Raw genomic sequence first — 60,948 nt, forward strand, 5'->3', positions numbered from 1 at the left:
CCTACAAAAATACATCATCCTTGTAGCACTCTATTAGCAGCTAGCAGGCTGTCTTCATTAAATAAAGGCAACAAATTGTGTAAATGGTAAGGAGTACAGCAGCCAACACCATGACAAGCAATAGAAAATGGTGTGAATCCAGCAGCTCAGGATTTTTTCTTGTCCCTGCCCCTTTTTTTTTTTTCAAAAGAGTTTCTACAGCCTACCTTCAGCTGGGATCCTATTATGAATAATGCCCCATTTAGAGATCTGGGAATGGCAATGGGGAAATCCTTGGTTAGCCTTGGGACTTGCTCAAAGACTTAGTAGGACAGGGAAAAGATATGTTTGCAAACCTTAGCTTCAGCAGTGGGTAATGATATTCACACTACAGAAAAATATTCACATTGTGTTCAGGGCATTTCAGTTGCAGCTTTCCAGGCTAGTGTGCAGAAAGACAACTGGACAAACTGCTTTCAAACTGAAAATCCAACAAAGTCTAAATAATATAACAATCATGTCAAGTTAATTCTATTCTACCTTGTTTAAGTCGGGTGCTATTTGTCATGATATGCGAAGCTGAGGCGGTGGGACTGATGATAACGTTGGTGTTAAACCAACTGGTGCTCGAGGCTTTCCACATTAATTACTCCTTATACGCCCCGATACCAAGAAGTCTCGCATCCAAGTGAATTTATCTTCCTGGCGGGCAGTGTACTATCATTGCAATCAACTTGTCAGGTTTTCACCGGTTTGTTTATTCAGATGTGCATTATTCCAAAAACATGTGTTTTCAACTTTGTTTCCGTTTGCAATGCAGAGCTGCACCCACACTTCTAATGACTCCTGTGCCCTGTAATTTCTTTAGCGTGGCAAACTCTGATTACAGGGTGGGCGTCAAGCTTCAAGCCAAGCATCATCTTTTCCAGTTATTGTTTTGTGTTTGCTCTGTCTTTAACACGGGCCCTGCAGCTGTGTGTCTCAATAGCTGTTGCGATGAAGCAGTGTTTAACACCGAAGTGATTTGGTACAACGGTTTGCTGCATTACAGCCCATGGCTACTGATTCTCAATGCATTGTTTGCTCAGGCATGTTGGCAAATTAAACAAGGAATGTGTTAGGAACCGAGCAGACATCAGTGGTGCTGACTGATTGTCCCTGATAGTGGACGGTCCAGCAGTTAGCCAAGTTGTCCCCAGAAGAGCTATTACTGCACACGTGGCTCGTGTCAGATTTCAGTGAGTTAACAGACTGTCACAGGGAGAAGCACAAGTGAGAATATAATTTACGTTGTGATAAGAGGTTTGCCACTTGGTTAAAAACTAAAATTGTGATTGACAGTAAAGGAAAACACTTCTGTACCATCTGATAATTCCATTCCCACAGGCTACTGCGAGTTTAAGGGCATAAAGGGGTCATTCACATTATCATCCTCATTTTCCGAATGTTGCGCAAGAGACAACAGTACATCTTTTCTCCAGCATCGTTTCCACCGCCTTATTCTCCCCGCTTCCCTCCGCTTCTGAAGGCATGGACAACCCCCCCCTCCGGCTCTGACAGCTCCGGAGTGACCACCCTGCGCGGTGCGGAGCGTACAGTAATGCCATTAAACCTCCCCCTGGGGAATCAGTCACACGGTGGTTTGAGCTTAGGGGCCAATACAAAGGAGGCCCATTTGAAAAGGAGCCAAGCCCAGCCTGAGGAGGTCAGAGGGCTGTTTACAGAACAACAGTCTCTTATCGGCTGTATGCTTCCCCGAGGAGTCTCCACCACAAACAGATAACAGCCTCCAAATAGGCGCCAGAGTGTGACCGATAGGAGTATAATCAGGTACATTCTGCTTTGGGAGGAAGAAGTGGAGGATAAGGGTGGATAATAGTGTACTGGACTGTTAGTGGGGAGATCATATGCTACAGGAATACAGCTGCATGAAAAACATACGGCACAGTTGGTAAATAAAAATTCAAATTTGCTAAACGTCCCCGTTAAAAGGCGGTAAAAAATGTATATGATGCTTCATTTTGTTTTTTCCACGTCCTAATAACCATTATTCAACAACACCACTGAGGCCTAATTCATCCTCAGGGATCGCTTCATTATTGAACAGTTAAATGGTCAACAGGTTCAGCCAAGGCAGCTTTTAGCACAAGGGCAAATAGACAGTGTAAAAGCCAATTCAAATAACTGGCACTCAAACAAGGCCTAATGCATTAATGACTGGATGACGTGCGCTAATGTGACGGCAACAGATTCAGACTGACAGTAATGGAGAATTTTGCCCCTGGTTATACTCATAAGGCCCGGATTGGGAGAGGTGGAGGAGGGGGAGGAGGAGGGGGAGGAGGGATGTACACCTGCCTACTGCCTGAGCCTTGACAGAAGCTTAATAAATAACAGGAGACAAGGTGAAACAGCACTAGCAGCACCCCCCCACCCACCCACCCACCCATCCATCCCCTCCCCTGCAGTTCCACCACCTACACGAGCTGTACGAGGAGCAGCAGCCTATACTGACAGCCTCTTGGCATGAAACAGAGTCTCCTCTGAGTTAGCAAGTGCACTTGTCCCATGAAAGAGGCAACTTGAGTTATTCACAAAATTACAGACGAAACTTTAAATCTTGTCAACTGCGCGACTCCGGCATCAAAGCGGTCAGCAGCAGGGTTTTATGTGACAGATTTCAAATTAAGCCCCAAACTTCAGGTCAAGGCCACATGCTCACATGAACCAAATATCAAAGTGTGCTCTATCAGAATCAATTTCAATTCCCATAATAACCCGTGGGTTATAGGCGACAATGCTGAACAGAAACCAGCTGATTGAACAGCAGGTTCTGAGGAGGAATGTGCCGGGGTCAGGGTCAATTCAATCTGAGCGTGAAACAATCTGTGTGGCGGCCAGTCGTCGGCCACTGATACAGATTTAATTCTCAAGATAGCAGGAGTGAACAATTTAAATAAAAAAAGAAAAATGTGAGTACAAGTGAGCTGACATCCACCCTGGTATTCAGAGAGGAGGCCTGACAATCAATTGAGTAGACACACTGTAATGTCCTGATTTAAACTGCTTCTCCCACTCCTCCCTGCTTCCCCTCCTCCTTCTCCTCGCCATTAATAACAATTGAGACCCTTGGAGCATTAATTAGTGAAATGTTCCTGTGTGCCTGGACTCTCTGAGCCACCTACAACGAATGCAGACTTCTGTAAACATGATCCGCTGCATAGTAAGTTGTTTTTCTACCGAGGATATTTTTTTTTTTTTTTTTTTTAAGACATGGTGATGAGATCACAGAATTGTTCGAGCATGCCTAACACACACAAACACTCTCTCTCTCTCTCTCTCTCTTACAAACACCCTCCCTCTCTGTCTCTCACTCTCTCTTCATTAGGCAGCCCCTGTGCTGGCCTGTGTGCGATTCATTAGCTTTTATCCTCTTCATTTGAAGAAGGAGCTGTGTATAATTAGAGCATCTCTGTTTGTCCAGCATCCTTCACACAGTCACATCTCAAGGCCAATTATCATTCCACTGCAGAGCTCCCAGATAACATAGCCACATCAGCCGCCTCGAGAATGAACTTCAAACTATTACTACCTCTCAAGAATGTAAATAAAATCACTTGCAAATCAACAGCTAATGATTGAATGTGGAGTGGCACTCCAGGGATATGAAGATGATGAACCATATTGGTAGACTTTGCGTTCCAAGATTTGACTTACTTTCTTTTGCTGGAAAGTGCTCGTGATAGGCCAACACTTAACCAATTTCCATACTTACAGTGCGGTCCATACTTGGACAGTCACATGTTTGTTGTTGTGTTGACTCTCCAGCACTCTCCAGACTTGGTCATGGTCACCGCTTCATGTTTAAGTGTTTTTCAACTTTAACGTGAGCTTAAAGCTTTTCATTTGAGATTTAGGATTTGAGATGCAGAAGGATCCTAAAACACACAGTCAAAACAACCAAAGAGCTTTTTATGGTCAAACAGTGGAATGTTCTTGAGCGGTCAGGTCAGTCATCTGACTCGGTTCAAATTATCATGTGAAACTGAAGGCAAAAAAAAAAAAAACAACCAAAACAGGCAGGAAGTGAAGATAGCTGCAGTACAGGGAAGATACCAAGTGTCTGCTGATGTCTAGAGGTCTTTGCTTGGAAAAGGATTTTACACTAAATATTAAATATAATTACAGAAAAATGAGACTCAGTTCTTCAGGCACCCTTAGGCTGAGCGAGAAAAGTTACATTAGAAGTCTTTATTTAGTCAGTCAGCCTAACAGTTCTGGCTTTGCAGGGTCTTCATCAAGGCAGAAACAGATCCATTACATCTGGTACCCTACTGTACATAGACAACTCTCCAAATTGACATTATTCCCTCATGTCATGAAATTCCTTAATGAACTTGCTTCATGCTAAAAATGATTCAGTATTTGGCCTTTGCATTATTTGGGGGATTAAGTGTGATGACTTTATTTAAGTTCATGTTACTTTCTGCGCTCTAAAACTGGCATCTGTGTATTAAAAAAGCTACAGCTGCTACACTCTTCATCTTAAATGGATTTAAAAACACGCAAATTAAAAAGGTGAGAGTCAAGACTTTAACCTTGTACTCACTGTTTGATTTTAGATCTAAGGTGCGGGAGTATGGAGCCAACAAAACAAAAAATGTGTCATAGTGCAAATACAGACTGCGCTTTCTGTCACTGTCTTAAGCCTACCTATAATACCACTTTTATTAATTCTTAGTTTGTTAACGCAGCAGTTAAATATTATTTCTAACGTGACAAAAACACAGCAACAAGTCGGAGAAACAATGGAACAACAAGTGACCATGATATCCATGATACCGATCTCTGCGCTAGTCGTGTCACTTTCTACTTAAATGAATGGAAACGTCCACTTTGGATTACACTGCTCTGCCTCACTGAATCTGCTGTGTTAAGGAGTTATTTTGTGATGACATCTTTGTTTTTTTTTGTTTTTTTTTGGTGTGTTAATTTTGCCTCAACCTCCCTTCATCTTCTCCTTCACTCAGTGATTTCCTCGAAGCCCTTGTGGCAACTTCCAGAGAGCAGATGCTGACTTTTCCCATGGAAACACAGCTGAATAATGTGTCAAGCTGTGCGACCTTTACTCAGAATGCAACGTGTTTTGTTATCCTGTTATAATAAGTCTAATGGGGGTAGAAAACTGTTAGATAACCTTCTCTTACACGATGGCATCTTCCTGGTACGACTTTTAAGCCTAGAAACACGATGATGATCTTTAATTCTGAGACAACGACGTTACATTTCGACCTTTGACGCTAATGCCTCGGATAGCAGGTTTTATTTTGAAATGTGGACGGCCTTAGAAATAGCTTGATGCGATATTGTGTTGTCTGTGTTTGATCAGTGATCTGTGCAAAGAAGAAAAGGACCTACGCAGGGAATATCACTGTCGGCTGTTTTGCAGAAGTGTTAAGGGTGTAATTTTCCTTTAAGAATTGCACTGTTTTTTGTTATTGGATGGGAAACTAAGATACACAGATACTGAAATTACACGCTCCAGATACTATGTAAAATAACAGTACTGAAGTCCTGCACCAAGACATGTTGAAAATCATTAGACCTGCTGTCAGACTAGTCCCTTCAAACGAATGGTCTAAGTCTACACAGCAGCACTTCATGTTTGCAGGTTCTTAATGTTAATTTTCTAAAGTGACACCTCCCCCCCCCTCCCAAAATCTACCAGCCATGATTGGTCTTACGACAGCTTTGCTGACAAACTCAGCAGACCCTTTTCGAGGAAGTCACACATGTACCCGCAGTGTTTGAACAGCTTCAGTAAATCCTTGTGTTTCCACCGCCTTCATTATCATCATAATAAAAGTGTCTAAAAAGCAAAGTTACAGAAGAATGTAGACACCTCACTTTCTGCTTTGTACTATCATCAATCACCATGGAGCTTTTTTTTTTTCCCTACAACATTGGTTGAAGTCATCGTGTAAGTAAGAAAAAAAAAAAAAAAAAAAAAAAAAATCACATGCATATTTAATTTCATTCTCCACTGGCTCACACAAAAGCAACTGCCACCCATCAGGACACCTTTCGGAAAAGTCTCTATTAAATCTGAGTCAGCTGGGAGAAAACAAAAGGAGAAAAAAAAAAAGAAACATTTCATGAGTGAAAAACTATCTAAATTATTGCCAGACTTCAAATGAAGTGCTCTTTATCTTCCCAAGCAGCCAATGTGTTGTTTTACTCCTTAGTCACAGCTTGGATGGCAATCAGGATCGGTCAACCAGGACGCTATCAGCAGCAGTCACTCTGCAATGACAAACTGCAGCTCGACACTCCGAGCATGGGCATTATTCTCAACACACGGCTCACCCCTATCAGAAAACAAGGCAGGTTTTATGGCTGCTGGAAAAGGTGGTAAACATAACAAAGCGCACAGCTCCCTGGAATTTAATGTGCTCGGTCAAAAGACAGAGTATAGATATCAAAGGCCAGGCCCTGCATAAAAAAAAAAAAAAAGCTGTCCTCATAATGTAGAAAACAGAAGCACTGGCCATACACAACAAGTGATTTATAGTGTTGATTTCTTTTCTTTTTTTTCTTTTTTTTTTACTTTTTTCTCTGAACCTAAAGCATCCAAGTGGGCATTGTGAATGCAAAAAGAGATTTTGAGGTGGGGGGTGGGGGGCACCATGCCACTGGGAGCAGATATACAGCTGCATTAACAAGTTCACAGAGGAAGGGGAAGGTGAAACTAATACAGTGTGATCCTGATTATAGAGTCAGTTTTGTTTTTTTTTAATTCGTAAATTAAAAGACTTCCAAAGGACTGCTCTCTGTGATCGAATTGTGGCTGCACAGTCACAAGGTGCTGATACTGCGCACTGAAGTGGACTGGTGCTCTGGTTACCTCAGTGATCTAATTATCACATGAGCTGTTAGCACATACTCTCCATAACAAATGTCTGGGGCCGCATGCACAGGCTCATATTTAGCCGCTACCTCTCCATCCGTGTGTGGCTAATCCGTCACCTAGCCTGAGAGAGTAAAACACATCCAATTGATTTCTTCCTGGTTTACATATTTACACACACACTCATGCAATTAGGAGCACATTTATCGACAGTTTCGGCACCACTGGGAGCCCTGCAGTGCGGCCCACTCCAATAAATCTCCCAGTCCTGAGGCTGCCAGCGGGCAAGACTGATAAACTTCACACAAAAATGGACTGGGAATACTTTGAGCTTCAGGGTATGAGTGTTCTCAGTCACAAAAATTGACCCATGGCATTCAGACTACCTGATAAACATTATTTATTCATCACAAAATGTTTAAATGCATCTTCTGTATGGGTCTCTGAATAAGTCAGATCCCAGCTGTAAAAACATCCCTGACAGGGACAGGACCAGATTGGAGAAAGTAGGGGCACATAAAAAAAACACAAAGGTAATTTTTTTGTTTTTTTTTCTAGCAGCAAAGTTATTTTGTTGCCTCAAGAGTTGTGATCTGTCTGTGATTTTTGTCACAGCAAAGACTCTGATAGTTTCCACAGTGCATCCGAATTCTGATCCATGAGTCTGACTCCTGGTCCTCCACTCTGAGCAGCTTAACTTCATCATCTGGGCACCATATTATATGTGTACCATGCTGCCCCCTACAGGCTCTGTGAAAAATGCATCAGCTGTCTGTTGAATCCCACAGCATCCAGACTGGAGCTGAGACCACACATCCCAAATACAACTTCAAATCACACACCACTTCCCCAGAGTCAAAGTACATGGAGCCAGTCTATTTCATATTTTTATGAGTTTTTTTTTTCAAGTGCAGCTCTAATTGTATTGGCAGTATGGATCACCTTCAGACCGGACACTCATTGTCTCTCCATTGATTGGTATGAATATAGGCTAATGTGCCTTTTTTTCCCCACATATAATGCCATGGTCGAGACAGCAGAAATGACCCCTTCAGGGACTAAATTAGACTCCGAATGTTAAGTCCCCTTGGGCAATCTACAGCCATTACCACTGAAGGTGAAAGTCTGCACTATTATGTGAGTTATTCTAATAAGTCAAATCACTATCTGGCACTAATCCTTGAACTTTTTCTCTCCACAAAGCTTTGAATAGACTTAGCACAAAATGAAGTTGCTCACGTAGGCTATATGAAAAGCTTTAATTTGAATGAGAGTGCCCTGTTTGTATCTACATGGGAAAGTCTGCATCAACAACCTGTCACAGGGTGAAACAACAAATCCATCAAATTTAAGGTTAAAAAAAAACAAAAAACACTTCCTAATATATTCTCAGCTGAAGCCAGAGCATGTACCAGGGAACCAGCTCTATTTAAAACAACGAAGAGACTGATTGACTTTTTAACACTTCACTCCATTAGAAACAGCTTTCTAGCAGGGACAGAGCAGTTCTAAAGAAAGTGTAATTTATGAACTATCCATTCTTTAAGAACAAGGGACTAGAGAAAAAAGAGGGAGAGGGAAAGAATAAAAATAATTAAAAGATACAAATACTCTATATCAACTACAGCGTAGGTGCATGAAATAAGGAAAAATAATAGGAAAGGAAATAATAAGTTGAATTGTTTTTGCATTTCAGCTGAAACAGCAATAAAACTAAAACTTTGGATGGGAAGAGCTCTGCGCAACACATATAATTCACACTGGGCTCGTGAGGCTGGGAACTGGACTCTGAGGCGGCTGCAGCTTTGTTTTCTACACGGTAACTAGGACCTTTAGAGATGAAGTTCGCACAGAGTTCACGCTGGAATAATGGCAGTAGGTCTTGTTTGGCTTATCACATCGCCCTATACAACACTCACACTCGGCGCGTGAAGCTCTTGAGGTTAATCACATTAGACAGCAACTTATCAAGATAAAGTTAGACACCAACACTGAACTCCTTTAACTTGCGGTCATATAAATCGTGCCAATGGAGGCAGCGGAGCGGAGCTGCTCCGGAGCCTCGTAGCGCACCTGCTCGCTGCGCGCGGCACCGCCAAAGGTGAGCTACCTACGACTGATGAATGCCACGGTTGTGACCGTAAACTGAGACATTCAGTTAATTGTAAATCAAATGTGAGCAAAAATCATGTTTTTAACTTTGTCTGCAAAATCCCGCCCTCACATAACTCGCGGTGCTTTCACGGTGCCACGTATGCTCCAATTTTACTCTATAAACATTAGTTAAAGACGTAAAATTGCGACTAAGCTATCAGACTAAATAGTGGCCAAACTGAGTTGAAGTGCATTCACCCTCCACTTCGTTCCCCGACTGTGGCATAAAACAAGACTGCACATATTTTCTGTCCGTACAAACATCTCCAGGTAATCCTTCTTACCTTTAAAAACTTCCCCTCGGGCGGACAACAGCAGGGTTATCGCAGCAAACAAGCAATTGATAACTTTATCCATGTCGACAGCGCCGTCGTAGCGTTAACCCCCAGCCGCGGGGTTAACTGGCAACTCTTCTTTTCTTTATTGCAACTTGAATCCTACCTATACTTTTCGGGAGTGTTATATCTAAAGTCTTCGCCCTGCCCTCCGTCCCTTGTCCGTGCTGTCCGGGGATGTGAGGACACTGTCGCCGACACGGCTGCTCCTTGCCGGCTTGCTCCACACTTGGAGGAGGAATGTGTGAGTGAGTCCTGATTCCTGAATTGCGCCTGGATTGAGTGGTCCGGCAGCTCCAGGAGAGCAGCGGCTGCGTGCGCGCTGTCTGGCCGGTAGAGGGCACGTGTGAGCCCCGCCTGTGAGTGAGAGGACAGGCGGAGGTGTCCCCTCCTCCTGCCTCTGACTGTGACTCTATTGGCGTTTATTTGGACCAGCTGTGGAGGCTGAAATTAGTTGAGGTATAGTGAATAGTAGAAATCTGTGGGCTGTCAAACCAGTCAGTCATCATTAAATTAAGGTGGCAATTCATTACTCAATCACTGACTTGTGATTATCATAAGCTAATTTCTAATATGAACAAAAATCAATTATATTAAAATCTACATTTTTACTTCCTCATTGTTTGGGACCATAAAAGACCATTAATTAGCCTATGTTGTATTAAGGTATTGAACTTTAACCCTTTCCTTTGCCAAAAACTCAGTTTGAACATTTAAAGGTACTGAAAAAATGACCATAAAATAATGTTAGTACAACAAATAAGAAAATATTTAGGATAATGTTTTATATGAGATAGGAGCAAATATGAATTGATTTTGCTTTCAAACTGAGCAAGCTATTATACAAGTCCAAAACATAAAATCAAACAGACTTGTTTGAGATATGGGAGGGTAGTGCAGCATAAAAAAGCACCAGTCCAAAATGGAGCATTCACTGTATTTAGCCATGTTCTACAACAGAAGTAACATTACCATTATCTGTAGCAGACTCCTGAAGCATGTCTTCAATTCAAAAGCTTGTTTATAATGGAGCAATATTTTGAGCTGAGGGTCATTTAGGGTCAAGAAAAAGTGTTCACACAGCTGTCATCATATTTATGATACAACTGGAAGACAGGAACAGCAACCTCTGGTGTGCCCTTGTTTTTTCAGGTAGTTTTATAAAAGAGTTACCTCCAACTGGTGATCATCCCATCACTTATAAGAATGTAGTATTTTCAGAAAACCACGCATTTGAGGAAAAAAAACCTCAAATAAAATTAAACCTCTGATGAAGATCATGTAATGTGATGAGAACTCTTATTCACTCTGGACAGAGCCAGGTTAACCATTTCCCCGAATTTCCAGTCTTTATGCTATGCTAAGCTAAGCTAACCAGCCGCTGGTTGATGTCAATCTTCTTGCAAATTTACCAAAATATGAAAACCTTCACATAGAAACATGGGTAAAATCAGCACAGAGTAAGTGTCCCTATAATATAATGAAGTGATTTCATTGATCAAAATTGGTAAATTCATTTTTTTGCCACCAATGAATGAGCTGTATGAGCCTTTTTCATGCTCAACTTGACACCTTTATTGATGAACTTCATAAAACTAAGGTTGAAATTCAAGAGGACCTCATCAGGTGACCTGGCAAAACAGGACCGCATCATCACAGTTTTTGTTATGATTTGTTGTTGTTTTTTTCAGCTTTGATGAATCAATAATGATGCTTTACTTAAATATATGCAAATATTTGTTCAAAATTAGTCTTATCTGAGACGCCAAGTGCAAACAGCACCAGGGGTATTCTCACAGCAATATCAAACACAGAGATGGAGAGGCTGACAAAGTCAACCAATGTCAGTCCCTTATTGTTTTTGCATGCATAAACACACGTGGCCATTTTACTTGTACCAGCAGTTTTCATGGCTAATTAAAATGCAGCCAGATTGACATGGCTCCACATTTAGTTTCAAAATGACCTCCTGTTATATATCAAGGGTATACAGCTCCAGTGGTTGCTTTACTACACAAGTACGGCAAACAATGGCTGAAGCATTTCACAGAAACGCCTCACGTCTCTTTGTGGTCTTTAGGTATTGTCTAGGCTTCAGCAGTTGTGTTGCCAGGAATGCATGAATACCAGTCTGAGCAAAGCTGTCACGGGAATTGGAGAGAATGTTACTGACTCTGATTGGATGGAGGGGTGAATGGATAACATCATTGTCTGCAGAGAGAGAGAGAGTTAGTGTGTGATTGAGGGTTAGGATCTCCATAAACACAGTCCTCAGTCATGTTCAATAAATAAATCATAATAATACCAGTGGTTCACACCATTTATCACTTTTAGCTTTCCATTTCAACCCTCTTCCATTTAGCTAACTATTCCAGCCCTATATCCATCACTTTATCAATCTACATCAACCTTTTATTTGTTAATTTTATCTATCTGTTGTACTTATTTTGACTTCTCTTCTAACACATTAACCTATTTTAATGCACTCTCAATCACAAAATATAGTGTTCAGGTGATAGAGCTTCCTTAAAATCAAATCATAATTTTTAGTTTGTCAAATTAGTTATATCTCCAAAAGGAACTCCTGACAGCTGCTGGTGAGGAATCACTGTGGTGAGCCCATGTACCATTTACATTATTGAAAACACCTTATGTTGGCCTGACACTTTTTTTTTTTTTCTTTTAAGCCAGTAACATTTCACGAGCTTACTTTCCATCACACTCTCAAAGCTTTGACATTCCACTGATTGGATAGAAAGGATCAGACCAGCGTCAAAAGAGTCCATATTTAGGCCTCAAAGGTAGTGACAGTGGCTCATGCGTTTCAGTGACTCACTGTTGCTGATTTCTGAACAACACCCTGAGCCACTGAATGGGTGATATTGACATTTCATCGTGGAGAGCTGCCACCAGCAGGGGACGAACCCTCAGCAAATCTATTCTCCTTCATATTTCTCCCTGCAGGGATGGTTTAAATCAGTTAAACTTAAGAACGATGAGATAAATAACCCTCTGTGGCAATTGACTGTTGTAATGCTGTTTGTCAATAAATGCCAATAACCTCACCTTACGTGAGGAGTCTGACTGAATAAATCGCACAACTTAAACTGCGGTACAAAAGGAAGACTTATTAAGTCTCTCCTCGTGTGGCTGCCCGACAACAGTGATTTTGTCATTTAATTCCATTGTGATTATCCTGCGCCTTGATTGTCACAAGCTCAATATGTGATCGATTAGCTGTCCTTCATTATGGGAAGTCACTCATCGCTAGTGATTCTAAACTGTTTTCTAAGCTTTGGCTTACAAATGAATAATACCTTTGAATGAAGAACACGGGTGCCATGTCTGTGTTCACCCACTGGCTCTATCTTGCACGGTGTCTCTTTACAAAGCAAAGTTATCAGAGCACACAGCAATTAAATAAGATCAGAAAATCGTACAAAGCCCGGTAACTGCAGTCAAGGGTGTACAGCCGACCACCAGTGAGTGAGCACTGTTGGCAGCAAAGAGGCTGAATGCCACACAGCAAAGGATCACTTTAATTAATTGTCATAGTGGTTAAAGTGTGTTTACTCGACTGTGCACAAGAGACCCCAAACATCATTTTGGTTTGTTTTTTCAAACACAAATAAGTTTTAATCTATTAGTTACGTTAGATACCTACGGAAAATGTCTGTTTCTACATATAGAGGGAGTGTTTATGTCATCTTAAATAAGTGATACAAGCAGTCAGTCATTGTATATTGTGTTATCACTAAAATAGTAACATCACCACAGAACACTAATACCTGAATTCAGGTCATCTGACTCACACTGAAGCAATATCTTTATAGGTGCTTTATTTGACAACATGTCCCATGATCACTATCTGGGACAAAGACTTATTCAGGAGGGGTTCATCCATCATGAATGCGTGGGTTGTGTGTGTGTGTGTGTGTGTGTGTGTGTGTGTGTGTGTGTGTGTGTGTGAGAGAGAGAGAGAGAGAGAGAGAGAGAGAGAAAAGAGAGAGAGAGAGAGAGAGAGAGAGAGAGAGAGAGAACACTTCAGCATTCACTTTGACTAATGTAGTAACAGGTATGTACCAACAGAGGTCACTTTTCTGTCTTTTCCATTGCATATTCAATCTTCACTGTGACTGGTTAACAATGTAGGTGGTGAGAAACATGTAAACCTCATTGATATTCAAGCACAAAAGTCGACCAATGCTAGAGACAACCTGGTGATAACATACACATATATTTACCCAGTCATACACACAAGTACTCACCACATGTCACAAAGTTGTTCTACTGTTGCAGTCCAAGATAAAGTCACTGGATTACAACCATCTTAATGATACCAAGAAACTCTTATTTTGGAAAACAGGGATCACTAATCCTTCAGAATAAATCCTCTTCTGTATCATTTTAAAAGGATAAATGTTTGATTATTTTGTTTTGATTCCTGGAAAAGTCACTTTTCATATTTTGTGTTACTGCATTTTCCTTCTTAAACCGGTTGAATATGTAGTAGAGGATCAGTGCATGATTTGCATGAAGCAGTATCTTATCTTTTTTTTTTTTAAGTTTTATTTACTCATAAAACCTTGTTGCACATTATACCACCTTTACAGCTGGTTACATTTCACTTCAACCACTACACAGCTACAGTTTTAAACTTCTTGGGGCAATGGGAAATTTATTGAATTGTTCATCTTCTTTTGCAGGTCTGAATTTGCAACAACTACATATAGGTAACAAAATAATCCAAACTCAAAGGTCTACTTGAAAGCTTTCTCAGCTTCAGTTAAACAGAAGTTTGCTTCAAGTTATTTCAGTTTTATTTGTTCCACACATACATAGCATATCATAAATTTGATTTTCCATAACTGTTTTCAAATAGTTGGTATTTCAACACCCAACGACCTCAGAGGAGCTGCCACCCTGCAGCCTCTGCTCTGATCTGTTGGAGTGGAACAAGGTTTAATCAGAGTCTAAGTCCCTGTTGTGTTTTGTTTAGTCTTTTTGCAAATCTTAAGCCCCCCTCCACCGTTCCTTCCACTGACCTTACCCACCTGATCCCAATGTCCTGAATGCAACAAACACAGTTGTGATCTGTAGCTGAACTTACCCCTGTGCTTCCTCACTGTCACAGAGCCAAACAAGATCAACTGATTAGTAATCAGCCAACAAATGTAGACCTGTGAATTTGTGTGATCAGAGTGACCTGTCCTAACCCCTCTACTGTGGATTAACAAATGTTTTGACATGACACAACAGTTACTAATCTTTTATTTATATCCAAACATTTATGTTACATAAAAAATGGAAAATCTATCTAAGATATCCTGTCTTGCATCATAATATCTCTGTAAGTCAGTTTGTGGTAACAGAGGACTCAGAGCATGACTACCACGTGCCGGGGGTCAGATTTGTGCCAACATCCCATTACGACACACTCTTTTAGACACACACAGACACAGTGGTAGTCCCTCACGTGGGTTTGAGGTAGTTATAGAGGGCGCTGAGTCCTCCTTGCAGCACCTCCTGAATAGGCTTGAGGAGGGGGTTGTGGATAATATGAAGTCCTTTATCCAGCGGGTGGCAGGCCAACCTCCCGAGCCTGTTCAGTAGATACATTTCCACCGGTACATTTTGCAGGTCATTGAAGTCGACATTGAGGAGTTCTAAAGACTCAAGGAAACACAGTGTCTTGGGAAGTGTGTGGATACTGTTTCCCTCCACGATGAGGATCTTCAGGTTAACCAAGTCCTGGATCTGGTCTGCAATTGTCTCCAGACGGTTGCAGGCCAGGTGGAGGAAGACCAGACCTTTCATGCTGTAGACACAGGTGGGGATGTGAACAATGCGGTTGTGGCTAAGGTTGAGTTTGGTAAGACTGTGCATGGCTGCCAAGCTGCCTGGGAGGCCTGTGATCTGGTTGTTGGCCAGACTGAGCACCTCCAGACAGGTGCAGGAGCCCAGCTCCTCAGGGACCTCGCTCAGGCGGTTGCGACAAGCAAAGAGCACACGCAGCTTCTTCAGGAGGCCAATCTCGGGTGGGAGGCTGGACAGGTTGTTGCCCCACAGGTTGAGGATCACGAGATTGTCCAGAGTACCCAGGGCAGGGGGCAGAGAGCACAGGCAGTTCATGGACAAGTTTAGCTTCTGAAGCTCTCGGAGCTCCCACAGCTCAGCTGGGGTTTCATCAAGCCCCCGCATGGCTAAACTCAGGGTGCTGTAACCAAAGTGCACCATGGTGTGTCTGCGGATCCTCTCAGCAGCCGAGGACAGGCTGGGCTGATCGTCTCTCAAAGCACTCCTCCTCCTTTGACTCACATTCACCTCATTCAACTCCTTGTTGGAAAAACTGCGAGATTGCTTCCCACCCATCGTCCTCGCAGTAATGTTGATTCTATCGCCTATAACAGGATGTCAGCATGCGATTAGCTGAATCACCAGCACTTGGAGCATTGAGAGGACTGCTAAAGATAATGGCTGCTGATTGATCTCCAGGGTTCTTGAACATGCCACACAGCACATGATCAGCTCCAGTGGCACTGTGGTGTCTGGCTGTTGTAGAACTTCTGATGTTTGGCAGCAGTTACACTGAATCCTGGCTTGGTTTTTCCGAGTGGAGTTGGAGGCTGCTGTAACTGAGCAGCAGTTGGTCTCCCAGACCAACTGCCTGTCTTACTGGATTTCATTCCCCAGCTGGTCCTGTCACTTTGCAAGTCCACAGATAGCACTATGGTCCCCACCCACTCCAGGAGGGGAGGACTGGGGATAGGATGCTGTGTGAGCTCAATCAGTTGAGGTCACTGCTATGATCTCATAGTCAAACACACAGAAATACACTGGTGTTCACAAACACATTCAAGCTTGGCACAGAACCATGTTTATTCTGTTACCGGCACCTTCTTTCTTTTGTAGTATATTTTGCATTTTACATGATTCAGATATTTAACATACTATCTCTGGCTGACCATAATCTCTTCTCACTTTTTTTCTCTCATCGTCCCTGCACCTTTGTGTATGTTCCCCTAGTCTCAACTTAAATATGGCACCAAGCTGGCAGCCGTGAAAACACTGTATCATCTCTCAAAAAAGTTCTTAGAAGAATTAGTGGAACCTCATGCACAGACAGGCGCTGGTTTAATCTCAAGTGCAAAAGGACATGGAATATTCCAACACGTTCCTGGAAGACTCTTCCGCTATTCACAATTTCATTCATGCGTCCCTGAGGGGTGAAGCTGTCTTTATGCAAGAGAATATACTGTAGTGCATTTACATTTTAGACTGTCTTTCCCCGCAGCAACATACACACTGAGGAAAAAAGTTCTTAATGCTTTTCCCCTAAAGAGTTCTTTTAAGTATCTTTGTAGCATCTCCTCACTGAAAGCTATTTGTTCCACTTCCTTTCAAAATGAAGAGAAAAAAATTCAAATATTTACTTTGATTTGTGGAATAGTCTCTATGTCTGCCTAATCGGTTCAGAGTTGTAGGGCAGGGCAGCTATCCCAACATGCATTCCAGGTACTTGTACTTGAGCATTTCCATGTCATGGTACTTTATGCTTGTACGCCAATTCAAGCTAAATATGGTACTTTTTAACTTCGCTACATTTATTTGATAACTTCAGTTAAACCATGGATATACAATGCAATGGTCTAGACTAAACTACCCCAAAATATATAAAATTGTTTGCTCCAACTTTAATTACACATGAATGCATCAGTAAAGATAATCTAATAATATAACATATAATAGTATATAACATACAGAGGCCATAGCAAAAAAAGCTATAAAAACCTACTGTCCCTGCTCAGCACAAAACAACTGAGAGACAAAGTTTGTGAATACCTGGTGGAAATAGTGAAGCATTTAGCAGCTAAAGAGCCAGATATCTCCCTCTGGAGGTAGAGACAAAAACACTGAGCAAAAAGAGTATTTTGGACTTACATTCACCAGGTGGCCCAGACACATGACTCCAATAATGTGACTCTGTAACTGCCGGTTGTGAATATAAGCAACGGTCTCCTCATATCAACTTAAAAGGTGATGATATATCAATGTTGTGACGACAACTTGTTTCTGCTGCACCAAGAAATAGATACATAAATAACTCTGGGGCTGTCAATACTTCGTCCACCAGTGTCCATTTCACATAATCTGCTTGTTTTTGGACTGTAGGAGGAAAATGAAGTAACTGGAGGAAACCCACACAGACATAGGAGACCATCCAGACTCCTCATAAAATAAAAAAAAAAGCATAGCCAGCTGGTTTGCACTCAGGGCCTTCCTGCTGTGAGCCAATCGTGCTACTCTTCACAAGTTTGCTCCAAAGGGCTTTACAGTCTATACAGAATTTGACACGCTCTATCCTTTGAGCATCAATACATATGAGAAATCTTCATGAAAAATCCTTTAACAGGGGAGAAATGTGAGAAACCTTAGGAAGAGAAACAGAGGAGAGATACCTCTGTCAGGATAGACAGACATGTTACGAATGTACTGTATGTACAGCACAGCATGTACAATGAGCTGCTGTGCCAGCCATATTGCTAATTTATAGGTCCAGTTTCTATCCTGTTCTGGTTTCTGTTTAGGTCCAATTAGGCCTATAATACTTTACTTCTATCTATCTATCTATCTATCTATCTATCTATCTATCTATCTATCTATCTATCTATCTATCTAAATCTGTAAAACAATATGCAATATTCATAAGAACAGAAAATGACTTTAATCTCTCGAAATAAACACTGTTTTTATTCATATTTATTTTATGGCATCAGTCTTTTTCTAAGAGGTGTCACTCAACTGATTTAAATGGTTTTTGAAACAGGAGAAGTCTACACTCATGAGCTGTGAACACATTATAAAAACGTTACGGGTGTAAATGGGTCCTTGGACTTGATCCTCTTTCCTTCGACAGCCTTACAGAGTCTGACCAGGACTTAGAGTGGCCTTAGTCATCATTCTTCTCCCAGTCCAGTAATCAAAGTACTCGGATGACAGTTAGCAGTGATATCCAACTCTGGGGACTCTGTGGCTCTGCTCTGAGCATGGCTACATCAGCACTTATGAATGACGGGTTGAATCATGTGTTTGCTGAATTGGACACTGGAGATATGGCTACTGGGGTGCATTGTCCATTCAGGCAGCTGCTTGTGCAGCATGCCTCATCTGGACATTTTTGGTAAATGATAATACCTTCATATCACAGTTCCTTTGTGTTTGACTGGTGCATTTCTTGTGTGTGCTTGCAGTAACAACATTTCATCACAGTCTTTACACAGCCCTCAGTTTTAGGAGATCTGTGCTGCTGGTTTTGTGTATATGTGTGCCACAGTTAATTTCACAAACAGCAGGATTGCTATATCCTGCCATCCTCTATTTACATGAAAAATGACACCTCAGCTGTAATCGTTAGAGCAACCCCCCCCCCCCCCAATATGCGAACATATGCACGGAGTGGCAACACGAGGCTGAGAACACATGCTGTCAAATATGCAGAAAAAGCTTGGCTTCATATGCATATCCCTCATTATGGGTTAACTGTAGCATCGCAATACCTGGATAAAGCCTAGATGGATGGACAGATGGAGGGAGGGAGTGGGATAGAAGCTAGGTAGGTGGATGAATGGGTAGAGGGAATAATGCTCATTTCTGCGACAGAGAGATGTCATCATGACATACCTCTCCATAACACACCACCATCTAACACTTCGTCATAATCTTGTGCTGCATGAATCTTCATTAAATGCTCCTTTTTTATCCTGTGCATGTTTTTTTTCCAGATGAATCCTCTTTTCTGCCAGACGAACAGATGTGTGGAAACAGCTTGAGATTTAAATTACAAGAAAATGGGATTTACCATTCCTCTTGCATTCGCACAACACCTTAATACAGAGTCCCATTAGCACCAAATGAGGATGAGTTATTCACTCTGAGAACAGTTACACCCTCCAGTCCTCAGGGTGACAAAAATGATCTCATTTGAGAAAGCTCATCTGGTTATGTGGCACAATAATGACTCTGGATGAGCTACCTTTAGAGACTCGAGTTCAAGATATATACCATTATTACTTGTTCATTACTGTGGAGGCTTCTGGAGATGACAGATGATATATGGCCTTGCTGCCAGAGTATCTGCCGTAGGTGTCTCTGTCCCGCTGAATTGTAAGGAGTACCTGCCAAGACCTGAGGCTCTTTAGAGTCTATATTGCAGACACATTACTCCCTGAAGCCAGCACTCTTATTGAGGAATATGTTCCCTCTTTAGACAGAATACAAGACAAGATCAAGTAAGAGAGACAGGAAATATGCATTTTTGCACACCTATTGAGTATTCCAGACAAAATTAGCCTCATGAAATGGGAGAGAGCTTGTGAACAGGGGTGGATGGCGAGCCACCTGAGCTGATAATCGTCTATTATTCAGCAGGTGCAGATGTGAATATTCACACCACTGGACACTTTCCACTTTCCATTTGTGCATGCACGCATACACATCCCGCCAGCTAATGGAGTCTGTGGAAGTGGCAGTGCATTTTTGTCAAAAACTGAGGATATGTCACAGATTTGAATTGCCATCTGGAAATTGGTTGCAACACTGCTCTGCCCAAACCTCCAGGTGACACAATGGATCTACTCAGCAATGCAAATTAGCCGGGAAGAAATTTGAGGGAGTGTCCAAAAAGTCAGCTCGGAGGCTGAATACTAGGCCAAGAACATTTCATTTCAATGTTTCAAATGTTCATTTACTTACCAGATTGGACACACTGAGGTTGCCCCTGGCTGGTTGTGCACATTGTTACCATGGAAATTACTGTATATCAAGGTGGTTTTAGCATATTCAAGACTACTTCGAAGACAAATCGGTGCTAAAAGAGCACAAACACAAATTCATAACCATTCTACATCTTCTTAGAATATTTTTCACCTTCTTATCAACTCTATGTGAAGCACCTCTGCTGAGTATCTTGTAATCTACTAATCTCTTTCCCCAGGCCACACGCCAGGTATCTGTACTTAGATCTGTAGTGAAGCAGATTCATCTTGAGATAAACTGGGACAACATGATGAATAGATAATAAAGGCACCCAGGGGAGAGCACTATCCGGGTTAACTCCACCGCATAAAGATACCATTTGCAATGATGGCTGGAATCAACAGGGAAGTGCGGTGAGCAAAGCTAACAGGGCTCCAAAGTGACCAAATCAGTCTCGACTTTGCTGATGCAGCAGATGGGGAGTACAAACCAATTGTGGCTGTGACAACAACAAGCAGGGTGATAAAGTACCACCAAGCAGCCTATCTGGGTCTCACCTGCTCACCGCGACTGCTATAGGCTACTGGGTGCTAAACAAAACAGTTGCACAGTGTGCGCTGTTGCAGAGTAATCATGATGAGATAAACTGTAAGTGCTTTGGGATGTCAATGAGATTGATTGATTGATCTGTAGGCCAGGCTCTGACCTCGTCACTTCATGCAACCTCTGCAGCCACCCTCGAGAGATGATAATGAACTGCTCTTCCAAAGCTGCATTGGAGACAGAGCCTGATGCCCGTTAATATGTGTGGTATCTTATATTTATGAGCCAGGCACAAGCCACCACTCCACTGCTGGGCACCCCAGACAACTAAGGGAATACAGTATTTCTGTAACAACTCACTTCCCATATCAAATGTTAGACTGACTTCTAGTAAATTCATGGGACCTTGCAGCATCCTGTAGTTCTTCTCCAAATACATGAGCTGGTGGCAGAAGCACCTCACTTCCACCACTCACCCCTACTGACCTTGTGAAAGAAATTCTTCTTGAATATTAACATTTGCTAGTTCTCTGACGAATTACAGACTCATTGTGGTGAATGAAATTTCTTTCATTCAAGTTGCATGGACAGAAAACCCTAGCATAGTTGTGCTATGATAGGACACTTTGTGTATGTTTTTTTTTTATCTATTAGAGATTGAGAATGATATATTGCCATAAAAAAAAGTAATTAAAATTACACTTCTCAATTAAAAATACTTATTTTTTAAGGTTAGCACATTGCAGTACACAGTGTTCAGGTGAAAGTAACTTACCACAATTTCCTCCAGTGAAGAAACCACCAAAGGCCTCCAACAACACAACACATGAGACCAGAGCACGGGTGGACTGATCATGGCTCAAACCGTCAAAACATCCATAAAGTTTTAAAAGTTTTTACGGGCTCCTGCAGCCAGTCCGTGGCTAAATTTCTCTCTCAGTCTGACCATGGAGCCGTTACTGGTCTGGCCTAGATGAACGGCCCTACGAGCGGCCCAAGGGTCCAGCTTGACTCGGAACTGTCCTTTCTTCTCCTCCATGTGTAAGTAACTTGATGGCTACACATTGTTACATGGCTGTTTTCATTTCTGACCGGCTACAGTAGCCATGATAATGTTTGCTGACTAGCTGTTTCCGATATTATGAATGTGTTCAGCAAATGTTGCTATTGCTAGCTGGCTAACTGCTAGCATTCGTGTGGCGTACGTCACGGCAATGCTAGCGTGGCTAATGGTTGTAGCTAGATAGTTTTTTGTTGGTTCTCGTGAACACAGTGTAACTTTATTCACTTGTCTTTCTTCTTATGTGTTCAATGGCCGCCTTCTTTGTGGCTCATAACACTTGCTGGCTGGGCCTCCAGTTGTAGTGCTATCTGTAGAATCTGTTCCTTCTGAGAAAAGAAGGAAGGTGAGGTTGTAGCCAAACTGAGACCGGAAGTGTGGCCGACGAAGCGTTTGTTTTGATTTGAGATGGTGGAGATCAATTTTATGAACATTTTGTGCTTGAATCAATATATAAAGTAACACCGACTATAGTGCATCAACATTTATTGATACTATTTCTACTACTAGTAGTAGTAGCCTACTTACAATATATCACAAAATAGTACCAATAAACTTTTTTGAAGCCTTTATCTATATCTCATTCATTATTCTCCAATGCTATGGAGTCCATCATTGTTGGCGTTGAAACTCATTTATTTACTTAATTCATAAAGGCAGTCCAACGGGCCAATCAGAAGCTATGAAATGCTCCATGAGGCATAGCAGTTGCAGCAAGTGTTGGCATTGTAGAGTAACAACAGAGTTAGCAAATCAGCAGTGCAGCAGCAGGACAGCAGAGCAAAGGAGAGGAAGTAGCTCTGCCAGTATGAACAAGCCACTTTGGGTGGGTGTGTTGCACATATAATATGTGAATTGTCTGTTTGAGCTAGGCCTTGGTGGTGTGTCAGGTGCGGAGGAGACACTTATGTTACAAAGTTCTCATTGTGGGCTGATGATTTTTTATTTTCATGCCACTAGAAGTCGAGACAATAGCATCTGACAAGCTCTGTTCTAGAAATTAGGATGCTTGCCAGACCATCACTGCCAGCAAGCCATAAATGTTTCATGTGGTGCTGATATGGTAATCATTGGATCCCTACAATGACACCTTGTGAGAGTTGGATAACGATGGCTGTCTTTCAGGCCTGTGTGACTCTGGACACAGTCCAGCAGCTGAGGCAGAGTCTTAAGTGTGAATCTGTCAGTTAAAAAGGCCACGTTACGTCCAACAGATCTGTAAAAGTCTCAAAGAAGAGCAAAATAAAGGTGCAATGGGTGTCGTCCATGCACCACACAGCTATACGAGTCACTGGTGAAAGATGCCACACAAATGCATTCCTCTGAGTTAAATATGCATTCCGTTTCATGAGGTTTGCAAGTGGGTCCAGGTGCCTGTTGGTGGCACAGACCCAGCTGGAGGATGTGGCTGACTCGCTCCGCTGGCGCTCAGGCTGGCATACTAACAGAGCCAGGGGTGCTTTCACAGTGAGTTGAAAGAGGCTGGCGCCGACGCCACACACCCAGGGTTCAGAGACACAGGCTCCAGCTGCATGTCCACAAGCTCACATATAGCTAAAGAAATTAAAGACTGGAAATCCAAAGTGTATTTTCAACCTGCAACATGGTTTGTGGCAGGAATATTGATTTTATAACATTAGCAATCATGCACAACACCACCACCTCAATCACATCTGTGACTTGTTGCATGTGAGACTGAGTGAGATTAATTGTTGGGGTGAAAAAAATTAATTTTCCAATCACAAGGGATGAAGCAATAAATGGCTGACATGTCTAAAAGAGCTTAATGTATTATTTCTCTGAGACTTGTGTAAGCCTTTTATTAAACTGAAACAATCTTGTCAGACACCTGTTGTTCTTGCAGGGGGTATTTATTGTTGGCCTATGTCAGCGCACTGTAATCCCTGGCTAGAACATGGCTGTATTACCAATGTGACCTATTCTTGGTCATCGTAATTTCCCGAGAGCGTGTGTGTGTGTGTGTGTGTGTGTGTGTGTGTGTGTGTGTGTGTGTGTGTGTGAGAAAGAGAGAGAGATTGAAGGAGGGAGAGGCAGAGAAAGTGACAGTGTCCATACGCATGAGTGTGTATTTGTGTGTGCTTGTATCCAGTGATTGCAGGCACCCTTCAGCCATTTCAGTCAAGCTTTTTTTTATTTTTTTTTGACACCCAATGTCATGCAGAACAAATCGCCTATTGCTGACACCAGTGATTTCTTGTCTCCCGTGCTGAGAAGTGTATGTGGAGGCAAAACAGTTGGGTCTTACTGACGGGGAGTTGGACATTTCTGTGATTAAGTAGTAATGGCCCGGGACGTGACAGGGGAATGGGGGATTTCACTGGTCACAGGGCAGGAAAAACTGCACACCCTTGGGCCTGTGGGCTATTTTAGAGAGAGTATATAATTATTTCAGTTTCAGTTTTGCTACCAAAACTCTCTAAACTGGCAATTAAGTGGTGAGAAAATGTAAAAATTTCAGCAGTTTTTTCTTTTGTCATGAAATTGCAGCATCACAGACTGGATCACTTGTGTTTTTGAAGGACTTAGAAATGATTGACATGCACACATAACATTAGAGTTTAAAAGCAAAGAGGAATCTCATCATCTCACCACCTTCACCACGCCTGCCTTGAATTCCAGTGTCTGCCTATAGGCTTAGCCCACTAATTGTGGCTTTAGTTCCTATGGTATTGCTGCATGCCTGTGGTTTGGTTTAAGGCTTCGGTTATATTAAGACCTGGGTATTTTAACTTCTGTAACGGAATACACCATCATCTAAGATAATCAAAGATCTGTGTCGTTTGATTTACTTGTGAGGTTGTGTCTTATTGCAATGCACAGCTTGAGAGATGGTGCTTCATGCATTCCTGAAGTCTGAACCAAAAACAAGAGATGGAAATAAATAGTAATTAGATGGTGATGTTTCTATGGGCATATATAATAGTTAATTGAGCACTTACAGATGGGCTTCTGGTACTATAAGTGGGTCCTGTGTGTGCTATAAATGGTGTTATGGGGACATCTACTGGCCAATGTTAAAGCAGACAATGGAGTATTTTTTACTGTTGAACAGCCTGTTAATTTGATTCATGTGGTAGTATTCCAATAATGTCCCTCTGGGGATTAGCACGTGTGTACTGTGTCTGTGGTATGACTTCATGGTGCTCGTGTAGTATTTCTCTTTTAATCATTCCTTTAATATTTATGTTGGTACCATGCTACTCCACTGGTGATCTTTCTATAGAGGGCAGTATCCAGGATTGTAGAAAAGTCTAAATTGACCTATTCCAACCATAAACTAAGAAATTTCTGACTAGCCTTGAAAAGTCTGCAATTTATTCTATTTTTTCCCTCATTTTGTTCATGCATTGAACTGTTCAGTCGTACATTAGTTATCTCCATAAACTAGAGATAAAAGGATATCTCAAGGCCTTCCTCATACTGTTAGGATTGAATTCTAGTAGAAATATTTTAAATCTTAATTTTTTATTATATTTATTATAGTTCATTAACATTTTTGTGGTGTAAAAACAGGCTAATTTAAAGACATTAAGTTTATATCTGAATTATCAATCAAAATCTACCATGTGTAATTTGTGTTTAATTATGAAATATATAAAAAGTGCTCCTCATGTTGTTAAAACCACCAGATGTACAATGCATAGAATCTGACCTCACTCTCAGTTCACTGTGCTTTTTTGTTTTTCCCTGAGCCATGATAATGTTCATATTTGGATTTATTGGGTGTCTGTGGTTGTCCACTCACAAATGAGTTCGTATTGATCATCATCATACTGATTGGGAGCACTGGTGAAACAAGTACTTAGTTCCTTTAGTTTTACCATATCACAGTGTAAAAATGCTTCATTAGAGGTAAAAATCCTGCCTTAAGAATTTTACTAAAGTAAAATAAAATAAGTCTTACCAGCAAACTGTAGTGTAGTGTCGTCAAAGTATGACAAGTAAAAATACTCATATGTTGCATAATGGCTCCTTTCAGAGTTTTACACATCTATTAATGTATGCAACATTTCAATGTTGGTCAAACTAGGCCTAATTTTAACTAAAGCATTGAGGTTTGTCCTTGACTTTACAGTAGTTGAAAACACCACCTTATCTCAAGGTCCAACTGTTGTGCAGCTTCATCAGCAGATATAATTTTCTCAGTTAACAACAGCACTTAAAGGGCGTCTCATAAACGTTGATCTAATTGTACTTTTAAGCCAGCATCTTCGAGAAGTCCATATATTGGAAATTTGATCTACAATTCCATCATACCTGAACCAATTTCATTTGCTGATGAGGATCATGTGTTCAAAAGCTAACGAAACTATTGACACTACTAAATGGACCTTGAGGCTAACCACCTTTCTGTTGCGTAGTTTAAACAATGAAAATGTCATATTTTGTAAGCTTAAGTGTTTATTTATTCTTTATTTTAAAAAACTATAGCTGTAAAAAACAGTGTAGTGGAATACTGTAAAAGGTATTGTAATGAAGAAGAAAGTAGCAGAAAATGTAAATATTCAAGTAAAGTATAAATACCATATAACTGCCCTAGTGAGCTTATGCACCCACTCCCACTCATTCCACAACACCTAGTAGGCTACGTTTTTTAATCCTTTATTATAGACTATCATCTAAAATTATCCTATTATCCGTAGAAACTTTGGTTGTCATAATAGATACTAAGTTTATACTTGCATATAAACTTGCACATATACCATAGTTTATACCTTTATATATATAGTTTACATATATTTCTAATGGTGTGTCAGTTATGAATTTATATTTATTGAAGCCCGTTTCATGGTAATTTTAGCCACTATATAGCCACTATGATATATAGGTAATATTTTTACATAGATTTGTCTTGCAATTTTCATAAAAGAATTGCTGCCATGTGTCTGTTTATTAAAGAAAAGACGACGTGCCATCAGTCAGGCCGTTTTTTCTGCCCCCTGACCCTAAACATAGGAATGACATTGCACCCGACCACCCAGTACGTCATAGTGCACGTATCAACCAATCATATTTCAGAGACTTTGCACCGTTGCTAGATGAACAGCTGCCTCATCCAATCACAGTTTTACAAGAGGCATGAATTCCCGCCTTTACTCGGCGTGTGGCCAATCAATAAGGAGCAGTAATTACTAATTCATTACATTGCAAAGGGGAGTGACGCAGTTATTGTAGATCTATAGATACTCCATGCTTTTTCATATGACCTGAAATAACATTTTTTTCCAAGCTGTGGACGTAAAATTCCTCATAAACACAGGAAATAAGAAGGATTCCTGCTGTCATCTGGAGGCTGTATGTGGAATCTCTGCTCCCCTTGAATTTGGATGCCATTCCGGTTGGAGGTTGCGGTAGACCCCGAGGACTAGATGCGATAACCAGGACGAGATATGCCGCAGCCGAAATCACGAAAAATCGCCATCCTCGGGTACAGATCCGTAGGTGAGTTCCGACCAGACGGAGTGTGGGATGAATTACATCTTAAAGGCCTCGGACGCGACGCTGAGGCTAGATTTCAGCGGCCTTTCGGGTCAATTTAAGTCCATTATGAGAGCGGTTTACGCCTCCTATAATAGACTTAAATTATAGGGAGTAGGATCTATCACGCAACATCTCAGAGCGGGCGAATGAGCGCCACCAGGTGAGACATGGCCTTATGGTTTTTAGAACATGGGGCCTCCCTGAATGTGTACAAGATAGACATTTTACGACAACTCGCCTTCCTATAGATACGTTATTATCAATTACCCTAACGCCAGCTGCGTAAGTTGGTGCCATGCCCCGTGAAGGCCTGAAGGACCACCGGATTTGACGCATTACTGTGCAGTTTATTTTATCGCATCTAAAAATCGAAGAAGCGCAATTTGTATGCGGTAAAAGGATGTTCAGGGTGGTAAGATGGCACATACAGATAGCACTACAACTGGAGGCCCAGCCAGCATGCCAGCATTAACAAAAAACCCGTGTAATATTCCCACGGAGACTTGTATTGTGTTCAGGGCTGCTTACTCTATAGTGAGTTGCTATAATCTCTGTACAATTTGTAAACATCTCCCATAGTATTACTGTAGGATTTTGTATGGTGCATTATGTGACCTTAGTAGGTTTTAGCTTTACTGGCATTTTAGTAGGATTTCCATGTATTATTATCATTATTATTTTCATAATGTGGATAAGGTTAACAGCCAGTCATCCTAATTTTTTCATCCTTTTGCTGAATATTCACCTGAACCACTGAACATGACTGACGTACCCTGGTTGTGAATAACCAAAAATATATTGAAAACGTCTGAACCCTTTTCCTTGTTTCTAATTCTTATTTGTTTTTTTGCAGGAAAGTCCTCTTTGACAATTCAGTTTGTGGAGGGCCAGTTTGTTGACTCCTATGACCCAACAATAGAAAACAGTAAGTGGGGATTTAGTGCAGTGTTGCACCCTGATACACAAGCAGGGTTTCCCCCAGGAAACTGTTTAGTTGAGGTGGTGCACCACCCAGATCCTGTCCGTGTCATCTTGTTGAGTTGTTGCCTCAACAACAGCCACACTAAATACAATGGCTTTTGAGAGGGTGAAATGTTCATGTTATATTTCCTTAATATCTTTTAATTTATTATGATGTTGGATGAGGAGGTTTTTGTTTCAATCACCTCTGCCATGAAACACTGAGAAACCCTGACTAATATCTTGATACTGAATTGTACATATGCTCAGTTGCCATTTTATTAGGATAATAAATCCTCCCATCATGAAGGTAAGGTTCAGTTTTTGTTGAAACTATTGGAGTGGTGTAGATTCAACTGCCTAATGATTTAGTTTGTGGTTCTGTTGAACTGTGTAACTGTAATAATGACAGGTGTTTCTGTATTTTAGCCTACACTCATTAATCTAAATGGGGTGGACAGTGTCAAAGAAACACCTGTCAGTGTAGCACAATACAATTCAACAGCACCACAAACTACAAGTTCAAATCAACACTTCTGTTAATCAGTTTTAACAGAAACTCAACATTATAACCCTCTTGAAGGGTGGGTTCATAGACTGTTGTATCAGACTGCATTAGGTCTACTTAGATGTACCTAATAAACTGGCAGCTGAGTTTACATCTATCTAAATCTGCAAGTAATAATTATTTTCTGTATTGATGAATCTGTCACTCGTTTTCTCAATTAACCAATCAGTTGATTCGTCTATAAAACATCAGAAAATTGTGAAAAACAATTTCCTAAAGCCAAAAGTTATAATGTCCAACCAACACTCCAAAACCTTAAGATGTTCAATATAATGTCACATAGGACAAAGAAAAGCAGCAAATGGTAAACAATTTAGAAACTGGAACTTGGGAGTGTTTGGCATTTTGCCTAAAACATATTAATTCATTAATTATTCAAATTCTTGCAGTCAATAAATCAATGAATGGAGTAATTGTTTCAGCTCTTCATCTCTCCGTTCTGTATGTATGTGAGCTATAGGCTATAATATGCTTGGACTCATTAGCCATTCATCAGTTATTCATGTGTGGTAATATGTTTGATTATCAAGCTAATTATTAAACATGGTCAAAACACGCAAGATTGGGCAGTGTGATTGGAATCAATACTAGAGAAAAAAAACCTTTCTCATCACGAGATACTCTTTCTTGGTATTTCCAAAGCTTTCAGCTACATCTTGTGGCCTTCCCTAGTGGATTCGGTTGCTTAACTTTCTCAGATGCCATTGAGATGTTTAGTTGTTATCAAATGACTTAATTATGGAATTCTGGTCACATGATACCAGGTGGTTGTACATCATCATTTCCCCTTGGAGTTTTGCGTGCAACGTATCGTATGCAATTAACAATTATTTTCATTCTTGACTAATTCTTGATTTATCTATCAATTGTTTAGTCCATAAAATTTCCGAAAATAGTGAAAAATGTGTGTCATGTATTTCAGATCCTTGTTGATGTTATCATACTTATCAGATTTCAAATAATTAACTAATTTATTAATCATTGCAGCTCTAATACACTATCACAATATCATTTTTATATTGATATATCATTACATAGATTAGATTTCACATTGGACTGATTCAAACTTATGTTGATGAATGGATGGAAAGTGTGATGCCAGACAAAAATGCAGACAATAATCTTCCTAAATTGTTTTATCATGCCTCATTCTTTTTATGTGTTGTTTGTAATTGACATATGTAAGTGACATAATTGTTCCCCAGCAGGGTGCAATGTTCCCTCTAAACCAATGTGTCCAAACACTAGAGCAGCTGATTTAATCAGTTTTCACACTTTCAGCCAGGAGAACTTTCTTTTAAGAAACTTCAGCTGGTGTAATGTTGGGTCGAAATTAAACTCTGCTGACTCTCTGATTGGTACACGCATGGACATCCCTGGCTTAGAGAGGGATCTTGCTTGAAGGTTCTTTAACATTACATTTTTCTGAAGGACAGAACATATAGTAATCCATGAACCGCCTGAACACATATATTCCCAGACTCTCTAGAGATTTGAGTCTAAACTTTTACCTGTAGGCTGTTTCACTTTTCGCCAACATGTTCATGCTCACATACCACCCTGCGTTTCTCGACTGTGTGGTCTGTATCTATAAATAATCCATGGATGGTTAACATAAAGTGAAGTATCAGCGTTATCAGCGAGGTGCTGCAGGCAGTGCTATCCCTCAGTCCCGCTGTAGATAATATGACCCTTCTCCAGGCAGATATTGACATTCCTGTGCCGAATGAACTCAGTGGTCCCATGCAAACCAAAATGGATCCATAATGGGGTTGTGTCTTGTACATCTCGAGATCTGCAGACTGAAAACATAAAAGTAATGAAGGTGCAGTAGGCTGTATAGCATATGAGTTTTTGTTACTGTATTTGTTGTTTTTGGCAGTTATTTTGAAAGAGAATTTCTTGCTCTCCATCCATTAATATTTGTCTTTTCTATTGGTTCATTTGTAATTTGTCTTTTCCCTTAACTGCAGCGTTTACTAAAATGATCACAATAAATGGACAAGAGTACCATCTTCAGCTGGTAGACACAGCAGGACAGGTAGGATGCAGAGCATTTTTTGTCAGTCTGTCATTGGTTAATTGACTTTTATGTAAATATGTGTTGGTATAATGATGCTATTTCAGAGTTTGGTGTTAATTCTGCTTCATCACATCCGATATCTTCAACTTCAAAACCTGTAACATTGGAATACAAATAATTTTTCTCCCTCTCTGTCTCCATAGGATGAGTACTCCATCTTCCCACAGACTTACTCCATAGATATCAACGGTTACATTCTGGTCTATTCAGTTACATCTAATAAAAGGTATAGTTCTTAAAGACAACAAATATCTGTTACGTTCTGTATAACGAGTTGTGCTGCGTAAAATGTATGACTGCTCATTTCTTGCAGCTTTGAAGTTGTACAGGTTATCCATGAAAAACTGTTGGACATGGTGGGAAAAGTTCAGTGAGTATCGCGCCTGTTCTCCTTTTACTGTCTAATGAACTCCAAGACATACAGTGTGTAATGCATCACGCATAAATGACATTGTGCCATTTACTTTCCCTCCAATGCAGAGTACCAATTATGCTCGTCGGAAACAAGAACGACCTACATATGGAGCGGTATGTCCTAACGCACACTTAAATTGTATATTATGTTCACTATACAGTCGGTAAACACATGGGTCAAAGCACTTGCCAGTTTTAATCATCATTTTTGTTCAGTTGCTCATCACTTTAGAGGCTCCCAGAGGCAGAAATGCAAATCTCAACATTTCTGACATATGAGACCAAAACAAAACTACAGAGCAGATGTTAATATCTGGCTCAGGGATGACCTAAATAGAAGCGGCGGCCTTTTGCAGCAAGCTAGCATGTTAGAACTGGTCTCTGTCTGTCCTTCAAATTCAGCATACTCAAGACCAGGTCAATATAATCATTTATAAGAGCAGATTTTTCGAGGAATTAAACTCTGTGGGTTTGTCAAAGCCAACACTGCAGCCTTACTGTGAAATATTTATGTGCTCTACCCTGACTGGCCTGCTATCCATGGGATTTTTTTTTCTTTAGAGTAATCAGTTGTGAAGAGGGAAAAGCATTAGCCGAATCCTGGAACGCTGCCTTCATGGAGTCCTCAGCTAAAGAGAACCAGGTAAGAGCCGAGGCTGTACAGGTAATATTCACCTGCAAGTGTTTTTGTATTTGATTATTATCAAAGCCTATTTATGCAATCTATTTTTTTTTTTTAAACAGAAACTATGATAGTTACATTTTAGGCTCAAAAAATGAATAGTACTTATTGATATGGGGCGACACTGTGGTTAGCACTGTGGCCTCACAGCAAGAAGGACCAAACCTGCTGGCCGGCAGCGGCCTTTCTGTGTGGACTCTCCATGTTCTCTGTGTACTTGCGTGGGTTTCTTCCCACAGTCCAAAGACATTCAGGTCAGGTTGACTGGCAGCTCTAAATGGCCGTAGGTGTGAATATGAGCATGAGGTTGTCTGACTCTATGTGTCGGCCCTGTGATTGCCTGGCAACCTGTGATGGATGCATGGATGGATGCATGGATGAACAGACGGACAAAAGCTTTGTGTGATGGGTCTGACAAAGGCCTCAGTGTCATGTAAAGTTATAATCCTTAAGGTGGAGCTGTCTATTTTACACACTGGTCATAGGAAATTACTACACAGCTGTATAATGTCTGATGTGGCGCTGAAGGGAGTTTTCTCTCTCAGTCTAAAAATAATACCACAGGGAGACTTGGAGACTACACATTTGTAACAGAAAACCTGTCTTACAGTTTGAGGACATGGAGCTCAAAAGACCTTTACCATATATCAAGTTGCATTATGGGTGTAGGAAATGTAGGATGGAGCATTTTTATAGCTTGACCCATACTAGAGCTTGAAGGTCAGGATATCTCTGCCTCCGTTGCATAAATTTTGACCATTCTTGTTGTCTCTCCATAAAGTTGTTTCGTGTGGAATCCCGCACTGGATTCAAATTGCATACCCACTAAATAAATTTGTGTGTGCTGCAAACAAGTTGCTCTTCTTCTGTTGCATTTCTCACACCAATGACCCCAGCAGTCGATAAACATGTCATATCAAGTGAAAAAATGGAGCCTGTGTTATTTAATCAGACTTGCACTTACTGCCAGTAACTACAGGTGTCGCAGATCGACCAGGACTGAAATGTTTAAGGACTATATATAATTTTAAAGCTGCACTAATCAATATTTTCATGTTAGCAATGGATCAATTATGTGTAATGTCAGAGGTGTCATTCGTAGTGATAAACCCATAGAGAATTATCACCCAGCTCTACAGCTTGCCTCAGATCTATGAAGCGTTTTAGCATCTTTCCACTTTCTGTTTTGGTTCCCTCATTGTTTCCAGCTGCAGTGGGCAGCTGTTTACTGTGAAAAAACCCACAGCTTCCCAGCACCAAACAGTACACGGAGTTAGCAACTAGCAAGTGAACATAGTGGAGCATTTAGCAGCTAAAGAGACAGATATTTACCTCAAGAGTCGATGGAGAGCAAACCAGAGCTAAAAGGAGAGTGAATCTTCGACTTTCAGAAATTGTCAGGTGGACACAAACACAAATGCTAACGTTGCATCAATGTCAACTCCACATGTAAACAAGCCACTGTTTCAACTTAATAACAGGATACTGTGTGCCAGTGTTATATTTACTGCTTGTTATGCTGCCCCCGAGAGGCCCAAATGCAGCTTTAACAATTGTTAGGAAGTTTATCCACCACAGCTTCTAAGAAACATCACACTGTATCCACTGTTCTTTAGACTTTATTCATTTACCTCAGGCTCATCAGGAAGAGCCTGAAATATTGCCAACATAAGCTATTATTAAACTTGCAACACGTGCAACAGAAATTGATTTTCGAAACCCTCTGTCCATTTTCTGGAGGATGTATTTCCCTCCACAACCAAGGTTCACATTCAGGAAGTCAGCTAATCTGCTTTAAATCAAGTTAGCAAGCGGTATCGCTCGGCTGTGGGTAAATACACATAAAAACAACGCCGACTCTGTTGTACCTAAAACCAGCGAAGCTTCGCTGGATGTAGTGTGTGTGCTGCTGGAAAATTCAAAGTGGTGTGACCAAGACATGTGACAACCTCTTGTGCGTGTGTGTCTCTTTCTTTTCTCAGACGGCCGTGGAAGTTTTCCGGAGGATGATCCTGGAGGCAGAGAAGATGGACGGCGGCGTGCAGCCAGGAAAAACATCCTGCTCCATGATGTAGAGCCGCCCAATCAACACACAGGACACTGCACTGGGATATCCCGTTACTTGAAGGCTAGCTGCCAGTTCTCCTCCACCTCAGCTGACTCCACCCCCCAGGGTCCTAAATATCCAATACTGTCTATTTATGGCTCTGAATCCACTGTTATTTATCAGTATTTCCTCTTCCCTTCTGTCATCCTTGTTTTTCTTTGTGTGTTTGATAAAAGAAGGATGAGTGGTGGTTCCCTTGTCTAATATTTCCCACAGTCCACGCCTCCTCCATCTCTGTGCTCGGCACTGATGCAAAACATAGAAACATCATTTGGGTGTATCAGAAAAAAATGTTTTCCTGTGCACAGTAATGACGACAAGCGTAAGGCCAGAGACAGTAATGGCTTGATGCATCTTAGCTTCTCATTATGCCGCTCCCATATAGGCTATGGGCCCTTATCTGTTTAAATAACACGAGATAGGAGAAGAAGAGGAGAAATGTCATATCTGCCATGCATACACTCTTAAAATGGTTAAGTAAACATGGACGTTTCTTCTGATACATCACCAGCTGTTTGGTCCCTCCAATATACAGCTCTTTTTCTACTTCATCTCCACGCAGTATCCACCTCTCTGTCCCTCAGTTTGTTTTCATAGCAGTTACTGTCAGCCAAAAAAATCTGCATCCATTTTCTAATGTTGAAAATGTTGTACAAATGTTTTTGATTGTAATCATTAAAGCAAAAAGTGGTTATGTAAAGCAGGCTTGACTGTGGATCATTAGTTTTACTGATGTTTATTTATTTAGAACACAGTCAAAAATATTTCAATGTCCTTTGCGGGAGGGATAAAAAGACTGAAATAAACTGGAGAGAGTGCAAGATTGAAGTGCAGGGAGGAATCTAATGAGTCAGTTCAATAAAGAAAACAAAGGGATTACTGTGAGGAGAAACAGGAAAAACACTAAAAGCAAAAAGAACCACAAGGTAACATTAGTAAAATCACCTACTAATAGTGGAAACGTGTTGTAGTAGCATTTTAATTCTTGCTTATGTAATAACCATGTCAATCAGTGCAATCAGTTAAGTTTGGAACAGCCAATAGCAAAAGTCTCTGGTTTAGTTTTCTGTTAAGAGTCAGTAAAGTAACACAGAGAATAAACTGGATTTGAACCAGACACTGCAAACTAACCCACCACACTAGTAATTACTCTGAGAGCTTCTGTCTGTGCTTTCCAGGCTTCACTTTGGGCTTTTGACTTCAAAAATTGGAGAAAAAAAAAGGATCAAATCCACATCCTCAGAACTTCCATGCTGTGTTATTTGGTTAAAGCCACCTTTCTTAAGACTCCTTAAATATTTCATCTGTGTGTTGAAATTTTCAAAATTCACCAAGGATTGAACCACAACCTCTAAACTTCAGAGCAGTTACCCTTAGGCATTTGTTCTGACGCTTCCAAGTTGTATTTCTTATAACATTTGGGTCTTTCATTGTGGGTCTTCAAAATTCAGTGAGCCTAATAAGGATTGAACTCACATCCTCAAAACCTCCAAGTACTTCTCTAACACTCTGAGCTTGCTGTGAAAAGACATTTGTTAGAGCCTTAAAGTGTTTTCTATAGGTGCATGGTCCTCTAACATCCTGAGCTATTTGACCAGACATATTGACATGCTATTTCTCAGAGCTTCTGACTTTTTTTCTTTGAACATTTGGATTTCAGTATTTAGTGAGCATCACAATAATCATACCCTTGACCTCAAAACTTCTCAATAGTCCTTTGTCTCCCTGAGCTGTTTGATCAGGACCATTTGAGCAGTGTTTCTGGGACCTTTTGTGTCTATCTGGAAGTCGGACTTCAAAATTCACTAAGTTGAGTGTTGGTCGCAGAATTCACAGAACTTCTGACAATCCAACCTCAAACTTCTAAGCAGTCCTCTAACATTGTCAAGCTACTTAGTGAAGGACCTTTTACACACTTCTTCTATGAGCTTTTGACTCTTTCCCTTGGGTGCTGCCCAAAGGAAAAGTTGGGAGAAGCAATGGTAGACCATGGTGGCAAAGAGGTACAAGTAACAGGATCATTCAGAAGTGTTAACGTTGTAGGTTTGACCCTGAGGCAACTTGACCCAGAGGAAAGACTTGGAAGGCTATAAGAAATAGAGAAAGTTGTGCTGGTGAGATAGCTGAGGGAGTTTGAGTACTGTTTGGCAGCAATGAGATTCATTAACTTTTAAAATCCAATGAAAAGAGTCAAAATCTCTAAGAACTAGAGCTCAAGTGTCTCTGTTCAAACAGCAGAGAGAGGCATGCACTATAAGTATATATACTGAGCCACTCGAGGTTCAGACTCATCCACAAATCTTCCAAGGAGAACTTTAACACCATGAGCTCTTTGGCCTGACAACTGACCCTTCTTTCCCAGAGCCTGTGAATATTTGCTTTGAGTGTTGGACTTCAATATTCACTGCAGAGCCTGAGGATTGAACCCAAAATGTCAAAACTCCAGAGTAGTCCTCCGACTCCCTCTGGTATTTGAACAGAAACACTCAAGCTTGATATCGTAGAGATTTCGACTACTTCCACTTGACCCTGAGACTTAAAAATCTTGAGTCCTATATCTTCTGGAAGTTTGTTCCAGCCCTTTGTACTGTAACTAAATGCTGCCTGTTTATGTTTTTTAATGATTGAGCAACAGGAACAGTTGACTGATAGATTATCGGAGTGGCTGAGAGGGTCCATCCTGTAAAAAGATAATCAGTGATGTATTCTTGCTCCTATACTAATTAGAAATTTCGGAAGCTCATTGAATGATTGTTCAGTGAAGACCTGAGAAATGACCCTGACAATAAACCAACCTGCCGGAAATTAGAGTAAGAATAAGATTTGGTAACCCCTGAACATGAAGCCTCTGACTCCTGCTATTTTTTATGATCACGGCAGGCAGATTTAGTCATTGACTTGATGTGGCAGTTAAAAAGAAACGGGAAAAGTCAAAGATTTTCAAACGCAAGAATGAACACAGGCACCTGCTGTTTTTCAAACTTGCCAGGATAAGATGTTTACAGTGTTTATTTCATTTTTTAAATGTAACTTCTTTGAATTTGTACATGCGCTCACACCAGGGAGCTGCCTACAGCAGCTCGCAGCCTGCAGAAGTCACTGGGGGATGAATTCCTTGCACGGACGTACACGTACTCCAACAGATTGTAATGTTCTTTGACTTTTATATTGAATGTTAAAAGGTGTTGCACATGTCATCGCTACAACACTTTATGTTGATGTAGGCATTCATCTTCAGCATCCTGCAGTCTGACAAAGCCATGCATTTCTGGTACTGGCCATCTAGAAAGTAAAGAAAGGAAAAGGTTTAACTAAAAAAATGTGCCTTTTTATTATGTAAGAAGCACTTCACTGTGCTAGAAACAATGTAATTCTCACATATTTATACAATTCACAAACATTTCACATTCAGTTGACTTTCTGCTTACCTTGCCTGATACTGTTTAAGCAATGTTAAGGAAGTTACTGTCAACTTTTTCTTGATACAAGTATAACTAGAATTCACAGCAAAGATAATATTTTATGTTTAACTATAGTGTATGTACATAGTCTTGAGTCCATTTGTTAATGATAGAACAGCTTGAGTATTATGATAAACTTACATGGTTCTCTGAGGAACCTGGCAGCAGCGCAGCCATCCTTCCCTGGTTTACATGTCTCCACACTGAGCTCACAGGTGCCTCCGGCCTTTTTGGAGACACAGCGGTGGCAGTTCAGGGCTTCACCTGGTAGTAAAAAAAAGCAAGAAAATATTCCAGTCATTGCTTTTTCTCTGGCCTCAGTGATTGTCATTCGAATCTGTCAAAATGTGACCGGTAAATTTGCAAGTTATTCTGGTGTCATTTAGTCGACTTAGATGTTAAAGGAAGAGGAGAGAGACATGTAGGATGACACTGCGCTCGGACCATCACAATTACTTTCACTTCTCAGATGAGAAGTGTGAAGACCTGCCTTTGAGTCAGTGACAGGTCTGCTGTGATTGTGCTCCTGTGCAGCGACAGAGAAAGCAGATCTCCCAGCAGAGGTTGTGTTTATTCAGTGGAGAATCAGTGACAGACTCACCAGCTGTAAACAGCAGGGCGATGGTTAAAGCCAAGACCAACAGCTTCATTGTTCTGTTCAATAATGCAGCCTTGGAGAGATAAAGCACAGACTTGATAATACAACATGTACTGTACCTTTGAGTGCTCCTGTTATTGTGCATGAGTTTTTTAGTGTCAGACATAATATAGTTTTAAGGAACTGATTTTAAATATTTGAAACAAATTCAGAGCTTGTGATAGTGATAGTGACATTTGATAGCAAACATATTGAAATTTCTAGCACATATTGATTTTATATTGATTGTTATTACACATACTTAAAAAACAAACAGCACATAAAAGCTTAAACAGACATAACAAGAGCGAAAACCTGTCGTTCTACGTGCACATACCTGACTGATTTGTCTGTCTTGGTTACTGCCAATGACTGAGACATATTCATCGACTTTCTCTCTTTTTATACCTGTTCATACTTTGTCCTGTCATGGCAACGTCCCATTAAGTAGTGTATCTCTGTTAGGTCTATATGCTTAGCACCACACTCACCTTGGGTACACTGTGTTCAGGGGTTAGAGTTTCCCAATGTTCAGATTCCTGCATTATGCAAGAGCTGTCCGCCCTTAGTCAACTACTGTACATAATTCATGAGACTTTTGTAAATATTAATGTATGCATTTGTCAAAGACTCAAATAAAGATTTATACAAGTGGGATTTGTACCTTAATAGGAAAGGGGGATATTAGTCAAAGGTACAGTATGTTTGCTTTAGGTGGATTATGTCAGACCCATATGAGGTATAATACCTTTGGCTTAATGGTGGTTAAACAACATTGGCACCCAACATGAAAAGACTCAATGAATACAAAGCAGAGAGTCTGAATTGACTTGAAGTAGCATTTAATGTAATCCAATGAAAGAGAATAAAACAGAAGTTGAGTGGCTGATTGAAAAATATGTGTTATTTCTTTTCTTTTTTTAAAAAATAAAAACAAAATTAAGAATCTTTAATCTAAAATTTTAAATCCTATTTTAAATCTCCTGCACAGACTCTTGACCTCTTCAGGTGTTATTCCTGCTAATAGTCTGTTAAAAAGACAAAACCCCACACTCACTAATCTGTGAAACTCCACTTCCATCTTTTCAAATGTGTGTTTTATCTCTGCTACTGTATATGACAATAGTTTTGTTTGTTTTTTGTATCCTGCTTCACCTGCTTCACCTTAAATCTGCTGCCGTGTGATGTTGTAACTGAGAGTCTCCTCTCAGATTTCCAGGATCCAGGGATCCTCTCTGGATCAGCAGCAGAGAAAAAACAACAGCAGCAACAACAACAACAGAGAGGCATCCAAAAAGAAAAGCCGGAGGGAAATCTGCTTTGTGAGTGAGTATGACATGCTCACCCTGCTGCCATTAAAACCCGCGGATAAGTAGATCGAAATCCACTATGTGACCGCACCTCTTTTCCTTTCTTTTTTTTTTCACATTTTCACATTTTATTTACACTTTCCCTCCCTGTGTTTGTTTTGCTCCTTGTCTCCGTTCGTCTGGAACCAACCCAAATATTACTCTGCAGCTTTGACTCAGTGCACCATCACCCTCAAAGCCCAATCAAAGCAAAATCTCTCTCACTCTATTGTTTCGCCGTCTAGAGCCAAAGTCCAATATCAGCACTGGTACATGTAAGGGAAACTGTCCATGTGGCAAAATGTCTAAACCCCCCATTGTTGTGCTTTTGTTGCAGCGGCCTCGCGATACCGCCATGCTCTCTGTCGCCCATATATATCTGGGTGTCCAAAATTTTTCCACTCTTATACTGTGTGACTAGTTTGGAACAGCTAACAGTGGAAAAATGTCTCAGTACTCAGGAAAGGTGAGTATCACAGCAAGGATGCATCCACAGAGGGGGTTTTCCAAAACCTATGCAGTGTGCTTCACAAAACAAAAAAGTCAATCACCAAAAGACAGTGATGTAGATGACTGTTCAAACCTCAGATATTACACCTAACTGTGTTTTTCAACATATCTTTCTGATTATCTGTTGCTCAGTGTAAGTCAGAAATAACCCTTTTTTTTACAGCAAGTATCTGTTAGGAGAAAAAGAAAAATCTTAATCTTCACTGTTGTGGCAAAAAAAAAAAAAACAGATCGTGTTCTATGAGGGAAAATGTTTCACTGGGAGGAAGCTGGAGATCTGCAGCGACTGCGACAACTTTCAGGACCGAGGCTTCATGAACAGGGTCAACTCTGTCCGTGTGGAGAGCGGGGCCTTCATCTGCTTTGACCACCCAGACTTCAAGGGCCAACAGTACATTCTGGAGCATGGAGAGTACCCTGAATTCCAGCGCTGGAATGCCCATAATGATCACATGGGCTCCTGCAAGCCAATCAGGATGGTAAGGGTGTGTGTATGTGAGACCCCAGAGTCAGACAAATATTTGGTTGGTTAAAAAAAAAAAAAAAAGAATGGCAGACTGGCATTTGTGTGGCCTCATCTTCTTTTTTAGATAAATCAAAGTCAGTATCATTTTGATTTCTTGATTTTAGAAGGGGGCATGAATTAGTCTCGCAGCACTGACGCATATCAGCGACTTACTGCTTCTAACATTATGTATTTACAGCATCAGCTGAAAGAAAAGCCACACAGACACACCGTGGGCTATACATATCGTCATCCGCATGTACATTCAACCTTTAGATTTCTATAGGTGCAAGTGTTCGCGCGCACAATACAGTCCCTGTCACATCAAAGAGAAGGCCTTGGTTCTTTGCAGTGAGGTGAAGCCTAACACTGTTGCTATGACTCAGCGAGCTGGCATGTCATTATCCTCCGCAGCATGGAGAGCACTACAGGATGGAGCTGTTCGAGGGAGACAACTTCGCTGGCCAGTGTGTGGAGCTGTGCGATGACTGTCCATTCCTGCAAGCCCGAGGCCTGACAAAGAACTGTATCAACTCCATCAAGGTCTACGGAGACGGAGCGTATGTGTCCCTGCATCAAGTGTTTGATTTAACTACACAAGACACAAAACAGAGGCACACAACATCATATAGAATATTTTTGGTTCATTATACCTCACTCATGGATGCACTTTAGTGAACTTTATCACTTTGTGTGACCCTATCTGAACTGTTAAAGGTCACTCTAATCACAAAAGGCATATTTTCTCACATGCCTCTTTTGGTATTTAACCATGCGGAGAGCTTAATATATGGCATATCCTGCTGTGAGGACAAATTAATTTTGTCTGTGGTGCTCAAAGCATCGAAAAAATATTATTAAGTAAGTTTTGCCTTTATTACATAGGAGCAGAAAGCAGGCAGGAGATGCCATACTCAAATCGGGATGATTTCATGGTCACCATCTGAAAACCCACCAAAGAAAAACTGAATTAATTTATTAATTCAGTTTCAAGAAAAAGTGTCCTGGACATGTCACTAAACACACTGCCAGCAGTTTTAATGGAGACTATGTCTTTGAACATCTTTTGTTTGCACATTCGAAAAATACAATTATTATAATAGATATGATATGTACACAGATATTCACCATATACAAACACACTTCCACCTACATATACTCAGATATACATGAATGTAAAGTAAACAAAAGCTTGTGCAAGAGCGGCTTATACAAAGACCTCTCCTAATAACTGAAGGCGAGATAAAGAGAAAAAAGACCGTAACTGGGAAACTGTTGTAACTGTTTTTACATGTTATTTTTTCAATGATTTTAGTGCTACAAACAAAATTTCATTCATCTTCACTGTGTTAGGGTCAAAGCTGGGCTGCCCTGGTGGCCAAAGGGTTTAAGGTGCTGACTATGAACAGCATACCAGTCTCTCTCTCTCTCTTGCTCTCTCTCTCTCTCTCTCTCTATACATATATATACAAACACATATATATGTGTATACATATACCATCCCCCAAAATATTGTTTTTTTAAAAGAGAAGGTTTCTTTTAAAAAATCTCAGAGGTGACTCAAAACTATCTGTGACTCCATACCATAAAAAGGTAAGTGAGAAAATGTGTTGTTTCATAATTGTTTTTTGTCATTAAACCTGCCTTTTAAACCATAAACATCTATTTTAGATGTACATAAGCCAAGAGAGGTAGAATACTGTCAGAGTATGTCACAAAATTAGCCTTGTATGTGTTTAGACACACTTTGAAATTACCTCATGTACACATTCTGCTATATACATAAATCTGCCTTGCTTTGACTTTATTTATCCCCTGTCTTACACTGGATGTTGCGCATGTAAACATCATTGTTTTTCTGTATTTTTCCAAACAGCTGGGTGCTGTATGAGGAGCCTAACTACCGTGGCCGCATGTACATTGTGGAGAGAGGAAACTACACCACCCACATCGAGTGGCAGGCAGAGAACCCCAACATCCAGTCTGTTCGCAGGGTGGCAAACTACTTTTAAAAACCAGCTCACTGTCACACCAACAGCACGACTGCAGGGATGCCAACATCCGCTGAGGGAATAATAAAAAAAAAAACACTGTCAAGTAATGTCATGCTGACTCTGTGGGGCTGTAAAATAATAAAAGATGAAGAAAATGTTTGACATTGCTTGTTGTTTTATTTTTGTACTGAATTATTCAAAGGCTGAAATAAAGTAGTGATCCTACAATATATTCAATTTCCATTTTTTCTCCCTTTTATGCTCACTCAGTGTGAAACTCCTAACTTAACCATCACATTGCGTTGTAGAAATGGCTGCAGGCTGTGATTCAGGTAATTGCTTTCTATTATATGCCATAACTACAAAACTTTTAAGTGCTGTACCTTTTCCTCATACTAATGGATTCATTACTGAGTTATACAAAGCATCTTGGATAACACTGAGCACATATTATCAGATGGATGGATGGACATTTTATTCATCCAGGAGAGAAATTAAAATGTTCTGATATTAAAGAAAAGAAGAGGAAAAAAACGTGCGGCCCAATAATCAACTAAACAAAATGCCCAAAATTAAAACATACAATGACTCAAAAAGCAGACCTTTTAACAGACACATTCCCTCATACAAATGAATGTTTGGCATTCAGCAGTGAACAATAGAAAGTGTGTACCCTCTCTATATATTCAGTGTATGAATCAAATTCATACACTGTATATATAGAGAGTGAAAAAGATATATTGCACAGGTTGAAGCAGTATATCGGCACCTGCCCGAGGGAGCTCTGCTACCACCTAGTGTCATTTATCTATTTTACTGTGAAGTCGTGACGCTCACCTCAGGGTTTTCAAAGGGAGCACAATGGAGACTTTTCAGCTGCAGAGACACAAACACATAAAAACATATGAATGCTTTGGATACATAAGAAGAAAACTCATGAACAGAAACAAAAACTTTTGAATCATTCATTGATTAACAAATCTGTATATGGAGTTTATCCACTTAAATTCAGTTTGTCTGACAATCTTATCACATGCCAGCTCTTACGCACTGTGTACGGGTGCTGTGTACAGTGCAGTTGAAGTGAGGACAGGAAGGCATATGTTGCATTTACAACAGCATCAAGCTCATGCTTTCATGTTTTTAAGTACCACTGCATCATTTCACCCCGTGCTCTCATTCTTCTAGGAATGTCACACCATGGTTGGACCTTTAATGAGCACCCGTGCTTTCGCTTCCAACTGTCATGACAACAGAACATCTATCTTTACAAGGTTTCGCTCATGGCCTCTATTGAGTTACAGGGTCAATATAGGATAGCTTAATGAGGAAATGCTTTGTCTTGAGTTACACTCAATGGCACTAGTTTAACAGCGATTACCTATGGCTAACCTTATTCCTCGGCCATTTGCTGCATGAATTGGCCGGGTGTCACCAACATGCCATTAGTCTGGATGTCAAAGATGAGAAAGAGAGAGGGACCTGCGAGCGAGGCTTAATGGCATTTTAACAATGTCACTGTTGATTTTCTGTGATGATGGGATTTATTATTTTACACAAAGGACTTCAGTTTCAGAAATAATGTGTCTTCAATGCAACAAAGCCAACTATGTGCCAGGATACTTTATTATTGTGGGCAACTATTTCTATTTCAGACCTAGAATTAGTTGTTCTAATGAAGTGACAAACTCTTTAAGAGAGGAGATCACAAAAGAGAAACATACCCAATTAGCCAGAGGGAAAGAGCTTGAACCTAAACTCTTTTAGGGGAATACTTGTACAGGTGACTGTCTGTTGACTGGGAGACTGGCTGACCAGTCTCTCTTTTTGTTTTTTTTTTATGCAGTGTCATAGTTTATCTGGAAACTATCAACAGAAATACCATAGACTATTAAAAGAATAGAATGTTTGGAAATTAGGGAAGATTTATTGTCATACATTTCCTGTTTTATAACAAGAATAAAATTATGATCCACGGTTTTTGCTGTGTGTGTGGGATCTATTTTATATTTAACTCTGCGCGGTGGTGAAATGAGTAATTAGAACGAATACATTTTAAATAGCATTTATTGTATCCCGTTACTCCAAATTAGGTCAGCTATTTTTAGCACTGCCACTTATGCATAAAAGATAATTCAGATAGGGAAAAAACACCTAAGAATTTATCACAGGCTACTACTTGAGAGGCTGTAAGATATTTATCATATCGACAAAACTACAATATTGCCAACATATAGTGCGAGTTAATACATTTAGATTTAAATTTGTAAACGCTGGCTCACTGTATTGGAGAACCCTAAATAAAATGGAAATACAGGCTGTATTTGTAGCCTGGATGTGACTTTGTATTGGGTTATGGAGCTGTTCTTTCGCAACTAAAATATTGCACATTATTTCACTACTGTTTTTTAAAAAAGTCAAATATGCTGTACTCTTCTCTGTGTGTAACCGGTAAATTCAATAGGAACTGACAAAAACTATAATTTTAACCTTTGACTAAATGATAAGAACCGAAAAAGTAGACTAGATTGTAAAACACCAACTCTGACGACAGAAAGTGCAAGTGTTATATCAGCTGGAACCGGGACAAACACCAGCGCTGAAAACACACAGCTCCCCCCCTAACACCTCCTATTCCTTTTGTTGAGAGGGGGGGGGGGTTATATGATTAAAATAATGTGATAATTATCGACACGAGGCTGGAATAAAGTCAATTCAGGCGTGTATCTACGGTGTCGCGTTAAGGTCACTCGCTGGCTGCCTGAATTCCCCTCTTTGTGTTTACACATCCGGGTTTCCCTGTTTGCAGCCCATTCCCCATTTAGAAGCCATTTTGGACACAGATCAGTAACATGCATGTAAACCCCGACCGACCTCCCGACGCAGCGGTGCTACTATTCAAGTGAATAACCTTAAAAAGAGCGCTGGGTTTTCGTCTCGGGTGGTTCAGCGGCTTCTCATTCGGTGTTTGGATCCTCTTTCCGATGCGAAATGCTGCACTAGTATTGGACTAAAGAGCCCGACAGTCAATTAATCGCTCCTATTTTTTCTCGCAACATTGTTGCACCGTCGCGGCTATTGACACGCGTTGTGGTGGTGGTGGTGGTGGTTAGACTGCTGGAGGGACCGAAGGCCTGTGGTCGTTTTGATCCTGGACTGATGTTTTGGACAACCTGAGTTTTAATGTTCGCGACGGAAAGCGGCGGAAATCTCTGTCCTCTATTTAAAACGGAACATGTCTTTTTCATGGCTGACTTGTTCACTTCTTCTGGGAACTTTATGCGCAGGTAAGCTCCTATTGTAGGTTTAGAAATCGCAACAGTCTTTTTTCGACTCGTTCATCGCGAGGGGGACACATTTTTGTATGTGTGTGTGTAATTGTCTCCGTTTGAAATTTCGACCCGCGAACGAGTTTACGTTTGATAGTAGTTTAAACTTTGTTGGCAGTGGATGCTATCGTTCAGCTGTGGGGGTTTGATTCTCTTCACCATAATCGGCTTTTCTCTGTTTGTCGCTTAAACACATATATTTTCCCTTGAGAATCGTTAAAGCAATAGCTGCTATTTTTTTTACATTTAAAAAAAGACATTCCAGTGTCATTAAATGTTTTAATGCTGAGAAATGTAAAAAAAAAAAAAAAAAAAAAATTATCCAAATTTAAAACTGTTGCGTCCCCCCCTCGCCTTTCTTAACAGTGGCAGAAATAGAAGGCAGCAGCTGCATCAACATCCTGAAACCTTATAGGCTACATCTCAGGTCTGCACTCTGTTTTTTGTGGTTACAGCCTGAACAAGAGCCACACTTCCTTCTTTTGTTTTTTTTCAATAAATTAATCAATGGAGTTTGATTTGAAGAGACATCAGCTGTTCGTCTGAAGACAGGTCTTTACTCTGAATTCAGGTTACTGTTACACACAGCTCCGATTCCAAAGCCTCTGACTTGGTACCACGTGAAATTGAGCATGAGGGTTGTTTTTCTTTTGTTTGTCTTTTTCTTTTTTTTTCTTTTTTTTTTTTTGCAACTCAAATGGGAGACACACACCTGCCCTAGTTTAACGTGACAAAATGGTTATTTTGAAAACAATAAGGTCCACCTTCCCCCTAGTGAAATGTTTTTTTAGTTTTTCCTCGAACTGTAATAAAAATTTCATTGAGGCACAGCTGTCTCTTGTGTGGCAAATAGCTCTGTGGCTAATGCCTTTATGGTTTATAGATTAGGACTCGGGAGTGTATAGTATAAGCTGCTTCTCCAGAATTCATGTTGTTGTGGTGTAAGCCTCAGTAAGTGACGGGGGGGGGGGGGGTTGGGGAATGATCTTGTAGTAAAAGTCCTCCCGGATCATGTGACCACAGATATCAGAAATGCCATCTCCGCTCAATGGAGCATTGAGCATCACTGTTGTGTGTGTGTGTGTGTGTGTGTTATTTGTCCTTACTACCTTCCTTCCTTAATAATGAGCATGATGTTTGGTCATTGCATACATCCCTATATTGCCATAATGAAGTCCATTGTATGCTGCTGGACAGCTAAATGCATGGATGTGTAAGTGGATGTGTGTGTGTGTGTGCCTACGTGCGTGTGTGTGTAATGGGTTGGTGGGGGTAACACTGGGGGATGGGCAGCCTCCTATAGGCAGGGATTTAAAGAGACAGGCACTATTTTTTTCTGTGAACAAAGATTAGGAGTGAATGTCCATAAGATATTGTGAATGACACGTACAGTCTGTGCTATCTGCTTTAATGTTCATCAGAAACATGTCTCCGATTTGGTCCATGAGTGTGTCCAACATTAAATCCACTAAGAGGGATAATAAAACCTTTTTTTTTAAATAAGGAATTCAATATCAGGAGACTGACAGCTATTGTTACATTTGGGCATGGTTTCCCCTTAAAGAAGAAGGTCTTATCTGTCTTCCCAGATGTGTCACACTCCAGGAGGATGCAGGAGTGTTATCTATAAGAAGTAGCATGCTCTGTGTGTCCGTGTGTGTGTGTGTGATGTTTCTATACCACAGCAGGGTAGATCATTGTTCTTCTATTGCCAATTAAATCCTGTCATTTTCCGCTTTTTCACTTGTTACTCTCTGAAAAGATTTTTTTCGTGAATGGTATTATGCTGAGCTACTATTCAGCAACAATTTCTTAGCCCAGAGGAACTCCCTTTTTACTACAGAGAGCTCCCAAACTTGGCCGTGTGCCAGAGTGATGATAGAGGCTCTGCACAGAGATGTTTCTTCGTGCCACTGAACGGATCCTGCACCATATGTCTGTGTTTCCGCCTCTGAGGTTCAATTCATTACGTTGTGAGCTGACTGAGGCCTTCTGTCCATCTCAGGGTACAGTCTGGGCGAAGCAGAGACCCGGGAGTGTGTGTACTACAATGATAACTGGCGTACGGAGAGGACCAACCAGAGCGGCTTCGAGCGCTGCGAGGGGGAGAAAGACAAGCGACTGCACTGTTATGCCTCCTGGCTCAACTCCTCAGGGACCATCAAGCTGGTGAAGAAAGGCTGCTGGCTGGACGACTTCAACTGCTATGACAGGTCGGGTCACTGAGTGAGGTCATCCCCACCGTGTTTTTACATTTATATTCTAGGTATCTGGCTCACACCCAGAGTGACTGGCAGCGAGTACAACAGCTTCTGCACCCACATGTAGTTCAGTGCGTCTTTATTCCTATGACCTGGGGTATTTCTCAGGGCCAGAAATAGTAGATGTAACTCTGAAACAATTTGTCAATTAGCCCATCAACTGGAAAAATGGCAAATATTTGCCATTTGAAGCATATCAAATGTGACGATTAGCTGTTTTCCTCTTTTGTACTTGAATATCTTTAGATTTTCACCTCGGGGTCAGACAAAACAAGCAATTTAAAGATGTCATCTCATGCTCTGGGAACAGCAGATATCTGACATCTTAAAAAGTGTAACCAATGGAGCACCAAATTTATTAATATGGAAAATCTGAAGATGCATCTCTTGAAAACATCCCATCTTAACAAAAACAAAGAGATGCAGGATATGCACATTACCAGATTAACCGTGGCCATTTGCATATTGATTGAAAAGCTTATTTACAGTCCTTTTATCTTCAACATTAGTCTCAATACACATTATATATACTGTAAATATAAATGGCACTACTTACACACTGTACACAAAGCTAAGAATAGAATCCTATAGGCCTGCAACTAATGATTATTTTATCATCAATTCAACTCTAACATGTCAAAGATCCAGTTGCTATTTTTTAAGATCAGTGCTCCAAACCTGCAGCAGATGTTCAATTTACAACGATATAAAAAAGAGAAAAGCAGAAAATATACACATTTGAGAAGACGATACTTACAATTTTTGCTTGTAAAGTGACTGAAAACATTGTTGATCATCAAAATAACTATTGATTAAATAGCAAAAAAATAGCATTGATTATTGATTTTCTCTCGCTCGATTAATTGAAGAATTGTTTCATTTCATGTAGAAAACCAAATGTAAACTAGAAGGCGCATACGCACACAAAATACACAACACAGTATATGGCGTGTAAATAGTTTATATGTTATATAATACAAACTAAGGCCAGCCAAACAGGTTGAAGATGGAGGGAAGTAATCTCAAAATTAAGTTTCCCATCTTGATATAAAAGCAGACGGAGGAAGTGGTTTCCGCAAGTGGGGGTTTATTTTGGGGAAAATGCTCGGGCAACCAGGACTGCTCCCATTTATTCTCTCTGGAAATAACCAGGTAGTCTGCAGCTCAGTGTCCACAGCACGATGATGGCAGCTAGATACGGCGGCACCACCAGGCCACTCAGGATTTTGTAAGTCAGGAGGAGAATTTTAAGCTAGCCTTTATCAGCAGCCTGTGCAGAGTTATGTGGCACAATCAAACTATCTCGTTTTTTAATATTCAAGCCACAGCATTTCGAACAAGATGGAGAACTCTGGTGGCTCATGAACACAAGCTGCAATAATAGATCTTAGATGACATAGCTGTGTATAAAATGTCTTTTATTTTTCTGCAATACTTTTTCTAGTGTTAAATCATAAAAGTATTTGTGAGATTGACCCGCAGTGTCTGAGTATTTCAGGGTCAAGACCGGAGTTGTTGAATAGCAGCTAAATGACGGCTGTTTCTAGTGACTCAGTGGTTGTTTGGTGTCGATCAGCATGTGGCTACATTAAATCAAAAGCAGTTTTTTTTTTTTTTTTTTTTTTTTAAAAGCTTTGCTAGAATAGGAAATAGGACGCATGCAAATTGTAGGTTTGGACGCAGCTGCAAATGTGTTGACGGTTTCCGGGGAAATTGCTCTGGCCTGAAGTGCTGTTGGCTGTAATTACACAGAGGGAATATAATGGGACCTGGGAAGGTGAATTTGCTCCTGGTCAGTTTAGTCTGAGAGAAAAGCTTTGTAAAATAATGGCAGGCGATGAACAGGTGGGCAGTTCTGACTAAGTTAAGAGACAATGTCACAAAGATTAATTGTGGAATTAAAGAGCAGAGAGCTGCAGTTATGTTCATGTAGTGTTAGAGATCCTCTGCTTCCACTGAATTTGGAACATTTGCTGACTTGATAAGAGTAATGAGGTAATCTCAATGAAAAGATTTTGATCGCTCAGTACCCTACAAAATGAAGTCTTTGCTGGTTCATACATTGCGCAAACATTGCCAGGAACCAACCCCAAGGAGGGAAAAGGTTGAAGAGAATAAACAGGACAAATATTACTTTGCCATTAAATAGTTTATGTACAACAGAAACAGAGCCGTGAGACGCTCACCTACTTGGTCCCTCGATTTAAAGTCCAGGTCCCGAAAAGCTGTGTTGGTTTTACTGCCATGGTATTTTGGTTCTATTGTTAATTATTAAAACAGTTTGGCGTGTGTCTTGTTGCTGCGTTTGGTTATCAGAGCAATAATGTAGAGTGTGTCATCTGCTGTTTTTAGGCAAGAGTGTGTCTCCATGGAGGAAAACCCTCAGGTCTTCTTCTGCTGCTGCGAGGGCAACTACTGCAATGAACGATTCACCCACCTTCCTGACATGATTGGCAGTGGCAACCGAGGTGAGCAGCAAACGCATCCTACATATAGTGCAAGCACAAAAATGGGTCTTTGCTTTTCCCCTCTGATTAGTGGGAGCAGAGCTTAGCCTTGCATCCAGTAGTAAAAAAAAAAAAATACAATAAAGTTTTAGTCTAGGGCTGCCCCTGACCAAAGATTTTCCCAGTCTTAAGTTCAAGCCATTATTCAACTATTCATCATATGTTTGTGATATCAATTTAATTGTTTAAATTTATATTTTAGGGCGTGCATCAGAAAATGGTTTGAGTATAACACTGTGCTACATTACAGAAAACTTAAATTTTTCAAGCACACGCACAAAGCCAGCTGCCTGTTAAGAACGCCTGCAAAAGAGGTAATGATTCTCAATGTGTCGGAACAAGCAGCAACATTAGAGCGAGTGGCAGTGCTAAGTGGCTAATTTTAGGTTACGTGTGCTTCAAATGCTAAGCCCTGTCTGAGGCTGCTGAATGGTAGGCGAATGTTTGCCTGCAGAGTTTGCGTGTCGACCTCTTGGGGTCGTCCTTCAGCCTCTCGAAATCACCCCACACAGGTGGGTTGTGGTGTGCATTGTGCTACGTCTCTAAAACGCTGATGCTTTTATCACTAAATACGCCCAGGTTAGGCCGACCCAAGATGTTCAGTTATGTTACAATTTAATAACTGCAATCTATCTGATAAAAGATGTTTGTCCATGACTGACTGAGAGTCCGCAGTTTCTGTGGAGTTGGATTTTTTTTTTTTTTCATGCGATCAAATGATCAAAACTTGGTCAATTAAGACTCTTCTCATGGACTAACGTTTGGTCGACTGTTAGGGGGCAGCCCTATTTTACACAGACATTGAATTTCTTTCCTTTAAATGTTTCAAAATTATCCCCTGTCGGCTTTATGTGTAAAGAAAACAGAACTCTTGAGTATTTTGCAACTGAAACAATAACACAAGGTTATTTGAGTTTTATGTGTTTGATATTGAAGCATTCAGTCTCTTTATCTGCACAGTCCTGCACTTACTTTCAGCTGACTAGAAAATCACAAAAAAAAAAAAAGGATTTTAAAAGACTGTCACTCGCCTGTTTGCTGTATTTCTATAGATTCTAGTCATTTGTCAGTCGAGCATCAAGGTCAGACAGTCTCGATAAAATGTTACCTTGCTCTTTTTTTTTTTTTAAAAATCAATTGTCAGTCTGTGAGGGACATCTGTGATGCCGCTAATAACCTACACTGTAAAGCTGACACGCTGTAATTATTCTGTTCCTCCTTGACAGTGAAAATTCGGCCTCCACCCCGAGTGCCGTCTCTGCTCAACGTGCTGGTGTACTCGCTGCTGCCTCTCTGTGTGCTGTCCCTGGCCCTTGTCCTGGCCTTGTGGATGTACCGTCACCGCAAGCCTCCCTATGGCCATGTAGACCTTAGCGAGGTGAGACCGGCCATACTCAACCCTGAAGGGGCAGTCTGTGAGATCAGTCTTTCACTGCATGCGAGTTGGGAATTTCCTCTCTGCTCATCAACCACGTCGGCTGCCTTTGTTCATGCTAGTTACCGAACTCCTTCTTTTTAATATTCACGTAATATTTTAGAAGGAAGAGATGTCTCGGTGTCACATCGTGTGAGTTGGATTTGGCAGAAGAATGAGATGTTTTCCTTGTCTGTTATTTAGGATCCAGGACCTACTCCTCCATCCCCCTTGGTGGGTCTGAAACCTCTGCAGCTGCTGGAAATCAAAGCCAGGGGGCGCTTTGGTTGTGTTTGGAAGGCCCAACTGATGAGCGAGTATGTTGCTGTAAAGATCTTCCCTGTTCAGGTACGACAGCAATAGTAATTCATGGCATATATGTAATTTTTTTATTATTATTTTTTATCTCAAATATTGTTTTTGTAGCCTCAGTTTGTGCCTGTCATGTATTCACATCATATTTGAATCACAGTTTGAAGAAAAACATAAATCCTTTGCTCTTTGAAAAACCCAGAAAGTTGATAGATAACAGTTACTGCTGCTCTGAAGCTTTTCCCACAATCCTTTAAGACTCTTCTAACCATCTGGATCCGTATGTTGCACGATTTAAAATAAATAAATAAATAAAAAAAGAAATAAATTCAACCTGTTTCTCATGTTGCGAATATATTTTCTAATCTCCAACATATGTTCTTATTGTTTCCTGCAGAACAAGTAAAAGTATTGTTTTGTATGAAAATATGAAATAATAAATAATAAAATAATGATTTTTTTTTTTTGATTCGCATCATATATTCTTTCTAAATTCTATCATTTCTTTTCCAATTTCATCTTTGTTTGGAAAAAGAGGTACAACATGGGAAATGGGTTAAAAACCTTTTTGATATTCAGGCAGAATGTTTTTCATCTAGATGGTTAAGAGTCTTTGAGGGTTCCGGAAATACTTTATAACTTATAACGTAACTTCTGTGTTTCTTCATAGATTATTATTATTATTAGTAGTATATATTTTTGATTAAAAAGGATGATTAGCACAGTCACTTGATTTTAATGTTTTATTTAAGAGGCACAAACTGAGGCTACCAGCTTTGTGTAACATATAAGACAGGACGCCGTTATTTTCAGAATCGCTTGTATGAGTCATGGAGACCTAATCATACCTCTCTGGTTTGTGTAGGATAAGCAGTCATGGCAAAATGAGCGGGACATTTTCATAACTCCGGGGATGCGACACGAAAACATCTTGCGTTACATCGCTGCAGAAAAGCACGGAAGCAACCTGGAGACGGAGCTGTGGCTCATCACAGAGTTTCATGAGAGGGTGAGGGCACATCTACTCTTACACACCCTTATATACCCACATATAGCAGATTCATGGAGAGGTTATAGGGCTTCAATGTTGACCAGAACTGCTTTCCAATAAAGGCAGAGGCCTTTTATTTACCTCAACAAAAGACCCTCACAGCTTTTATTAAAGACAGGATTTTATTGCTTATCGTAGGTTTGCAGTTCCCAGCATGCTTTAAGGAGATGTAGTGTAAAAATAATACAGGCATTTATGTCAAACTCTACTAGTATTAAAAATAGCACTAATAACACTGAATGTAACCCAGGTTATAAATGGTTTACAGATGTCCTCTAAACACCTCACACGCAGACTATGAGTGGACGATACAATTTCCCGATGTTCCCTAAATGCCTCACATGTAGACTAGGCAAAGCTGTCTAGGCTGCTGCACACAAATAAGCCTTTAGTCCCCATTCACTCACTGCAGTGCACGTAACAGAAACAGGCGTGTGGCAATATATTAGTAAGTTTGAAAAGAGTGAAATAAGATGTTCTAACGTGAGATTTACCCAAGGTGAAAGCAAGTGGGTTTTTTTTTTTTTTTTCCACCTGGGCAGGTCTTCATCTACCTGGGCAGCCGCCCAAGTAGAGTCTGTGTATGGGAAACACTGTGTTGGCAACATCTCTCTTGGGAAGACAAACACATCATCAAGAGCCCCTCCTAAGGGGTTTTTTTTTTGTCTGCCTCTGGTCACAAACATGCTTGTGTCTTCTCTGTTTGGTTAAATGTTTCCATTTTCGTCAATACTTGGAATGATGTTTTAAACTACAGTATATTGTATAAATTTTAACACCTCCGGTAAATCTTCCAGAGTACATTACCCAGCTAACGTAGCACCAAAGTAATCGTTTCCTGCTCCTTTGTGCATCAAACAACACTTCTCAGGGTCGTGCTTGACTAACTGTGTTTGTGTTTGTGTGTGTGCGTGCAGGGTTCACTGACAGACCACCTGAAGGGTAACACTGTGACCTGGAGTGAGCTGTGTCACATAGCAGAGACCATGTCCCGCGGCTTGGCCTACCTCCATGAGGACATTCCCAGCTACAAGGGAGAGGGGCCAAAACCCACTATTGCACACAGGTAGGAGAAACATTAACTGTCTGAAATCTGAAAACCAGACTACCTTTTTTTTTTTTTTTTTTTTCTCCAATCTAACCTGAAATAAATAGAGATAGATTTAGTAGTTTTACCCTGGAAAATTCATTGACTAATTTGTGTGACTTAACAACTCTAATTACAGGATTGTAATGACTTCTAAAATTATTTTCCCAGGGACTTCAAGAGTAAGAATGTGATGCTTCGAGATGATTTAACTGCAGTTATTGGAGACTTTGGGCTCGCTGTACGATTTGAACCAGGAAAACCTCCCGGAGACACTCATGGCCAGGTATGAAATAACTTCTACTTACTCTGATACATGTCCAAGTAACATGTCCCTTTGTTTCTGCTGATACATTCACAAGGACTCCATACAGCTTTTTTCAATTTACAGGATCTCTATTACATACTGACTTAAAAGGAGTGAAATATTTCTGTAATGTTTGTCTGGTCAGATGTGTCAGATAGCTTAAAAAAACAGTGTGATTCAAAACACATGAGTGTGTGAGTGTTTCTACAGTAAGTAGGAGTCTGTTTCCTGTTGTAGTGGTTAATGATTCATCATGAAAAGAATTCAAAACTGAGTAACAGGATAAGTTTGGAGACTGCATCAAATCGGATACTTAAACATTGTTTCACATTGCTTTAATCTGCATGTGGTTACATGATTTTAAATGTCCAGGGGTTTTAAGGTAGCAAGTTTTTTACAAAATGGGCAAAACCAGCGATCTTGGGATTTAAAAGGTATTTTTTAAAAAAAAAAAAAAAAAAAAAAAAAAAAAAAAAAAAAAACTTTTTAGAAAATACACTCACCAAGACTCAAATCCATTGTCCTACCAGGTGGGTACGAGGCGTTACATGGCTCCAGAGGTGCTGGAGGGAGCCATCAACTTCCAGCGAGACTCCTTCTTGAGGATAGACATGTATGCCATGGGCTTGGTGCTGTGGGAGCTGGTGTCCCGCTGCTCAGAGACCGACGGTGAGTCAAATGGTGCAGGAATGCGGCTTCACTCACAGGTGATAAGGTCACTGTGCTCCAGGCTGGCCTAATAAACAAAGGATTAGTTTTTGTTTTTGTCTGGGGAAAGCCATCTGATCCAGGTCAAAGGTCTAATGTGGGTAAAGTTACTGTTTAAATACAGAACTAGTTGTGATTTTTGCAAAATCCAAATGCTGCAACTATTTACTGCACTTGATCTTTTGTGTAATGCTTTCCATCCTGTGGCCTTACTGCCCCGTCCTCAGGTACAGTTGGCGAGTACATGCTGCCGTTCGAGGATGAAATAGGCCAGCATCCCTCCCTGGAGGATCTGCAGGATGTGGTCGTGCACAAGAAGATGCGTCCAGCCATCAAAGAGTGCTGGCTCAAACATCCTGTGAGTAACAGTTGAAGAATAGGCTCCTGCAGCTTCAACAGCAATACCAGGATGCCATTCAACCTTTTTTCTACAGCGCAGTCGTGCGAGGTCATAGTTGCATGAATCAGTTATGTTTTTATTGTTTCTGAAACTCTGAGAAGGTGAGGGAGTCAACCTTCAGACAACATGTGCACAAAACGAACCGTCTTTTAATAAGATAAGAACATACAACCACAAACTCACTCTCCTATGGTTTCTGCTTTGTGACGACAGGGTTTGAGCCAGATGAGCGAGACCATCGAGGAATGCTGGGACCACGACGCCGAGGCACGATTGTCGGCCGGCTGCGTGGAGGAGCGCATCGGCCAAATCGCCAGGTTGATCAGCAGCACTACCTCAGACAGCCCCGTCTCCATTGTGACGTCTCTCACCAACGAGGACCTACCTCCCAAAGACTCCAGCACCTGAATGGGTGACACCATCCTTTCGCCTGAGCTCCTGACTTTTTATTTTTCAAACCCAAACTCAGCGGATCTCCGTGAATATTTAAAAACATAAGAAAACAACTAGCAACTTGAATGCAGCTGCTATTTTATCCCAATACTGGTATTTTTTTTTTTCCCTCTTTCAATGTTTTCAGTGTTTAAAATCAGATCTTACTAACACATCCATCTGCTGTAGTTTTGAAGTAGTAATAAGCTATGCGATGGGCACATCTGATAACACCCATGTGTCAAATCTTAAATGTTGTCATTACCTCATGTATTTCGTTTGCATTAGTCTGATTTTTTTATTACCTCATGAGTTTTCGTTTTCCTGTCTTGGTCATGATCGTCTGCGGCCAAATGAAATGAATCTTTGCTCCAAACCTCGGACGACGTGCTGCACACCTCGGAAGAACCGTTTTGAGACTGTTAGAAAAATATATTCATCTTCCTCAGGGGTCGAAGCTTCTCAATTGTTTTTCTTTTTTTCTCGAGTGTCCTTCCTTATTTTAAACTCATGAATGCCTCAGAATGGAAAAAAAAAGAAAGATCAAAAACATTGGAGCACAGCTGTTTTATCGTAAGGGAGGGAGCGAAAACGGAAGCTGAACAGTTGTATTGGACATGTTGAACTTTTTGAAGATTTGGGACAAGCGTCTTGTCCCCCGGGGAACTACCTCTCAGGTATCCAGTAGGCTTCTTTGAAATATTTTCTCTAATTTGAGAGCCAAGCTATCCAGCTAGCTATCATGGACATATTCCTGGATTCTTTTTGTTTTGTTTTTTAATTGTAAAAATTCAGAGTTACTCCTTTGCCAGTGCCAGGGGCATTGACGGATGCTGTCTGGAGTTGCAATGTTACACATTCTTGATTTTAACTGTCTGTGTGTGTGTGTGTGTGTGTGTGTGTGTGTGTGGGTGTGTGGGTGTGTGGGTGTGTGGGTGTGTGGGTGTGTGGGTGTGTGGGTTTGTGTGTTTGTGTGTTTGTGTGTGTGTGTGTGTGTGTGTGTGTGTGTGTGTGTGTGTGTGTGTGTGCGCGCAAGAATTGAAGATAAAATGATATGAGATGGCTAGAGAGTGTTTTTAAAGTAAGAATCATGGACAGGTATTTGGGCTTTATCCTTGCGAGGGCCATACTTGAGTAAGCAACATGTCTGTTTTTAATTTTCATGGGTGTTTGTTCAGTTGACTCAGCCGGACACCAGTCCCCCAGATACCTCAGTCACTGTACGTCATGCAAGGAGAGCTCAAATGGTTGCCTTTGTCTCAAATGCAATGCCATAGTTGTACCATAACATGAATACCATACATTGAATGTCCGTTATGCTGCTGTGACTATTCCAGGATACTCAAGGATTTGTAGATGTACATGTATTCTTTGTTAATATAACGCTAACATGTGATAACTATCCATGATATTATGTGAGGCTAATAATCTGTTTTTGTGTTTTTTGACTGGGTAAGCCCTCAGCTGCTTACTCCTCCAGACTGACCTCAGATATTCTGACAAGTACCTCAGGCTTTTTCTACATGTATATCAAGTTGTGTTATGTATTTTATTGTGTTTTAGTAGTTGAGATATTTTATTGCCGGTTGGGCCTCTTCGTCTGTGGAGATTTTTTTTTTCTTTTTTCTTTTTTTTTCTTTTTTTAAATAGAGCCTGACCAGTTGTCCTGGTGTTAATGCTGTACAAACCTAAAAGAAGAGAGGCAGATTCTTGTAAATAGACGTGCACACACAGTTGCAGAACACTGATCTGTTTTATTAAAAAAGAAAAAAAAAAAAAATCAGGGCATTATAGTTCTCATTTCACAGAAACAGAAAGGGATTTCTCAGTTCCACCTCTACATATTTGAAACTAGCCCTGTGATATATATATATATATATATATAGATATATAGATATATATAATAAAATGGTGGTTCTGTTACTGATTTCTATGAATAATGGTATCAGTTCTCTGGATCAGAAGCTGTGTAGGTAGCACTTGCATCAGAAATCTTAGTATCATCCCAAAAAAAAAAAAAGAAAAAGAAAAAAAGAGAAAAAATCCTAATGGTTTGGGGCAGGTGGCTTCTGTGATTGTCCACTTGTTTGTAATGCCAGTTTGAACAGTATTACCTCAATATTAACCCGCTGATGTGATGTTCAGACCTGTTCAGTGATAGTTTAGCCACGTTGGACAACACACAGGCTCGTCTGTTGTGCTTTGATTAGTGCTGTGGAAAGATGGTGATTTTTTTTGACCGTGGTCTGTAACGCTTGCTCCTGTGCAGTTTTGGTAAAGAACACGTGGAACAAAAAACATCAATCAATACAGAACAATGTTTTTAGTGTTTGGAAATCATTGACGTGTCTATAACCACATGATTGATTGACTTTGATAATGCAGCCCCACTAGGACTAATGTAAACAGTGGCATGCCTGTGGTCCAAGGGTCCAGCAATATTTATTATACAGCAATATTTGAATCTCATAGTTCAAGTCATTAAACTCTAAACTCAGCTGTGACTTAGCAGTTTTTTTCTGCGGATCAATGACGTTCATCTCACCACATCTGGATCATGTTTTAATGAGGACACGTGTCAAAGTGTCCTGATAGGAAAAAAAAAATGCTGCGGGTTTAATTTTTTTTTGTGTGTGAGCTGAACGTGAGCCAGGTGCTTTCACGTATTGTGCCAGAAAAACAACGATCGTGTAGGAAAATGCTGCTGTGATCAGTGGTAATCTCCAAATGCTGTCTTACACCCAGCTCTTCTGAACAGAAAAACCAGTTACCTCATGCAGTACTTCGTTAGTAACACTAACATGGAGTCAGTCTCATCTTCAAAAAAAAAAAAAAAAAAAAAACCACAAAAGAAAAAAAAGAGCAAAGTATCAATTATCGTGTATATATTTACTTGACAAATGTAAAGGGTTTCTTCCTTTTCATGTGTGAATCCTGTGAAAGCAAAGCCTTTTTTTTGATTTACAGTCAACATATTGTTCATTTCTTGTGTGAATGGATGTTGGACTGAACTGTGTGACCTTCCCTGTTTATGTGAACTGTGTGTGTGTGTGTGCGTGTGTGTGTGTGCGCGTGTGTGTGTGTTTGGTATATGTTGGTTGGTTTCACTAAAACAGTACGAATGGTAACTTTATCTGTGAGTTGAAATGCTTAGAATTATAAACTAGATGAGAATACATCCATCTTTTTGTATATTAAAATAAAGACAAACACTGATTAACCATGACAACGGAATTCTTTGATTTATTTTATTATTTATTTTTTTCAGTTCACATCTATTTTGCGATGCATACATACTCTTACATGACATCACCTCAACATAAAAACAAATTGCAACTGATAAAACCAAGAAGGGGGTTGGTGTTTTGATGAAGCAGATTAAAACAGAAAACATTTAAGAAGCTACATATCATGATAGACAAAGTTTTGTTTGTGTTCTTTATAAAATAATGTACAGTCAGCCATAAATTTGGGCTGAGTGGGCTATAATCTGCCTATAACCATCAACGGTGAAATCAAGAAACATTGAGGCAGAAACAATCTTCCAGTCACAAGGTAGGTGCTGCAATTACTTTCTGGCAAGTGGAAATCTGCCTTTTATTGGTTGTTTTGCCATTTTAAAGATATTTAAACTAGTAAAAAAGGACCAGTTGTCTTTACAACACAGAGCAGGTGTCACGGAGTAATTAGGATAATTGCAAGAGATCATTTATTCATTTTTATATTGGTAAATCATGTCTATAGTTAAGTATAGTTTCAAAATAGATTCTAAATACATATCAGATGTGAATCAGATATTGCCTATAAAAAAATATCATGCCTGATTATGCCCCTGTTCGAAATCAACTGCTATTTGCTATTTCCACGGATATAAAGTGTATTTACAGGTTATCAGTGTTTGATCTAGATAATGGCAGCTTTAGAGGAAGGGGGCTATAGCTTTAACAGGCTGTGTGCGGTCACGTGGACACTAATCATTTTTTTTCACGCATCACGTTTTGGAAGGACACCTGTGCACCTGAAAGTATGAACGCCATTTACGCAGATGGGGGTTTGCAGCGGGACTTTGTGCACGTTATGTTACTGTATTTTAGCTACAAGACGATGTGCGCATGCACGATTGTGTTTATTTGTACTTTTCATTCGTACAACCAGCGTTAGCCGCTATCAACACTGCCGTGCTAAAAGGGTGGAAGGTGCTAACATCAAAACGGAGGCCGAGTTCCACGATGGGCGAACAGGTGAGATTCCAGTGCAAAGTCTCTAGTTTCTGTTTATATTATAGTTACTTTCTTTTGTCATGGGCGAATTGTATTTCTGTCCACCGTGTTAGAGAATGTATAATTTTACGTTAAAGTAGCATTTGCTTGCTAGCTACGAATTTAGTGAAGCTCACGTGATGGCGCCGACTTAACTGGGTGTACAGACCCGTTGGCGGAAGGGCCCACATTTAGTTCTGATGGGGTTTGATGAGTTAGGGTTAGACTTCTTAGCCAATCCACTCATTTTATGTATTGTATATGTATTGTAGTGTAATACCGAAGCCCATGTTATTAAAACAGGGCATGATTGAGTTCTTAATAGAACTTTTCTTATACTGTGCATTCATAATGTAATTTTTTTTTAAATTTTATA

At 40.4% G+C, this 60,948-nt stretch overlaps 5 protein-coding genes across 6 annotated transcripts; 3 read left to right on the plus strand and 2 right to left on the minus strand.

The window, feature by feature from the left end:
• Window positions 1-14,847: 14,847 nt before the first annotated feature.
• Window positions 14,848-15,678, minus strand: lrrc30 (leucine rich repeat containing 30). The gene has a single exon (XM_022758292.1). It carries the CDS (start codon window positions 15,610-15,612, stop codon window positions 14,848-14,850), a length of 765 nt encoding a protein of 254 aa, XP_022614013.1. The 5' UTR covers window positions 15,613-15,678.
• Window positions 15,679-26,892: 11,214 nt separating this feature from the next.
• LOC111231088 (GTP-binding protein Rheb) lies at window positions 26,893-34,749 on the plus strand. The gene is made up of 8 exons (XM_022758072.1): window positions 26,893-27,196; window positions 28,089-28,160; window positions 30,737-30,804; window positions 30,990-31,072; window positions 31,160-31,216; window positions 31,327-31,374; window positions 31,822-31,903; window positions 33,925-34,749. The coding sequence occupies exons 1-8, from the start codon at window positions 27,145-27,147 to the stop codon at window positions 34,015-34,017; spliced, it is 555 nt and encodes a 184-aa protein (XP_022613793.1). The 5' UTR covers window positions 26,893-27,144; the 3' UTR covers window positions 34,018-34,749.
• A 2,270-nt stretch (window positions 34,750-37,019) lies between these two features.
• Window positions 37,020-38,572, minus strand: LOC111231089 (CD59 glycoprotein-like). Its single transcript, XM_022758073.1, has 4 exons — window positions 38,485-38,572; window positions 38,112-38,181; window positions 37,652-37,774; window positions 37,020-37,331 (listed from the first exon to the last, which is right to left on the minus strand). The coding sequence occupies exons 2-4, from the start codon at window positions 38,158-38,160 to the stop codon at window positions 37,225-37,227; spliced, it is 279 nt and encodes a 92-aa protein (XP_022613794.1). The 5' UTR covers window positions 38,161-38,181; window positions 38,485-38,572; the 3' UTR covers window positions 37,020-37,224.
• A 757-nt stretch (window positions 38,573-39,329) lies between these two features.
• Window positions 39,330-42,548, plus strand: LOC111231182 (gamma-crystallin N-A-like). Its single transcript, XM_022758210.1, has 5 exons — window positions 39,330-39,473; window positions 39,834-39,962; window positions 40,237-40,485; window positions 40,926-41,071; window positions 42,388-42,548. Exons 2-5 carry the CDS (start codon window positions 39,942-39,944, stop codon window positions 42,521-42,523), a joined length of 552 nt encoding a protein of 183 aa, XP_022613931.1. The 5' UTR covers window positions 39,330-39,473; window positions 39,834-39,941; the 3' UTR covers window positions 42,524-42,548.
• A 2,823-nt stretch (window positions 42,549-45,371) lies between these two features.
• LOC111231005 (activin receptor type-2B-like) lies at window positions 45,372-57,185 on the plus strand. Of its 2 annotated transcripts, XM_022757936.1 has the most exons (11): window positions 45,372-45,792; window positions 47,840-48,047; window positions 50,448-50,563; window positions 51,829-51,980; window positions 52,221-52,364; window positions 53,194-53,337; window positions 54,297-54,445; window positions 54,638-54,752; window positions 55,304-55,442; window positions 55,709-55,839; window positions 56,095-57,185. In XM_022757936.1, exons 1-11 carry the CDS (start codon window positions 45,741-45,743, stop codon window positions 56,287-56,289), a joined length of 1,545 nt encoding a protein of 514 aa, XP_022613657.1. In that variant the 5' UTR covers window positions 45,372-45,740; the 3' UTR covers window positions 56,290-57,185. The 2 variants fall into 2 exon arrangements, with proteins under 2 accessions (XP_022613657.1, XP_022613658.1); XM_022757937.1 differs by lacking the exon at window positions 45,372-45,792 and having other exon boundaries at window positions 48,028-48,060.
• The last annotated feature ends 3,763 nt before the right edge of the window (window positions 57,186-60,948 follow it).

Source organism: Seriola dumerili, unplaced genomic scaffold, assembly GCF_002260705.1.
Source record: "Seriola dumerili isolate Sdu_G_001 unplaced genomic scaffold, Sdu_1.0 BDQW01000291.1, whole genome shotgun sequence".
NCBI lineage: Eukaryota > Metazoa > Chordata > Actinopteri > Carangiformes > Carangidae > Seriola > Seriola dumerili.

Bases quoted from the DNA above. Each gene is read 5' to 3' on its own strand.
- lrrc30 (XM_022758292.1), bottom strand. From the start codon at position 15,612: ATGGTGCACTTTGGTTACAGCACCCTGAGTTTAGCCATGCGGGGGCTT.
- LOC111231088 (XM_022758072.1), top strand. From the start codon at position 27,145: ATGCCGCAGCCGAAATCACGAAAAATCGCCATCCTCGGGTACAGATCC. The intron at 27,197-28,088 runs GTGAGTTCCGAC...GTTTTTTTGCAG, and splicing joins CCTCGGGTACAGATCCGTAG to GAAAGTCCTCTTTGACAATT. The intron at 31,217-31,326 runs GTGAGTATCGCG...CCTCCAATGCAG, and splicing joins GACATGGTGGGAAAAGTTCA to AGTACCAATTATGCTCGTCG.
- LOC111231089 (XM_022758073.1), bottom strand. From the start codon at position 38,160: ATGAAGCTGTTGGTCTTGGCTTTAACCATCGCCCTGCTGTTTACAGCT. The intron at 37,775-38,111 runs GTGAGTCTGTCA...TTTTACTACCAG, and splicing joins CGCCCTGCTGTTTACAGCTG to GTGAAGCCCTGAACTGCCAC. The intron at 37,332-37,651 runs GTAAGTTTATCA...TTTACTTTCTAG, and splicing joins CAGGTTCCTCAGAGAACCAT to ATGGCCAGTACCAGAAATGC.
- LOC111231182 (XM_022758210.1), top strand. From the start codon at position 39,942: ATGTCTCAGTACTCAGGAAAG. The intron at 40,486-40,925 runs GTAAGGGTGTGT...TATCCTCCGCAG, and splicing joins CCTGCAAGCCAATCAGGATG to CATGGAGAGCACTACAGGAT. The intron at 41,072-42,387 runs GTATGTGTCCCT...TTTTCCAAACAG, and splicing joins AAGGTCTACGGAGACGGAGC to CTGGGTGCTGTATGAGGAGC.
- LOC111231005 (XM_022757936.1), top strand. From the start codon at position 45,741: ATGTCTTTTTCATGGCTGACTTGTTCACTTCTTCTGGGAACTTTATGC. The intron at 50,564-51,828 runs GTGAGCAGCAAA...CCTCCTTGACAG, and splicing joins GATTGGCAGTGGCAACCGAG to TGAAAATTCGGCCTCCACCC. The intron at 55,840-56,094 runs GTGAGTAACAGT...TTGTGACGACAG, and splicing joins AGTGCTGGCTCAAACATCCT to GGTTTGAGCCAGATGAGCGA.